This window comes from Camellia sinensis, chromosome 8 (assembly GCF_055761805.1).
Source record: "Camellia sinensis isolate YWXY chromosome 8, ASM5576180v1, whole genome shotgun sequence".
NCBI classification, from domain to species: Eukaryota; Viridiplantae; Streptophyta; class Magnoliopsida; order Ericales; family Theaceae; genus Camellia; species Camellia sinensis.
The window spans coordinates 93,207,117-93,279,205 of record NC_138968.1 but is presented as its reverse complement, the minus strand read 5'-3'; the positions used below and the strand labels follow the sequence as shown (position 1 = coordinate 93,279,205).

The window sequence follows — 72,089 nt, the reverse complement described above, 5'->3', positions numbered from 1 at the left end:
CACCCAGAAAAAAATGATTAGAAAATTATTAAGAATGCAAATCTAAAGTGTGTAAAATTCTTCTCCTTGTAAAGCAATACTATGAATGAAACTTGGTTTGAAATTATAAATTATTTGGGCAAATTATACGAGTGGTCCTTATATTTTGCTTCACTATATTATTTGATCTTTATATTTTTAATTGATTCAATTTTGACTTTAATTTTAAATTTTGTGTCAATTTTATCCAATTCACTGTTGAAAATTTCACATTTAGTGGCGTTTAAAAAACGCCGCTATAGGTATAGAAAACGCCGCTAATTATTTTCGTGACGTTTAGTACTAAACGTCGAAGATGCGGCCGTCGCTATAACGTTATGGCGCTTTAAAAACGTCATTAAATTAGCATAGACGGCGTTTTTAAAAACGCCACTAAATGTGATAAATAGAGGAAAAATGACATCATCCATTATTTAGCGACGTTTTAAAAACGCCGTGATAGATTTTTCCCTATTTTAAAAATATGACCGTTGCACTGTAGTGGCGTTTGTAAAAACGCCGTTATAGCTTTTTTTTCTTTTTTTTTTGAAATTATTTTCTTTTAGTCAGAAGACTGAAGCAAAATAAATAGTCACTTGCCATGTTGTTGCCTTTGGTCTCTTGTCAGAATGCTAAAAACTTCATAACCAACAGCATTTTGACAAATTAAAACTTCATAAACATTAAGCTATTTTTTGTAGTTGAATTTGTCAGAATGCTAAAAACAGAATGCTACACCACAAAATTAAACCTTACACACAAAATTAAGCACCACAAACAACCCTCAATGGGTCAGTAAGTTCAACTGTAAAAGCAATACAATAAAACTCTTCGTGACCAACTAGATAACGAGTCTCAGAAATTTCTCAATTAGGGCTGAATGAGAGGGTAAAGATAAGTAGAAGTGCACCTTCCTACACCTAGTTGAGAGACCATTGTGACCTCAAAATGAGGTGATTTTGCCATATTTCTATGGACTTAACAAGGATGGGTCAAAGGTACCATTTTCTTGATCAAGCATTTGAATGACCTCAGCGACAACGGCTGCAAGTTCCTTCTGGATGAGATCATCGGGCATATCAAATGTCCTCCTTCGCATGGAAAGAGATCTGCCAGGAGGCTGAGGGTCTACCACATCGAGCATTGCTTCCAGTTCATCAACCATCGACCTTTTTGCAACCCACACCATAAGATCAGCACCCTAATAAAGTGCAAAATCAGCAAATTAGAGGATCAGTTTTGTTGCCTAGTGATCGGAATAAGAAATGTAAACTTGAAAACCCGTAAAAAAAATTAATGAGTAGATCAAGAATCATAAAGAACACTATACTCAAACTTCAGCCAGTATAGAGAAATCATCAATGCCGTTAGCCAGCATCTGATGATTAAGAAGATATACATATTATAGAAGGTAAAGAGAAGAAAAACGTTCATGAAGGTAAAGAGAAGGTAAAGATATACATATTACATGATTTCTGTGTCAATAGCTTTGAGCAAACCCCACAAGTTTGCAGATCAAAGGAAGGCGAATATGAGAAGGTACTGCTAAATTCACTCAAAGCCTTGGCCAGAGCCCAAAAAATCACTGTCGAAGGAACATCTTTCTCTTTGAAAAGAGGCCACAAGCTCAGAGAAGGTGCGTGTGGACCAGCCATCAGAAGAGCCACCTTGGGATCCGATCGTTAATTCGTCACTGCATGTGGAGAGCAAAAAAGATAGCCTACCCTCGGAGGGCAAGTTACTGTTGGGCGATTTCAGACCCAGGATACGACTATCTGAGAGTTGCCTTAAAAGCTGGTGTCTAGGTGACTGGCGAGCCCTTCTTGCTTGGGTTGAGTTTGCTGGAAGTGAGCAAGTTTGGGAAGATGAAGGATCTACAGTTGGCATCGAGAAAGAAGAGCTTGAAGGTACAGAAAGTGAAACCCTTGGGGCAGATGAATCTACAATTTCCAGAGATTGTATGGAGGTCTGTACCTATAAGATTAAAAGACAATCTAATTGAAGGGGAGAACGAAAATCAGGTATCTTAAAGGAAATCAGTCTTTCAGTTCCAATCGGATCAAATCTCACCTTTGCATTCTCATTGCTAGCCAAAGTTATATCTGCTGCAACAAGCAAGTAAATCATATCAGTCAGCATAAAAAATGGAAGCACTAAAATTACAGCTTGCGAATAGAGCTACTTTTTGCAATTGATAATGAAATTACAATGTAAAGGAAAAGCATACAAGACCACGCCTCACTATATCTAAAGTTATCAACATTATTACATTACCATAAGTTTTTTGACCAGTTAAGTTTAATGAACAAAACAATCCACATTAACACATGGAATCCAGAGGAAGGATATCCATCGCTCACAAGGCCACGAGAATCAGCAAAGCCCAGAAAACAGGAATCACTGCATTGCCATAGGTGTCTACTCATAGAAACTTTAAGCATGATATGTAATGTCAGTAACAGAATGTGTAGGAAGCAGTGATCAGCAAAATGAATCATTGACAGAGAAGCACCGGATCCCAAATAACACCAAGAAATTACTGAACTCTTATGTCCTATCCTTTTTCACTAATGTATCCATACCTTTCGGGTTTATAGCCATATAACTATAGTATTCACAATGGGTACGACCTCCGTCAGTGGCAGATATGCTAATAATCACGTTGTAGTAACTTTTTATCAGGGTGTTCTTATATTTACTAGTTAGTGATTAGTGATGCATATGTGAATTTAAATAATTTGTGCAATCTTTTTATAAAAATAATACTGAATGCTTTTTCATGGTTACTATTTGCATATACATGATTAGCTGGAGCTTTAAAGGCACTAAATCTTTTATCACACACTAGTACATATACAGATGCATATTTAGAAATGGAAAGATGATGGGTTTGGGACTAGGAAACCCTTCCGAACCATGCCCACCTAGGACATTCCTCCCCCAACCTTGCTCCAACGTGGGATCAAATCGTGTTTCAAGTTTCTATTAGAACACTTCATGAATGAGTTAGATCTTGGGACAGGAACGAGAATCCCCCATTCATAAGTGCAATTGGGTGTTTTGACTTTCCATGACTGGAAAGCTAAAAAATACTCGTTTATAGAAATATAATTATCAGAACTACCTGATACTCGCAAAAGAAACATATGCTGATATGTATATTAACAAAAATCCATATTAATGAAACAACACCAAACCAATTAATTACAGTCATTATTAATACAAACTGTCCTTGAAACCAAACCTTCAAAGCATAATTGCAGTCAATCTATACTAGTTTCAAAAATTAATAAATAAAGAAATAAAGAAAAGTCTATTACATAATTCTCGAAATTACCTTGAGGATACGCAGAACGCGTGAAACGTTTTGCTTAATCAACCGCTGCTTCAAATCTTTGCAATACATCAGTCCCACAGTTTCAACATATATTTCAACATCCTCACAATCATCAATTTCAAGACCAGGTAAACCAGGCGGCTGCTCTAACAATCTGTCTGCGAAAAAACTGCTATATTCTACAAGAACATTCTTGTGCACACTCAACCTCACTGCAAAGCCCTGCTTGCCAAGCAAAACTACCTTCAAATCACTAGTTCCCAGTTCACCAAACTCAATTGACACCTTCCTCGGAAAATTTTCAACCTTGGGCCGTGGCATTCTCTCATTAACTACAGGTGCATTAAGAACAGGTGTATCAGAGCCGGGATTTCTTTGTTCATCAGAAACAAGTCCTGGTCGGGACGGAATCAATGTTGGCTTTTTCTTGGTTAATGGGGTTTGTTTCTTCTGAAAAGATGTCTTGGGTATTGGTGGGGATGGTTTGGGATTGTTCAGAGGATTTTGGTTCTTGGGGGGCTTTTGAAACACAACAGGAGAAGGGCAGCACCAGAATCCTTCTGGGGTGACAGCAATTGGAACATTTTTTATCTTGGTTTGACCCTGCTCTAACCTTGGAAGTCTGATTTCAGCCATATCAACAAGAATTTAAAACACAATTTAGTCAAGATGCATTTGAGACAAAAACAAGGATGTGGACGCCCAAAGATTACAGTAAGTACCTAAAATTTCCTAATTGCAACGAATCTATATTTCCTACAAATGGCAGAAGAAGGTAGAATTTGAAGAAGATGAAGGTCTGATAGTAGAAACTTAAAAATCTTCTTTCTTTCTTTCCAACCAAATTTAATTAATTTCACAGATGCACTCTGTACTTAGATAGAATACCTTCCTTAACTAGCTAGTTTGATATGGTCCGGGGGGAAAAAGAAAGAAAAAAAGAAAAAGAAAAAAAGAATAAGAAATAGCAAAAGGAAAAGGAAAAGAAAAAAGAAGAAAAAGTTCCTCATGCGATAGAATTCATTTAAGACTATTATGTTGAGGTCGGGAAACCAAGTAACAAAGACAAGGAGATGTGACACAAGATTGCAATGCTGACATGGTGATAAAACTTGTAATGCCAAAAAACTGTATACCTTCCAATGTATCTTAGGGACTTTGGTGATGAACCATCCTTAGGGAACTTGCTATTTTCAACATACCTGAAATTAAATGAATATAAGAAATTTTATTAGCCTTTTAAAGGTAATAGAAAGATGACAATTGCCAAATTTAGCTACATTTACTTTGTGGTTGGTTCATCCCAATACTGGGCATTTCCTTCATTTGTTGAATAGATCTTTCCTTTCTTTTGAACCTGTTCGTAGATGCAATAATGAAGCATGATTAGAGAACTACATAGTACTAAAACAGAGTTCATGTGTTCAAATATGATAGCACACAATTTTTACCTTGATATCTGGGTGAGTTAATATAAACTCCCCAATAGATGGATCGAGCGTGAAGCCATTGACGCCATTTCCAGTGCTAAGGACTAGCTACAACACCATTGCAAAATCAACAAGATGGAGCTTTTCTATCAAAAATAAATAGAAACCCAAGTTTTTCCACAAACAAAAATTCATGACAAAGTATCTAAAACACAGAGAAGGTAATGATAATTACCATGCAAGAGCTTCCACACATGCAATAACCTGCAGCCAACAAATTCTTTCCGGATTGCAATACATCGTCAAGAGTTGGATTCTCCTTATCCTTCACCATATAAATCCCAAAGATCTATATCCAATAAAAGAGATTTTAACAATTTCTAAATAAGTATCAATTCAACCAAAATGTGCTTAGTCAAAAAAAAAAAAAAAAAAAAAAAAAAAAACAATAAACAAAAATGGTACAAATAGAAGTTAAATATCTGCAATAGGGGCCATACAGTTCCAACTGAAACACCACAGTCGATGCTTGAGGAACCATCCAGTGGATCAAAAACAACACAATATCTGCAATAATTGGAACAATTTGAAACAAGACATTAGAAAATTCTTTTTTTCTTTTTCTTTTTTTTTTCTCAATATTACAAACTTTGTAGATACTTGGGATACAGAGTGCATCAGCAGAAACCTTCCTCGCTTTGATGGCTCCACAAAATAGCTTCTTCGTTCTCTTCAGATGCAAGAATGCACTATAAAGGAAGGGGTTGGAGGGGGATAAAACCAATGTTATGAGATCAAAACAATCATCCAACTGAAAAAACATTTAATGGGTAAGTTTTCTTGGGGAAAAGTAGTATGTATGTCAAATTGAATTTGTAATTTTCAAGTAAGAAAAGGAGTACTAGTGTATTATTACCAATGAAAAACATTCAATTTTTTATGATTATGATGATAAGTTTCATTGTATGGAAGAGATTTCGTAAGCCCTAACTCAGGCCTTCTATTATCATCTGGCATAATGCATTCTTTTTTCTATTCTTGAAAGGGGAAAAAAAATTTGAAACTGAAACGATATGGAATTTTTTTTTACGAAAACTATTTCTAATCGTTGTCTTTGGAAAAGCTTTTAAAAAACACTCCAGTAATAGGAAACACTTTCATATTGTTTTTAAAAAATTGCAAAATTTGTTCACACAAAAGAAACAAAAAGAAAAAGATATGAATGTTTCTCAACTTTTATTGTTTTTATTCCCAAAAACACGAAGAAAAAAAAAATGAAAATATTTTGAAAACAAGTCAATGCAATCAACTGGTTGAACTTTTTTTTCTCAATTGATCTGAATTTCACAGGACTGATTTCACCGAGAGAGAGAGCAGAGCAGAGCTCACCTCTCGGAATCGCTGAGATTAACTTCGATTTCGATTTCGAGAGAGAACTTCGAAATCACTCTGATGAATAACCGATGTGAATCGTTGAGACTGATCTGAATCTCTGAATCACCGAGCTGAATCTCTGCAATAATTAGGGTTTAGACAGCAGAGAGAGAGAGAGAGAGAGAGAGTGGAGCTCACCGATCTGAATAGCTGAGATGAACTTCGATTTCGATTTTGAGATATGAATCACCGATACCGATCTGAATAGCTGAGATCTGAATCGCGATCTGAATCGAAATCGAAGTGATATGAACTCAGATTTGAATCGAAATCGAAGCGATATGAACTTAGATCTGAATCGCAATATGAAATCGAAGTGACATGAACTTCGATTTCGAGATCTGAATCGCTGAGACAGATCTGAATCGCTGATATGAACTTCGAAATCGCTCTGATGAATCACTTCGATTTCGAGAGAGAACTTCGATTTATGACGATTCCATTGATAAGCAACTGAATCTCTGCGATAATTTGATAAGCTGTGCTCAAAATCGAACTTCGAAATCGCAATCCTGAGATGAATCACCGAACTGAAGAAGAATAGAAGAAGAATCACTGAGTAAAAGACTGAAGAAGAATCGAGAGAGAGAACTCATCTTTTTTTTTCAATCAAACAGATTCAATCCTCTGAGAGAGAGAGAGAGCAAGAGAGACAGGAGAGACGTGGGTTTTCAAAATAAAGGTTTAGAGAGACAGAAGAGGGTGTGAAGAGTGACAGGATTTGGAGGCGTTTTTCAAAGGTCTTCTATGCACAAAACGGTACCGTTTTGATTATTAACAAATGCGACGTTTAAAAAACGCCACTAATTATTAGAAAAAGTGACGTTTAATAAAACGTCGTTAATTAAACGCCACTAAATCTCTAATTTCCTGTAGTGATTGATAATGCTGCTAGTGTTTTTGATAGAAAATAATCACTAAATTGGTTGAAATTAACTCATTAAGCTGAGTAAGTTTATAATTTTGTCCTTAAAAATATGACATGCCATTTATGTATGTATTTTCTATAACAAAAAAAAATGTTAATAATTGTAATTAATTAGATCAAATTGAGATAAAATCATAAATTTAATATCAAAATTAAGTCAATTAAAATTATAAGGACTAAAATGACACAAAAAAACTCTAAATTATTTTTTTTAAGCTTATAAAATTTATTATTTTTATTAAGTTTCGCTTCGCCAACATTAAATTTTTTCTTACATCTATCTATTCTATTATTAAAAGCCAACACCAATTTTGGTGTCATGAAGCCATCCCTAAAAAACTTTTCTCAAATTTTCCTAAAATGACCTTAACTTTTTACACTTACATCAATTTTAATTAGGGGTAAAATGATAAATTCAAACACCAATTCCATCTCCCACTTCCCACTCTCCACGTCTAAAGCAGTTACAACATCTTCCTTCAATTGCATTTTGCATCTTCCTTGGTATGTTCTCTGCTGAAAGTTCACCCGTCTCCCAATCAGCCCAACAATCAGCCTTATCCTCACCATCTTCTGTGAATATCGCATCTTCTGTGAATATTGTCATCTCTGCAGTGTTCCTCTGCCTCGCTTCCTCTCCCCAACACCAGCACACCTCCACCACCGCCGCCGCAACAACAACAACAACCACCCACATTATCTTCCCTTTTTAATTTGGTAAGCATTTCTATATCCAAACCTGATAGTAGAATGGTTTTATTTGGATCACAATCAAAGATTCAAATCCTTCCCCTGCACCCTCTCTGTTTTTCTTTGTTCAGTTCACTGTCATTCACTCAAAACACTTCACCTTCATTGAGTAGGCATTTTAATATGACAATATTTTAAAGAATCATTGTTTCAAACCAAACTTACTAGAAATGTATGGGTGTGAATGTATATATTTGTCTGTTAGTTTGATTTTTGATGAAGAATCATTATTTCATATTTTTCCAGGTTGATATTTTTTCAGTTCATGTTGGGTCTGAATATATATAGATATAGATCTGTTTGTTGATATTTTTTTTCCCAATTTTCAGTTCATGCTGGTGTGTTAAAATTTTCTGAAATTTATTTATGATTGGAATTTGATAAGTGATTGTGCATTGTTGATTTTTCCCCATTTGTTCAGTTCACCGTCATCCACTCAAAACACTTCACCTTCATTGAGTAGGCATTTTAATATGACAATATTTTAAGGAATCATTGTTTCAAACCAAACTTACTAGAAATGTATGGGTGTGAATGTATATATTTGTCTGTTAGTTTGATTTTTGATGAAGAATCATTATTTCATATTTTTCCAGGTTGATATTTTTTCAGTTCATGTTGGGTCTGAATATATATAGATATAGATCTGTTTCCTGATTTTTTTTTCCCCAATTTTCAGTTCATGTTGGTGTGTTAAAATTTTCTGATATTTATTTATGATTGGAATTTGATAAGTGATTGTGCATTGTTGATTTTTCCCCATTTCTTCACCTTTTTTTTTTCAGTTCTTTCTCTCAATTTTTTGGACTGAAACTTTTTCTTTCTCAATTTCTTTTTATTTTATTTATTGTATTTTTTATTATAAAATATCAATTGCGCTGAATCAATTCTCCACTATTTTTTCCATTTCTTTCTCTCAATTTTTTTTGACCGAATTTTTTTTTCTCTTTCTCAATTTCTTTTTAATTTATTATATTTTTTATTATGATATATCAATTTTGATTGACCAATTCTCCTTCTCTCAAACTCTTATTTGTGTTTGATATGTATTACTACCTAAAACTTTTTCTCCAATTTTCTCTCAATAAGAAGTTATATTACAAGATAAGGAAATTTTAAAATATTTTTAAATTAACAACAGAAAACATATAGGATAGCTATAAGATTATGCACGAGTAACAAATAATTTTCAATTTATTTGTAATATCAGATAAGGTTCAATTTATTTGTTTATTTTTTATACTTATTGATTAACAAATTATTTGTAGATAATAAGAAGGTTTCAACAAATATTAAAATTGAAAAAATAATAATTTAAGATACCTTGAAAAATTATGTATGAGTGTAGTTTTAAATTTGATTCAGCAAATAAAAAATAAATTTATAGATAACAAGGAGGACACCAAAAGTTATTAAAATTAAAATTTCAATTTATTTGTTATATCAGATAAGGTTCAATTTATTTGTTTATTTTTTATACTTATTGATTAACAAATTATTTGTTGATAATAAGAAGGTTTCAATTGAAAAAATAATAATTTAAGATACCTTGAAAAATTATGTATGAGTATAGTTTTAAATTTGATTCAGCAAATAAAAAATAAATTTATAGATAACAAGGAGGACACCAAAAGTAATTAAAATTAAAAATAGATATTTAATTTTTTTTTTTGGGTGATCTTTCTTTCCAGTTCTCTCTCAATTTCTTTTTATTTCTTTCATTTTTCTTTTTTCATGATATATAATAAAGTTATTAAAATTAAAAATAGATATTTAATTTTTTTCATGATGTTTCTCATAATTTTATGAATTCATAACGTGTATATATATATATATATATTTTGGTGGTGAAAATTAGGAAATATTGTATATTTTTAAAAGATTTGTGTATATTATGTTGTTCATATTTTTTGTTTGAAATATAAGTAAATGTTATATTACACATAGTTAGAAACATTTAGCTTGCATTACATTACACATATAATTCATATGTATATTATTATTAAAAAAAGTAATAAAAAAATAATATAATTTTTTGCTGAATTTGCACATGCATCGCATGTGCCTCAGCCGCTAGTACTATTATAAAGTGAACACGAACTTTGGTGTCTTGAAGCTTTACTAACTTTGGTATCCTGAAGCTTTACTCTCCTCATGCCATGTGGCAGTATTTTTTATTTTTAAAAAAAAAGTTAAACAAAGAGATGGGCAAGGCTTGAACCCATGACTATGGGTTTAAGCATGAGGACTCATACCACTTAAGCTAAGTACACATTATAACATTAATTTCATTATTATTTTTTTTTATTCCTACTTATTTAAATTGCACACGCATCGTGTGTGTGCCACCCACTAGTACTATTATAAAGTGAACACATAATATGGTGTCCTGAAGCTTGCTTTACTCTCATCATGCCATGTGGCAGTCTTTTATATTTTTTTTAAAAAAAGTTAAACAAAAAGATGGGCAAGGCTTGAACCCATGACCATGGCTTGAACCCATGACCATGAGTTTAAGTATGAAGACTCATACCACTTAAGCTAAGTACACATTATAATATTAATTTCATTATTATTTTCTTTTATTCCTCTTTATTTAATTTACACACACATCGTGTGTGCCCAACCGCTAGTATATATATATATATATTGAAGGGTATGACAGTAATAACGCTAACAACAGCAGGGTGTTTGCATTTTTGCCTATGTTCTAGTGGGTTCTATCAATTCCAAGCTTCCAAGAACAGACCAATTCAGGTGAGAACAATCTACTTTTTTGGCATTTACTTGGCAGTTGGCATATTTTATGATTTTCAACACACAAAGTTATATCGGCACTTGTTATATTTTTGTCATTATGTGATTTTGGTTTTTTATAATTTTAATTATTTCATTTTTTATCCTGAATTTATGATATTATCTTAATTTGGTATAATTGATTATAAATATTAGTATATTTTTTATATATATACAAATAAGCGGGTATGTGCTATGATTTTATAAGTAAAATTATAAATTTGTTCAATTTAATAAGTTAATTTCAAGAGTAATGCTAAAAACCTCAAAAGCTTTACTAAAATTTCTATCAAATATCTGTGGGACCTATATCACGTGGGTCGATATTTGGTAGAAAATTTAGTATTCCGTCCGTCCCAAAATATTAGTCTCTTATTTTATTTTTCATTGTCCCAAAATATTAGTCCCTCTTCAAAAATTAAGTATAAAAATAATATAAATTTCCTATTTTTCCATTCTTTTAAATTAATAAACAATATTAAAAGTACAATTATGATATTGATATTCCCAAAAAATGTACTATTAAAAAGGTAATTTTGAAAAATTAACTTTTTTAAAGTGCAATAATTGTACTACTAAAAAAAGTTAAATTCCCTCAAAAGGGACCATTATTTTGGGACAAGGGAGTAAAACTTTTGAAATTTCTAGCATTCCACTACAACAAAAAGGACAAATGGCGACTAAAAAAAAATTTCGTCGCTGAGAGTAGCACTTTCGGCAACTAAAATGGAATTAGTAGTCAAAAGTGAAGACTTTTGGCGACTAAAACAATTTAGTAGCCAAATGTATAGTTATCGGTGACTAAAAATCAATTTAGTCGCCGATTATATGGGTTTTAGCGACTAAAGGTTTTTTGTAGCAAAAAATGACGATTTTTGGCGATTAAAATAATTTAGTAGCTAAAAGTGACGGTTTTGGCGACTAAAAACAGTTTGGTCACCGATTATACGTGTTTTGGCGACTAAAAACAGTTTGGTCGCTGAAAGTGAAGCTTTTTGGCTACTAAAAGAAATTTAGTAGCTAAAAACAGGCAATTGGCAGTTTAGTAGCCAAAATGAGACGTTTTTGGCGACTAAAAACAGGTTTAGTCGCCAAAACTGATTATTTTTAGGCAGAACTTATTTTTCTTCAAACCAACTTAGTGACAATTTTTCTTCAAAAATCTTAATTAATGTTATCAATTAGACTAAAATAATACCAAATTTAAAATTAAAAGTTAAAATCAATATAATTAAAATTATAAAAATCAAAATAATACCAAAAAATACCAAAATACAAAAACTACCAAGGTAATTTAAGCTTTTCAACATTGTTTTACATTGTTCTGTCATGCCATTGTAATCCATAGTATTGGTGTGAATTAATAATGCACAAATGTGTAACGTATTCATGCTTTTACACCAAAAAAATGAAACTGATGGAATGTATTTTAGGTAAGAGTAATGTTAGGAATCATGAAATATATTATGAAAAAATTTTATCCTTTAATTAATATATGATATTTTATTATATGTATAATTTAAAAATAATAATCTGTCGATATTGGTAGAAAATTTAGTAAAATTTTTGAAATTTCTAACATTTTTCTAATTCTATTCAAACCAACTCAGTGACAATTTTTCTTCAAAAATCTTAATTAATGTTATTAATTAGACTAAAATAATACCAAATTTAAAATTAAAAGTTAAAATCAATATAATTAAAATTATAAAAATCATAATAATACCAAAATAAAAAATACAAAAACTACCAAGGTAATTTAACCTTTTCAACATTGTTTTACATTGTTCTGTCTCTTTTATCTCTCTTATGCCATTGTAATCCATAGTATTGGCGTGAATTAATAATGCACAAATGTGTAACGCATTCATGCCTTTACACCAAAAAATGAAACTGATGGAATGTATTTTTGGCAGTGATGTGAGTTCTTTTCTTTTTTTTCTTATTATTGTGATTATTATTTTAAAGTTATAATAATGATCATAGTATTATATTATACAGCACTGATTCAGTGCTCTAATTTTGAAGCAATAATGCTAGCACTGATTTTTTTTTTTTTTTTTTAGCAGACATATAAAAGATTCTTTTGATAAAGTAAAATAAAATGACAAAATAATTATTTTATATCATATAAGTGCAAAATAGACAATTACACAGTAAAAAGTTATTTTACAACGTATTAACCAAACACTACTCTGCTGCTTAAATCCATAATCTCACAGCTGCACCAAACAAGCTAACAGCTTAGGTGCTACTTAAATCCATAATCTCACAGCTGCACCAAACAAGCTAACAACTTAGGTTCACAACTATAAGACATAATCTATTAAGTTATAATCTATAATCACTTTTACACAACTCTATCACACGGGGCCAAAATACCACATACTAATTAAAGGATAAAAAAATTTTATAAAACATTTTATGATTTTTTTTTTCATAATTCCTAATATTATTCGATCCAAAATGAATTAAAAATTTAAAACTAACCCTTTTTTTTTTTTTTAGCTTCCCAAATGACCTCTTAAAAATCAAATTCTTATCTTTTGTCATTCAAATACAATGGCAAAAAATATAATCGATTCTAACTAAGGGTTGTTTGGAATGTTCTAAATAAGTGTACTTTTTGACTTTCTATAAAATATAAACTGAGTTTGAAATAACGGATAGAGAGGTGATATGAGTTTGATATCATTTATGGTTCCCTTCTATAAAATATGCAAGAAACTTCTTTTTTTCTTTTCTTTTTTATAATTTATTTATTTTTATTTTTTATTTTTAGGTAATATCCAAGAAACTTCAACTCACTTTCTTCGTAATTTCTGCGCAATCACACAACTTCTTCCAAAGATTACAAGTATATATAGAACCAGTCACATCAACGAAAACAATCACAATCACAATTGTGTGTCACATAATGCGAAAAAAGTTTCTGAGAAAAAGAACAACAATAACAATCCCAATGTCTCACAACACCACTACTCACCGAACCAGCAACAATCGCGAATACTCAAGCTTTTTCACTTCAATCACTCACTTTCTCTTAGCATCAAACAGCATCGGAGCAATGTGCAGAGCCTACAGTCGATCCGACTACGCCTTGCTATTCTTCATCGTCTTCGCTTACTCTGCTTCTCTCTTGTTGGCTCACTGCACTTTGGCGTACCTGAAATTGCCTCCTCACGAGAAATCTATCAAGAAGAAATTATTGAAATTCGCCATTTGGTTCTTGTATTCTTCGATTATGTTCGGAGTCGCGTTCCAGTTCGGACCGTATTTTCCTCATCCAGGGTATGGATTGTCTCTCTTCTTTGTTGCGACGATTTGCAGTGCTCTTCTTTTCTATGTTTGTATGATTGTTGTTGGAAGGAGTGGTTGCGATGAGTGTGAACGAGAGGAGAAGAGAAAATTCTCGGACTGTGTCGAGAAAGTGAATGAAAGCAAAATCGAGCGCTGTGATTCTGTTCTGGAGAGAAGGTATAATTCTCCTGGAAAATAAAAACAAAGGATATCATATGCTGGAATTTTGTCTTGCAGTTTGAGATTGCTGAATAGCCCTAATTTCTTGTGCCCAGTAATGCTAATAACCCTAATTGCTTTTGGAGCGTGGATTTTGGGGGTGAATGTGAATTATGAGTAAATAATACTCAGCCTTTGTTTTAATTTTTTGTATTTAATTTTTTAAAAGTTAAATTTTTTACTTTTCGTATTTTTTTTTTTAATGAATACTTTTTAAATTTTAAGTAATTTTTATTTTTATTTTTTTAGATACAGTTTATTTAAATGTATTTAAATAATAAAATATTTGTGAAAAAATATTTTAAAAAATTAATAAATATACAAAAATAAAAAAATATACTGAATTTTTATATATTTTTTATATTTATTGATTTTTTTAAAAAAAAAATTTATAAATATTATACTTTTTAAATATATTTTATGTTAGGTATGGTTAAAAAAAATTTAAAAAAAATTGTTTAAAATATTAAAAAAATTCAGTAAAAATAAAAAAATAAAATATTTTAAAAAATGAATTCTAAAAATAAAAATCAAACAGAGTGACTTCCAATAAATAAATAGTAAACAAAAAACTTTTGCAAAATTTGTGAGATTTAAATTTGTATGAAAATTTTTTTGAATGGATAATGTAAATATGGTTTTGAGTTTGTATAATTTCAGCACTGGAATTGATTGAAGAGTAATAGTTGATAGTCTTACCCCTACAAGACTCCTACAGATTTAAATCATTTATACTGTAGACTTCACACATATATGAGTGGACTTTACATATACATGAAAGGCCATGATTACTTTAGGAGTGTGGAGGTCGAGTTAAGATCCTCTCCTTGGGCTCTCTCCATGCTTTCTTACTTTGTGACGGTAGAGATGCCAGCATTTTGAGTTAATTAAATAGTTCAGATTTGGCTATTTAAAAATACAAAAATAATACAAAAAAAATTTAAATTTGCTTTTCTTGCCCAAATCTAAACTTTTCGATTAACTCAAGATGCATCTCCACTATTACAAGTAAGGTAACAAGGAGAGAACTCAAGAATCCTGGGAATCATCCTCAAAAGAGGTCCAAACATTTTTCTTGAATCAAAAAGAAATTTTATAGTGTAGATAACCTATCTACGGCCAATTTTGGAACGTGTAGCATATCGTCAGTTATGATGAGGCTTGACATCTGCGATGTTCAGTTATGATTTAGTATACTGTAATAATAATTATGATTTGATTATAAATTATTATAATATTTGTTATGATTTATTATGAGATTAATTATGGCATCGAAAAAATATTTAGCTATACCTCAGTTATATCTTATGTAGGTTCGTTTGGCAAGTGTGTTGACTTTTTAATTTTTTGGTTATTTTAGCATGTGATTAAAAAGTTTCGTTTGGAATAAGTTTTTTTGCTATTTTGACTTTTGTGAGAGAGATAATATAATAATTATGGGTTGGATGTGATATTTTGTCTTACTAGACTAAAAAGCCTATTTTTTTCTTTTTGTGGCTAAAATAACCCCAAACCTAACCTAACCCAAGTTGCCAAACAAAGGCTGTGTGCTATTTGGTTCTGACTCAAGCTTGATTTGAGAAGTGGGTTGGTTTTTTGACTTTTTGGCTTTTTTGGCTATTTTAGCCTGAGGCTAAAAAACTTAATTTGGGAAGAGTTTTTATTTTTTTGGTTTTTTTGTAAAAGAAAGAATGCAATGATTATGAGTTGAATGTGATGTTTTATCTTATTAAGGCCTATTTTATTTTTTGTAACTATTTTAGCCTCAAACCCACTTTCCAAACAATGCCTCAATATTATTTTTTTAAAATATCATAATTTATATATAGTACACACTTTTAGAGTATGTATATAGCATCATTGTGAAAACTAATGCTTGCTTGTTTGTTTGTATAGAAAATATTTTTTTTTAAATCAAATGATATACAATTCTATAATCTAATTCTAAATTCATTTTTTATAGGCCTCGTTGGGGAACAAGTTATTTTAGTAACTTTTTGAATTTTTGGCTAAAATACGAGGTAAAAAAAAGTTTATGTTTGGGATGACTTTTTGACTTTTTATGAAAGATGTCCAAAATGTAGAGAAAAAAAAGAATTTTTAACTTTTTGGTATACGTTGTTGGCTTTTTGATTTTTTTAGTAACTTTTTGACTTTTAGGCTAAAACAGCCACTTGCCAAACGAGGCCTAAGGGTTCGTTTGGAAAGTGGGTATGCTTTATAGTTTTTTAACTTTTTGACTATTTTAGCCAGAGGCTAAAAAAGCCTCTTTTGAGATGGATTTTTGTGGCTTTTTTGACTTCTATAAGAGAAAGAATGTAATGATTATGGATTGGATATGATGTGTTTGTCTTATTAGACTAAAAAACTTATTTTATTTTTTTGTGGAGCACTAAGTGAGGTATAACAGAGATAATTGACTAATAATTACAGAATATATGAGAGAGAGAGTTGTAATTAATTGTCACATCATTAAATTTAAAATGTAAATATAACTTTTAGGTTAAAATAATAATATTGATTTTTAAATAAAAATTGTCCTATTTTTTCATAGAAATATCAAATTCATGGAGGAATGTTTTCAAAAAATTAAAAATTTAATGTGAAAAAAGAAAATATTAGTTACCATTTTAAAACTAATGTAATAGTTGTATCAACAATGATTCATACCATTAAAAAAAAGACCACTAATAGCACTAATGCATTGGGAATGTCAAAAAAAAGAAAAAAAGCATAGACAGTGGGCCCCGCCTACTCCCACTTTATTAGTGATGTTATTAGAGTATCACTTTTAGTGCTCTCAATTATTTTTCTAGTTGTATTAGCAAGGATGATTTGGAAGAAGTGATAGTAATTTCCATTGTAAAGTAGTTCTAAAAGTTCACGAGAAAAAAAAATATAGTAAATAAAATAAGCAGTTAAACAAAATCGCATTCTAAGCGAGCACTCCACCATTTGAGTTACATGCTCTGCTTTGGGCATTTTGTTAGTCTATTTTTATTTGTACGTTATTTTATAACATACTTGCATTTTTATTGAGATAGTTTTTGATTCACTATAATGAAGTGAAATGGAATAATCATTCCATTAAAATATTTATTCTTATATTTGATTTACTTAAATAAATATTAAAAAATACATTGTAAATGGAATCGCCATTCACTATTATAAAAAAAATGATTATTTCATTTTGTGCTTATGAACTAAATAGAGCATGAAGGCTGATGATGTTATTTAGGTCATCCATGAATGAATGAATGAATGAAATTAGAGGACCCATATAGATTAGGATATGTTAGCCATGCGAACTATGTGAGCTAAAAGTGGGCTCAAGCCTCGTTTGAGATGTAATTTTTTTAGCTTAAAAGTTAAAAAGTTACTAAAAAAAATAAAAAAATCAATTTTTTTGTTGCTTTTTGCACATCTTTTCGTAAAAAAATTAAAAATTCATCCCAAACATACTAGTCTTATTTACATCATATTTTAACAAAAAATCTAAAAAATTATTAAAAAAATCTATTTCCAAACGAAGCCTCACTAAACAATGGTGCAACATTTTTCAAAAAATAGTTTTTCGACAAATAAGGACACAAAATGAAAATGGTTTTAAACAAGTTTTGAGTCTGTATCTTGGAGTTATAGATGGAAGAGTAATTTGATTTTTGTTTCATTTTTCGCTCTTTAACAAATTTTAAATCTAAATATATCCTGAAAGTATCATAGATATATGTTTTATCTTACTAGTAAGTAAGTAGGTATATATTTTGGTCACTTTTTTCTAAAGTAAAAGTTACTAGGATACTAGTAAGTAAGTAGGTATATATTTTTGGTCACTTTTTTCTAAAGTAAAAGTTATTAGGATAGGAGTTTGATATCATTTATGATTCCCTTGATATAAGGATAATTTAAGAGTTTACACCTGATATATAAATAAAAAGTTTATACATAATTTTTATATAAAATAATATGGTTAAATGTGGTTCTTTACTTTAATACAAAATATTCATAAAAATTATTTTATTTACAAAACTCATATTATAACATTATTCTTGTAATGTTTTGTGTATTTTATTTATAAATGAATGTAGTTTTTCAAAGACAAAGGGAAATATGAATTACAACTTTACGCCAAAGATCTTGTGTCTAAACATCTTTATTATTTTTTCTTAAAATATCTGCAAATATTTAATTATGTGAAAATTTTTAAATATAAAAATCTAAAAACGTATATATTTTTTTATAACCAGGAGTTTGGATCAGTTTACGCCCAACTCAACTAATTTTTCTTTTTTTTTCTCTCTCTTAAAACATCTACCACTATCAAATTCATGGAAAAAACTAAAATTTTAGTTATTAGTGTTCATAAAATTTATCACCAGCGTGAAATTATATATGTTTTGAAAACAACATTAAATTGTGATTGTCCCGAGAAGAAATATTAGGAGATGCCTCCATTTGGGAAGTGGATTGATTTTTTGGCTTTCTGATTTTTTTGGCTATTTGAGCTTGGGCTCAAAAGCTTGGTTTGGGAAGGACTTTTTGGCTTTTTTGACTTTTTTTGTGAGAGAAGAATGTAATGATTATGGGTTAGATGTGATGTTTTGTCTGTTATGGCTCAAATAGCCTATTCTGTCTTTTGTCGCTCAAAGAGCCAAAAGAGCCCAAATGAGCTCTTCCCAAACGACACTAATCACTTCAATTTTTCTCATAGATTTAAAAGACAAATGCTAACAAGTATCCTTTGTGCATTGTTTAATATTGATAAGCATATATAAAATGTCTTTAAAATATGTAAAACTATTAAAAAGTGTATTGATTTTAATAAAATATATTGAATTTAGTAAAAAATATCTTATTATTTTAAATTTTTTATCTTTTACTTATACCCTAAAGACACTTGTTAGCCAGAACCAAAAATCCAAAGCACATTCTGAAAATCCAAAGGGTCCGTTTATTTTGGGTTATATAGGATGGGATTAGATTTGGATGGATATGAAACCCACTAATATTGTGCTTGTTTGAAAAATGAGGAAAGGGATTCACAATACCTTAGGATTATGATAGGCCTTTATAGATGGAATTAGTAGTCCTCTATGGGAGATGGTATTAGAAAATCAATCCCTTAGGATTAGAGGGGGATTTACTATTTTGCCCTTTATTATCCTACCTAATTTATTTACTCTACTTAATTAGTGTGGTCTTTTCTCTATCATTTTTTTTTAATTATTCCATCATTTTTTACATCATCATTCTTTATATCAAAATAATTTAATATAAAAATAATTTTTAATATAAAAATATAATAGTATATAAATATTTATACCAAAAAAAATTATATTTAAAAAATGAAATAGTACCAAAAAAATATATATTTATGAAATATAATTTTAATATTTGTAAAATATTTTTTTAATATTAAAATATGTAATGCATTTATTAGTTGATATAAGCCCAAATTTGATAGTAATGCAACAATGATATTTGTGAAATTATACATTATTATCTCTCAAAACAAATACGAACTATTATTAATCTACTGGTTATCAAACAAACATAATTTTTCTCCCCCACTAATATTTCATTATGTGAAAATTTTGAAATGTGAAAATCTAAAAAAAAATATATATATTTTTTATAACCAGATGTTTAGATCAGCTTACGCTCACCTACTAATATTTCATTATGTGAAAATTTTGAAATGTGAAAATCTAAAAAAATATATATATTTTTTTTATAACCAGATGTTTAGATCAGCTTACGCTCACCTTGACTAATTTTCCTTTCTTTTTTTTTTCTCCATCTTAAAATATCTACCACTATTAAGTTAATGGAAAAAACTAAAATTTTAATTATTATTGTTCATAAAATTTACCACTAACTTGAAATTATATATTTTTAAAAAAACAGCACTAAACTGTGATTGTCCCAAAAAGAAATAGAAAAAAGATTGGGAGCTCTATTTATGGAGGTCTAGAGAGTTTTAATGGTGTATGGGCCCCACAATGATGTGGTGTTTGTGTCGCTTTTTTTTTTTTTTGGATTGCCAAGTTATTAGAGCTCTGTTTAGAGCTCCAAAATTAGAGAGGTGTATCATTTCTGAAAGAAATGTTAGAAGATAAAATCACTTTGGCCTTGTTTGATTTGTGTTTCTCAAAAAATTTTGAAAAAAATTCTCTACAAATAAGTTTTCAAAAGTAATCAAACCAAACAAATTTTTTCAAATTTTTTTTTTAAAATTTGTTTGGTTTACAAATTTTCCAAACAAATCTCTCTCTCATACACATCAAATCAATCACTTGTTCCAAAACTTTCTCTCAAAATAATTTTTCAAAACATCTTTTGAAAAAAAATCAAACCAAAAAAATTTTAGTACTTTTTATCTCAAAACATGTTTCTAAAATACAAACCAAACAAGGCTTAATTTTTCTCATAAATTTAAAAGACAAATGTTAACAAATGCTCTTTATGCATTATTTAATATTGATAACAAATATTAACATGTCTCCTCACAAATAATTCTCTTATTAACCATCCTATTCATCCAAACCCTTAAAACAAAACGTACAAGTATTCTTTATCCCCAAATAATCCTGTCCTTATGTCTCAATTCTCTCACTGCTATTAGATTATATAAGAGTTTCAAAATGTAAAAATCTCAAGATATATCTAATCATTATAAGTGAATTGAGATAAAAGACAAAATTATTTGAAGACGGAAAATCCTTGCTCCAAAAAAAGGACCCAAAAGACATTGTAAAAGGCATTTTTTGTGGGGAAAGAAAAACTTTAACCAAGTTTGACCCCTTCTAAAACAATACACGTGAAGTATAACTGCCCTACAAAACAAAGCACAACAAAAGAGACAGAGAAAACTTCACAGTTTCTCTCTCACACCCTGTAGACACCCCATTTTTGACCGACCTTAAGACTCAGACGTCACCGATTGAGCGCTTGATGATGTTGCATATTGTGCTCGTTCAGAAGTTTCAGAGTCGCGGCCATGAGCCCTGCCTCCAGATTTCCGAACCCTCTTCTGTGCCTTACCTCGGTTTGCGAACCAAGCTCGGTGTTCTCTGTTTCTTTTCCTGAGAGGAGGGAGAGGTCCTGTAGATCATCTCTCAGTGGCCGTAGGCTACGTTTTGTGGCCGTAGGCCATTTTGCCCATTTCGGAGCCCAATTTCCGGTTTTCGGAGCCGTCAAGCCGTATGCCTCGATTCGGGACCGCTCAACCATCTCCATTTGCTCTGATTTTTGGCATACATCTTATTTGCTCCCTTTTGAGGGACACTGGGGTCTGAGAAACCCACTTCGTGGCCGAATGCCACTTTCGGTGCTTAACAGCCCATTTTCGGGACCCCGAACTGCGCGTTTTGGTCCCCCGGGCATTCGTTTTGCATCAGTTTTTGCTCATTTTTGGCAGGTGCCTCTGTTTCATCACCGGGGAGGTCACTGGAGGGTGGGAGGCCAGCAATTATCTTGGCAACTAGTTATATTCCATTTTCGCCCTCCGTTACCCGTTTTTCTCGCTTCCGAGCCAATGTTGAACACCTTGGGGCCACTTTCTTGAACTTTCAACCACATATTTGTGATGTACACACATGGGAGGACCCTAAAAGTTCATGGCCGGCCACTAATGTTGCCTGACCCTTTTGAACCCCTCCTTCCGAGCTAATGTTGAACACATTGGGGCCACTTTCTTGAATTTTCAACCACATATTTGTGTTGTACACACATGGGAGGATCCTAATATCATATGGCCGGCCACTAATTCCATTTGAACCTTTTGAACCCCTCCTCAAAATGGCTTGTTCTCTCTCATGTTTCAGAGTTTCCAAATTCGAACCACAGAGTTGTGACGAGGAGACCTGGGAGGCCACCTTTTCATGGTGGCCGGCCACTAATTATTCTTGGCCTTTTTGACCCTTGGCCGGCCGGCTAGGGGAGGTGACCGGCCGGCCACCTGCAGCAAAAGTAATGGGCCGGCCATGTTCCTCTCTCCTTCCACTTTACAGCTGTACAGCTGTTTCCCCCAAAAAATATCTATATCCGGGGGATATTTTGTGGGGGAACAAGAAGCCTCATTTTGGTCTCCACTTTGGCTAGAGTCTTCTCTCCTTCTCTTGGAGATTTCTGGCCTCCCAACTCAAGAAAAAGGGTTACAAGAGTTGCTTGGAGGATATACATACATATCACCCCATTTCCTTCAAGTTTTGGGGCTCCATTTCTTCATCATCTTCAAGCTCTACCATCACCACTCCATTCCAGAAAAAAAGGAGGGGATTCCAGCAGCTTAGAGTCACCAAATCTGGTCCAAGAAGCAACAAAAGTGTTGGTCTTCAAAGGTAAGTCCAATTGCCCTCTTTTCTAGCTCATTTTTGCACCATCTCTAAGCCATACATGTTTGCTGATTTGAGCTCCGACCAAAACTGAAAGTGGCCTTCTTTTAAGCTCATTTTCTTGTTTCATTAAGGGCTCGACCCTGTTTGAGCCCTCCATATTGCACTTGCTTCAATATCCCCTTGTATGTCAACTTTCTTGCATGCTTTGGCAACCCATTATGCTTCCATTTTTGGTCTTTTTACAGGCCTAGAAAAGGTCTTATTTTGACCTTCTTAACATGTTTTATTAAGGGTCTTTTCTTGTTTGGTGAATGCCTTGTATACTTCATGTTATAGCCTCTTTTGAGCCTCATTTTGCATTGCATTTCTAGCATATTTGTATACTGTTTTTTGGGTTTTTATAGTTCTGTAAATATGCTTATTTTTGGTCCCTCTTCAATGTTGTAGAAGGGAATTTTTCAGTTTGGGCATTGCATATACCACTTGCCTCTTTGGCCACCTTTTGGCCCTTTTTCTTGCATAAGAACTTAGCCTTATCTATGTTTATTTTTGGGATTTTTACAGTTCTGTAAATATGCTTATTTTTTGTCCCTCTTCAATGTTGTATAAGGTAATTTTTCAGTTTGGGTTTTACATATACCACTTGCTTCATAACCTCATGTTTAGGGCCATTTTTGCATGCCATTGTTGCCCTATCTTTGCTTGCTGTTTGGCCATGATTTGTACTGTAAAAATGCTTATTTTGAGGCTGCCTTGCTTCTGTCTTTTCGTCTCATGTACCAATTATGCATGCTTTGTATAGCTGTAGTTCATTCTATGTGCCTAATTTTGCATTTCGGGAGAGATTCCATGCATCGGGTGTGTTTTCGCCTCATTTCGGGGCTGTTTTCCCCCACATTTCATTGCTGAAAATCCATTAGCATGTTTGCGTGCCATTTCCATTTCATTGCATTGCCTATGCCATTGCCTCGGTTTGCGTGCCCGTGTGCACGCATTTCGAGGTACTTCATTTTCATCTATCGGCCTCTTATGTGAGTGTGGCTGAGGCTCTCTCATGTTAGTATAAGTCCATGTTGCATTCTATATGCCATTTTAGCCATATTGCATTGCATATGCCATTGCCTCGGTTTGCGTGCCCGTGTGCACGCGTTTCGAGGCACTTCATTTTCATCCATCGACCTCTTATGTGAGTGTGGCTGAGGCTCTCTCATGTTAGTATAAGTCCATGTTGCATTCTATATGCCATTTTAGCCATATTGCATTGCGTATGTCATTGTCTCGGTTTGCGTGCCCGTGTGCACGCATTTCGAGACACTTCATTTTCATCCATCGGCCTCTTATGTGAGTGTAGCTGAGGCTGTCTCATGTTAGTGTAAGCCCATATCATATTTCCATGTCATTTGCATTGCATATGTCATTTTCTCGGTTTGCGTGCCCGTGTGCACGCATTTCGAGGCATCTCATTTTTACAGCATAGTGCATACTAGGTTGTATCTTAGATCGCATTCAGTCATTTGCCTCGGTTTGCGTGCCCGTGTGCACGCATTTTGAGACATCTCATTCCATGACATTGTGTATGTTAGGATTGTATCTTAGTTGCATTTCATGCATGTCATACATATTGTATCGTGTTCGGGATAGGAGTTAGCCCGAGCACAGGAAACGAGGTGCGTTTCGTACTCCGAGTGACGAAACGTGTCTCAATTCCAAGTCACCGACACTCCGGATTACCCATGATGGAGTTAGGTTTTGTCGTGTTTATACGTGCATTCATTCCATATTGAGTTGCACATTTCGATTCCTCGGCCATCATGCATCGATATGCGTGATTGGTGGCACGAGGATCGAGGCATGCATATATCTGTGAAAATACATTGCCATGCCCCTTTCCTGCTCTCTGTTGCAGCAAATGAAGAATCAGCAAACTTCCGGAGTTTGGCGCGCTTTCCAAGAAAAATCACAAAACAGAGGCTAATTGGGGCATCCCAGTGGATTTCCGCGCAAGGCAGCCCAGACATGCACCATTCATCAGAAGCAAGGCAGTCCCTGGCTTGCATGCCAGTTTTACAGTTTTCTTAGTTAATTTTTAAATTAATTAGGAATTTGTATATTATTTGGACTGTATTATTTGGACTGTATTATTCTTTCATTTGGGACTGTATATTTATTCGGACCCTCTGTGCGAGGGCATAACTGTAATAAGTGTGCGTGTGTGTGTTGTATGTCTTCCAACCCCACGTCTTTCTCCCTTTTATTTACCTGCTTATGATGGTTAGATTAGGGCATATTTCAATTAGCATACAGTATGACAGCATGTTTGCATCATTCATCTGTTTTGCATGCACGGGGCTCGGCGCATCATACTAACTGCATCTGTATTTCAATTCCGAGTTGAATACATGTTAGCTGTAGCATTCCATATGCCATGTTTAGAATAGCCGAGCCTGCTATAGTTGCATTTTGCATGTGTTACATTAGGCATTTCGGTATACTTAGGATCATACATGATTTCTAATGTAGTCCTTTTTTTTTGGCTTGGAGTACCCGGTGAGCTTTATGCTTTAGCATCCTCGCATGCGTGTGAGTATCTGCCATGAATAGCATGCTTGCCATGAGGCTAAATGCTTATGTGATATATCTGCCTGAATGCCTGTGGGTGAAGGTTGGGTTGTTTAAATTGGAACAAATCATTGATTGTGAGTTTTAAGCCCACTAGATAGTGGCAAAACCATCTTTTCTTAAGCCCACCCGAGAGTGGCAAAATCTGCATTTTAAGCCTACTTGCGAGTAGCAAACCATCTTTCAACTAAACAAGCATGAAATGTTCTGTTCCAATTCGGGCGACCCAGTCTATACTTATATGCTGAGTGCATCACATAGTAACCTAGGCTAATAACCGGTTTAAGGACACACAAAGTTTTCAAAAATAGATATCATGGTTAGTAGAGGCCGATCTTTGATCGGGCGAGCGGGGGTGCTCACGAAGTGACCTTCCCCAATCGTACCCAAGTTCCCGAGCCGAGGCAACTTTGGTGATGACGGACACGTGGCCTTTGGCACCGAGTCAGGGTTTCCTAAATTTCCCAAAATAAAATATTTAGGTGGCGACTCTGTATCTGGAAAAGCAGTCCATGTTTGGCACTTCTTTCAAAATCTGTTTTTTCTCAAAACGATTTGCCAGATTTGGACTCTTTGGTTCAGATTTAGAACCGTGATAATTTGAGAGTCCGAGCTGTAGTGACCCCAAATGAACGGAACGGGAGCTCATTCCTCCCGGGAGCGTTCGGGGATGTCTACACACCCCGTGGTGAGCAAAACAGAAAGAACAACAATGGAGAAAGCAAAGGTTGATTCATCTGATGACGAGCAAGTCATCAACTACAGTGGTGTTAAAGGCCATGCCCTTCATCATTGTTAAGAGAGAGATTGATATTATGTAACGGGATTTTAGCCTTTTGGTACAGTTAATCATTAATATATCATAGATATCTTGATTTGGAAGCATGTTTTTATAAACAATCTTTAGTTGTTCTTTCACCATGTGTCTTAAGCTTAAAAAGATTGCAGGAAATGAGACGTTTGAGAAGCTAGGGTTGATGAGTAATGTTAGGGATTATATAAAAAAAAATCATGAAATGTATCATGGAGATTTTTCATCCTTTGATTAGTGTGTGGTGTTTTGTTGTATGTATAATCCAAAAGTGAAGAACCCTTCATGATCATCTTCATGATATTTTTTTATGATCTTTAGCATTACTTAGGTGGATAGGAACATCAGCAAACCTGATGGTTTATCTCATCACTGTCATCAACATGAAGAACATTGTCGCTGCGACGCTCGTCAATGTCTTCGTTGGTACATCGAACATCGCTCCGTTGGTCGGAGCCTTCCTCTCCGACTCTTTTTTTGGACGTTACAAAACCTTGGCTTTCGTTTCCATCTCCTCTCTCTTGGTATTGATCATCTATTCACAACTCTTTCTCAATTCTTAATTTGTTGGACTTTTTACTATGAAAAGCTATGAAAATACTACCAATATCTGCTATTGGGTTTATTTTTCGACTACTTTTGGGACACTGTAATCTTCTGTTTTACATTTACAAGTAATTACTAAATCTAAGGTGACAAGTGACCTCGAAGAATAGAGAATAGAACTTGAACTTATCGTTTCTTTCAAAAATTACCTACTATTTCTTGTGATTTCATCTTTGTTTTCTTAAAATCAAATTTTTTGGCCCATCATTTTTTCAGAAGGAACTAAGAAAAGAATCGAAAAGAATGTGCTTACTTTTTGTTACCAAAAATTATCCCGAATTTGGAATCTATGTTAAAGGCTTAAAGTTGTTGTACTGTCATAATAAATCTTGTTTGTATATTTCAAATTTTTTATTTTTTTTATGAAAAAAGTCTGGGATCTCAGAATTTAACCAAAATGGATATATGTGGTGAAGATTAATTGATAAAGTGTGGGGTCTATAAGTAAAATGAATTTGAACTATTAATTATTATTTTTAGGTAAATTCTAATACATAATTATGAATTTGTAGTATTGCTGTTTTTTTAAAGGTTTGTGTTTAGATAGGAGAAAGTCTGTACACCCAGAAAAAAATGATTAGAAAATTATTAAGAATGCAAATCTAAAGTGTATGCGTAAAATTCTTCTCGTTGTGAGGCAATACTATGAATGAAACTTGGTTTTAATTATAAATTATTTGGGCAAATTATATGAGTGGTCCTTATATTTTGCTTCACTGTATTATTTGATCTCTATATTTTCAATTGATTCAATTTTAACTTTAATTTTAAATTTGGTGTCAGTTTTATCCAATTGATAATGCTGCTAGTGTTTTTGATAGAAAATAATCACTAAATTGGTTGAAATTAACTCATTAAGCTGAGTAAGTTTATAATTTTATCCTTAAAAATATAACACACCATTTATGTATGTATTTTATACCCAAAAAACAAATGTGAATAGTTGTAATTAATTAAACCAAATTGAGATAAAATCATAAATTTAATATCAAAATCAAATCAATTAAAATTATAAAGACTAAAATGACACAAAAAAAAACTCTAAATTATTTTTTTTAAGCTTATAAAATTTATTGTTTTTATTAAGTTTCGCTTCTCCAACATTAATTTTTTCTTACATATATATATATATATATATATTGAAGGGTATGACAGTAATAACGCTAAGAGCAGGAGGGTGTTTGCATTTTTGCCTATGTTCCAGTGGGTTCTATCAATTCCAAGCTTCCAAGAACAGACCAATTCAGGTGAGAACAACCTACTTTTTTGGCATTTACTTGGCTTGGCATACTGTTTTATGATTTTCAACACACAAAGGTATGTCGGTACTTGTTATATTTTTGTCATTACGTGATTTTGGTTTTTTATAATTTTAATTATTTTGATTTTTATCCTGAATTTATGATATTATCTTAATTTGATCTAATTGATTATAAATATTAGTGTGTTTTTTATATATATATACAAATGAGCGGGCATGTGCTATGGTTGTATAAGTAAAATTATAAATTTGTTCAATTAAATAAGTTAATTTTAAGAGTAATGTTAGAAATTTCAAAAGTTTTACTAAATTTTCTACTAAATGTCTCACGTGGGTGTGGGACTTATATCACGTGGGTCGATATTGGTAGAAAATTTAGTAAAATTTTTGAAATTTCTAACATTTTTCTAATTCTATTCAAACCAACTCAGTGACAATTTTTCTTCAAAAATCTTAATTAATGTTATTAATTAGACTAAAATAATACCAAATTTAAAATTAAAAGTTAAAATCAATATAATTAAAATTATAAAAATCATAATAATACCAAAATAAAAAATACAAAAACTACCAAGGTAATTTAACCTTTTCAACATTGTTTTACATTGTTCTGTCTCTTTTATCTCTCTTATGCCATTGTAATCCATAGTATTGGCGTGAATTAATAATGCACAAATGTGTAACGCATTCATGCCTTTACACCAAAAAATGAAACTGATGGAATGTATTTTTGGCAGTGATGTGAGTTCTTTTCTTTTTTTTCTTATTATTGTGATTATTATTTTAAAGTTATAATAATGATCATAGTATTATATTATACAGCACTGATTCAGTGCTCTAATTTTGAAGCAATAATGCTAGCACTGATTTTTTTTTTTTTTTTTTTTAGCAGACATATAAAAGATTCTTTTGATAAAGTAAAATAAAATGACAAAATAATTATTTTATATCATATAAGTGCAAAATAGACAATTACACAGTAAAAAGTTATTTTACAACGTATTAACCAAACACTACTCTGCTGCTTAAATCCATAATCTCACAGCTGCACCAAACAAGCTAACAGCTTAGGTGCTACTTAAATCCATAATCTCACAGCTGCACCAAACAAGCTAACAACTTAGGTTCACAACTATAAGACATAATCTATTAAGTTATAATCTATAATCACTTTTACACAACTCTATCACACGGGGCCAAAATACCACATACTAATTAAAGGATAAAAAAATTTTATAAAACATTTTATGATTTTTTTTTTCATAATTCCTAATATTATTCGATCCAAAATGAATTAAAAATTTAAAACTAACCCTTTTTTTTTTTTTAGCTTCCCAAATGACCTCTTAAAAATCAAATTCTTATCTTTTGTCATTCAAATACAATGGCAAAAAATATAATCGATTCTAACTAAGGGTTGTTTGGAATGTTCTAAATAAGTGTACTTTTTGACTTTCTATAAAATATAAACTGAGTTTGAAATAACGGATAGAGAGGTGATATGAGTTTGATATCATTTATGGTTCCCTTCTATAAAATATGCAAGAAACTTCTTTTTTTCTTTTCTTTTTTATAATTTATTTATTTTTATTTTTTATTTTTAGGTAATATCCAAGAAACTTCAACTCACTTTCTTCGTAATTTCTGCGCAATCACACAACTTCTTCCAAAGATTACAAGTATATATAGAACCAGTCACATCAACGAAAACAATCACAATCACAATTGTGTGTCACATAATGCGAAAAAAGTTTCTGAGAAAAAGAACAACAATAACAATCCCAATGTCTCACAACACCACTACTCACCGAACCAGCAACAATCGCGAATACTCAAGCTTTTTCACTTCAATCACTCACTTTCTCTTAGCATCAAACAGCATCGGAGCAATGTGCAGAGCCTACAGTCGATCCGACTACGCCTTGCTATTCTTCATCGTCTTCGCTTACTCTGCTTCTCTCTTGTTGGCTCACTGCACTTTGGCGTACCTGAAATTGCCTCCTCACGAGAAATCTATCAAGAAGAAATTATTGAAATTCGCCATTTGGTTCTTGTATTCTTCGATTATGTTCGGAGTCGCGTTCCAGTTCGGACCGTATTTTCCTCATCCAGGGTATGGATTGTCTCTCTTCTTTGTTGCGACGATTTGCAGTGCTCTTCTTTTCTATGTTTGTATGATTGTTGTTGGAAGGAGTGGTTGCGATGAGTGTGAACGAGAGGAGAAGAGAAAATTCTCGGACTGTGTCGAGAAAGTGAATGAAAGCAAAATCGAGCGCTGTGATTCTGTTCTGGAGAAGGTGTAATTTTCCTGGAAAATAAAAACAAAGGATATGCTTGAATTTGTGAGATTTTAAATTTGTATGACAGAAATTTTGAATGGAGAATGTAAATATGGTTTTCAGTTTGTATAATTTCAGCGTTGGAATTGATTGAAGAGTAATAGTTGAGACTCTCGCCCCTATAAGACTCTTACAAATTTAATTTATTTATATTGTGGATTTTACACATACATGAGTGGGCCTTGCAAATATATGGAAGGTCAGGATTACTTTAGGAGTGTGGAGATCGAGTTGAGATCCTCTCTTTGGGCTCTCTCCATGCCTTCTTACTTGTAACAGTGGAGATGTAAGCATTTTGAGTATATCTAAAACTGTTCAGATTTAGCTATTTAAAAATACAAAAATAATTAAAAAAAATTAAATGACTGTTTGATCAACTCAAAGTGCATCTCCACTATTACAAGTAAGGTGACAAGGAGAGAATCCAAGAATCTTGGGAATCATCCTCAAAAGAGATCCCAAGCATTTTTCTTGATTCAAAAAGAAATTTTATAGTGTAGATAGCCTATTGCCGGCCTATTTTGGAACGTGTAGCATATCGCCAATTATGACAAGGCTTGACATCTGCGATGTTCAGTTATGATTTAGTATACTCTCTCTGTTTCAAAATAATGGTCCCTTTTAGGAAATTCAACTTTTTTTGATAGTACAATTATTGCACTTTAAAAAAATAGATTTTCCAAAATTACCCTTTGATAGTACATTTTTTGGGAAATATTAATGTCATAATTGTACTTTTTATGTTGTTAATGAATTTAAAAGAATGCCAAAATGAGAAATTTATATTATTTTTGTACTTGATTTTTGAAAAGGTACTAATATTTTGGAACAATGAAAAATAGAATGAAAAACTAATATTTTGAGACGGATGGAGTAATAATAATTATGATTTAATTATAAATCATTATAATATTTGTTATGATTTATTATGAGATTAATTATGGCATCAAAAAAATATTTAGCTATACCTCAATTATATCTTATACCAATATTATTTTTTTTTTAAAATATCATAATTTACACGTAGTACATACTTTTAGAGTATTTATATAGCATCATTGTGAAAACTAATGCTTGTTTGTTTTTATAGAAAATATATTTTTTTTTAAATCAAATGATATACAATTCTATAATCTAATTCTAAATTCATTTTTTAGACTAAGGGTTCGTTTGGAAAGTGGGTAAGTTTTTTTAGTTTTTTTGACTTTTTGATTATTTTAATCTGAGGCTAAAAAAACCTCTTTTGGGATGGACTTTTTGACTTTTATGAGAGAGAATGTAATAATTATGGATTGAATGTGATTTGTTTGTCTTATTAAGATAAAAAACTTATTTTATTTTTTTGTGGCTATTTTAGCAAAAAAAAAGTCCCAAATCTAACTTTCCAAACCAGCACTAAGTGAGGTATAACAGAGATAATTGACTAATAATTACAGAATATATGAGAGAGAGAGCTATAATTAATTGTCACATCATCAAATTTAAAATGTAAATATAACATTTTGGTTAAAATAATAATATTCATTTTTAAATAAAAATTGTCCTATTTTTTCATAGAAATATCACATTCATGGAGGAATGTTTCCAAAAAATTAAAAATTAAAAATTTAATTCAAAAAAAAAAATTAGTTACCATTTTAAAACTAATGTAATAGTTGTATTAGCAAGAATGATTTTGAACAAGTGATAGTAGCTTCGATTGTAAAGTAGTTCTATTGGGAAAAGTTCCCAAGAGAAAAAATATAGTCAATAAAATAAGCAGCTAAACAAAATCTACAAAGTGGAGATGCCGGGGGGAGGGGGGATCAATCCCCGTATCTCTCGCATGCAAAGCGAGCGCTCTACCATCAGAGATACATCCCTGTTTTGGGCATTTTGTCAGTTTATTTTTATTTGTACGTTATTTTATTACATACTTGCATTTTTATTGAGATAGTTTTTGATTCACTATAATGAACATTTCATTAAAATATCTATCCTTATATTTGGTTTACTTAAATAAATATTAAAAAATACGTTGTAAATGAAATCATTATTCACTATTATAAAGAAATGACCATTCCATTTTGTGCTTATGAACTAAACAGGGCATGAAGGCTGAAGATGTTATTTAGGTCATCCATGAATGAGTGAATGAAATTATAGGACCCATATAGATAGGATATGTTAGCCATGCGAACTGTGTGACCTAAAAGTGGGCTCAAGCCTTGTTTGGGATTTAATTTTTTTAACTTAAAAGTTAAAAAGTCACTAAAAAAATAAAAAAGTCAATTTTTCTCTCTACTTTTTGCATATCTTTTCATAAAAAATTAAAAAGTCGTCCTAAACATACTGGTCTTATATACATCATATTTTAACCAAAAATCTACAAAGTTACTAAAAAAGTCAGTTTCTAAATGAAGCCTCACTAAACAATGGTACAACATTTTTCAAAAATTAGTTTTTCGACAAATGAGAACACAAAATGAAAATGGTTTTAAACAAGTTTTGAGTCTGTATCTTGGAGTTATAGAAGGAAGAGTAATTTGATTTTTGTTTCATTTTTCGCTCTTTAACAAATTTGAAATCTAAATATATTCTGAAAGTACCGGAGATATATATTTTATCTTACTAGTAAGTAAGTAGGCATATATTTTTGGTCACTTTTTTCTCAAATAAAACTAATTAGGATATGAGTTTGATATCATTTATGGTTCCCTTGATTTAAGGGTAATTTAAGAGTTTAAACCATAGTTATTATTGCACTAAAAATTATTATCGAGAATTTCAATACGTAAATAGCTAGTACAAATATATAAGTATGCCTGATATATAAATAAAAAATTTATACATAATTTTTATATAAAATAATATGGTTAAATGTGGTTCTTTACTTTAAAACAAAATATTCATAAAAATTATTTTATTTACAAAACTCATATTATAACATTATTCTTGTAATGTTTTGTGTATTTATTTAAAAACGAATGTAGTTTTTCAAAGACAAAAGGAAATATGAATTACAACTTTACGCCAAAGATCTTGTGTCTAAACATCTTTATTATTTTTTTCTTAAAATATCTGCAAATATTTAATTATGTGAAAATTTTTAAATGTAAAAATCTAAAAACATATATATATATTTTTTTTGTAACTAGGGGTTTGAATTAATTTACGCTCAACTCAACTAATTTTTCTTTCTTTTTTCTCTCTCTTAAAACATCTACCACTATTAAATTCATGGAAAAAACTAAAATTTTAATTATTAGTGTTCATAAAATTTATCACCAACCTGAAATTATATTTATCGTTCGCAAAAACTTGAAGTTATATATGTTTTAAAAACAACACTAAATTGCGATTGTCCCAAGAAGAAATATTATGAGATAGAATTACTTTAATTTTTCTCATAAATTTAAAAGACAAATGCGCTAACAAAAGTCCTTTGTACACTGTTTAATATTGATAAGTATATATAAAATGTCTTGAAAATATGTAAAACTATTAAAAAATATATTGATTTTAATAAAATATATTGAATTTAGTAAAAAATATCTTATTATTTTAAATTTTTTATCTTTTACTTATACCCTAAAGACACTTCTTAGCCAGAACCAAAAATCTAAAGCACATTCTGAAAATCCAAAGGGTCCGTTTGTTTTAGGTTATACGGGATGGGATTGGATTAGGATGGATATGAAATCCACTAATATTGTGTTTTTTTGAAAAATGAGGAAGAGGATTCACAATACCTTAGGATTATGATACGCCTTCATAGATGGGATTAGTAGTCTCCCATGGGAGATGGTATTAGAAAAACAATCCCTTGGGATTAGAAGGGGATTTACTATTTTGCCCTTTATTATCCTACCTAATTTATTGACTCTACTTAATTAGTGTGGCCTTTTCTCTATCATTTTTTTTTAATTATTCCATCATTTTTTACTTCAACATTATTTATATCAAAATAATTTAATATAAAAATAATTTTTAATATAAAAATATAATAGTATAATAATATTTATACCAAAAAAAATTATATTAAAAACTGAAATAGTACTAAAAATATATATATTTATGAAATATAATTTTAATATTTGTAAAATATTTTTTTGATATTAAAATATGTAATGCATTTATTAGTTGATATAAACCCAAATTTGATAGTTATGCAACAATGGTATTTGTTAAATTTTACATGATTAATTCCACTCTTATCTCTCAAAACAAATACGAACTGATGATACTTTCGCTACTGGATGCTCCAAATGGAACGGGTCGGAATGATCCACGCTTCCCAAGCCGTTGTCCGAGGGTTGAACCCACAGAGAATACCTGCAAAAGAGTTCAACGGAGAACGGGGAGTCCCCTAGCGAACCCTCCGACGAGCAAGTTAAAGAGGTGAGGAAGATGAAGATGTAGGAAGAGGATAGAGATAGACAACTCAACCTTCTCTTTGTCTTAGAAACCTGCTTATATCCTTTATTCATCATTTCCTCACCTGCCCCGACCTGTCACGTTGGCCGAAAGTCTACGTTCTAGCTCACCTTGTTCATGGGGACGCCGTTCTGCCCCGACGTAAAAGGGTTATTGCATTAAATGCCGAAATGAAACTCATTAATGGCTGATGTGTGGTGTAATAACTTTGCAGGATCTTTATCTGCTTATATGGTTGGTTATTCTCTTGACAGGTGTTTTGATGTCATTGGTCCTGGGTGTAACGTTGGGCCCCAGCAATGTTGGGCTTTAGTATTTGAATTATGTATTGGGCCATAAGTGGTGGGTCAACAGTCCTTGTAGGCCCACCTACGTTAGTAGTCCCTTATTCTTGAGTGCACCTTCAGTCCAATGAAGGGAATAAGATAAAAAACGAGGTTGTAAGAGGTCGACCGAGGGGGAGGGGGTCCGACTAAAAGGAAGGCTGACCGCAAAGGGTGACCGAGTGGGAAGGTCGCCTGAGAGGAAGGCCGACCGCTAAGAGTGACCTAATGGGAAGGTCAACTGAGAGGAGGGTCGACCGCTAAGGGTGACCACGTGAGAAGGTCGACTGAGAGAAGGGCCGACCGCGAAAGGTGACCTAGTGGGAAGGTTGACTAAGAGGAGGGCCGACCGCGAAGGGTAACCGAGTGGGAAGGTCTACTCGAGGAGGGCCGACCGCTATGGGTGACCTCGTGGGAAGGTCGACTGAGAGGAGGGCCAACCGCGAAGGGTGACCGAGGAGGGCCGACCGCGTGGGAAAGTCAACTGAGAGGAGGGCCGACCGCTAAGGGTGACCGAGTGGGAAGGGGAAATGGCGGTGCGCAGGGCTCGAGGTGCGGCGTAGCACGTGATGTCGTGAAGTGGAAAAGACAAGGGAAAAGAAAGGGGTAGGGATCGTGGTCATACACGTGGCGTAATCCTTTAGTTAGGGAGGTGACGCGTCAGTGCGAAGTGAAGGGACGGCGTGATATAGTGTAGTGAAAATAGAGGGGCGGGAGCTTTTCGAAATATTTCAAACTAGCGAAGTTGAATCTTGATCCTTGGAATACGGGTAAGCCGTGGGCCTTTGGGGTTATCCGTTTTACTTACTTTTTTGCAAAAAACCAACACATCCTTGAAGTGAGCTCATTTGTCCCGTACGATACGCCTCTGCAACACTTTGCGAACTTCCTTGTGCTAGCGTCCGAAGCAATACGTAAACACGTAAGAGAAATGGCCGAAAAGGAAGTGTTTGCCGCAAGGCTTGATTCGTTGGGTGATGACGACGCAGTGGACTTGTCAAAATGATATCGGTTGGAGCGAAGGGAGAAGAGAGGGGTTGGTCAGGTCGTGCGGGCCCCTCCTCCGACGACGACAATGATCGCGGCCGCTAGGCTTATAAGCCAAGTGAAGCCGGACCACTAGCACACCAAACCAGACAGATCCACATTCACAGCGGAGGAGTTGGAAGAGGTCCGAAGAAAGTACCAAATTCCGGTAGAGATAGAGTTGAGGGTGCACACTTCTAAAGAGAGGGCGTCAGATACGCGACCAACAGAGTTCGCCCTGTACGAAGAAGCGTTGCGGGCGGGGCTGAGGTTGCCTATCCCCAGGTTAGTGGCAAAGATACTTAATCGATTGGAGGCAGTGCCGGGGCAACTGATGCCCAATGCATGGAAAATTGTAATGGCCTGCGCGATCGCATGGCCACGGGCGACTGACGAATCGGCGATGATAGTCGAAGAGTTCTTTTCATGCTTCAAAGCATCCGGTCAGCAAGAGACTTAGGTGACTTTGCAAGCGGTGGTGAGCAGGGGATTAGTAGTTAGGCTACCATCATCTGTAAAAGGGTGGAGGCCGAGGTGGTTCTTCGTATCGGCGAATGGGGCGGAAGGGGTGCGGACGATATGGAAGGTTCCTACAAAGTCGATGGAGTCGAAGTTGGGGGTGGAGGTAGAAGAGAGGGTCAAGCAGGTGAATGAGTGGAGGGAGAAAGAGGGTGTCAGATGGGACGACCTAGTCCGCCCTTCATCCTTATATGCCTTGGGGCTAGGACCGCAACCGACTGAAGGAGACCCTACGGTGGAGAAGATGGAGGCGAGGCGAGGCGAAATGCGGAGGAGGCGGAGGAGCGGAAGACTTTCGCCAGAGCTGAAAAGTATAAGGAGGCACGGTTAGGGTTAGGGCGACAAAGACTTAGCTGGTTTCGCCCCACTACCACCACCACCAGACCCGTTGAAGAAGAGGGGCAAGCAGGAAGTGGAGGCAGTGCTGAAGAAGCCAAAGAAGAGGAAGGCGATTGTCGAGGGGGGAAAGAGCGCCCCTGTCGTGAAAAAGATGAAGGAAAGAAAAAGTGAAAAGCCAGTTATCTGACAAGAAAGCCAATTAAGGGTGAAGCCATTCTGCCCCGACGTGAAGCCATTCTGCCCCGACGTGAAGGGGTTATCGCATTAAATGCCGAAGTGAAACTCATTAATGGCTGATGTGTGGTGTAATAACTTTGCAGGATCTTTGTCTGTTTATGTGGCTGGTTCTTCTCTTGATAGGTGTTCTGATGCCATTGGTCCTGGGTGTAACGTTGGGCCCCAGTAATGTTGGGTTTTAGTGTTTGAATTATGTATTGGGCCCTAAGTGGTGGGTCAACAGTCCTTGTAGGCCCACCTACGTCACGAACTATTATTAGTCCACTAGTTATCAAATAAACATAATTTTTCTTAATTCCCCTAGTAATATTTAATTATGTGAAAATTTTGAAATGCGAAAATCTAAAAACATATATATATTTTTTATAACCAGATGTTTAGATCAATTTACGCTCACCTCAACTAATTTTCCTTTCTTTTTTTCTCTATCTTAAAACATCTACCACTATTAAGTTCATTGAAAAAACTAAAATTTTAATTATTACTGTTCATAAAATTTACCACTAACTTGAAATTATATATTTTTAAAAAAAAGCACTAAATTGTGATTGTCCCAAAAAGAAATAGAAAAAAGATTATGAGCTCTAATTATGGAGTTCTAAAGAGCTTTAATGGTGTGTGGGCCCCAAAATGATGTGATTTTTGTGTTTTTTTTGGGGGGGGGGGATTGCCAAGTCATTAGAGCTCTGTTTAGAGTGCCAAAATTAGAGAGGTGTATCATTTCTGAAAGAAATATTATGAGATAGAATCACTTTAATTTTTCTCATAAATTTAAAAGACAAATGCTAACAAGTCTCCTCACGAATAATTCTCTTATTAACAATCTTATTCATCCAATCCCTCAAAACAAAACGTTAGGGGTAGGCATGAGTCGGTTGCGACCACGGAACCTCCAATCCGCCATCCGTCCGCCAATCCGGCGGATGTGGATTTATCGGATTGGCGGTTTAGTGAATGGATGCGAATCGGTTTGGCGGATTAAAATTTTATATATTTTCAACATAATTCAACTTGTGCACTTCCTCAAAAAAAAAAAGAAGAAAATATTACAGTTAATGACTTAAAAAAATATTACAATCACTGCATGCCTCATCCAAAGCAAGAAAGTTTGAAACTTTAGAATATCACAATTACTGCATGTCTCATCCACATACTACAATCACAACATGCATCATCTACATAAAATATTACAATCTGTGGTTCTTAAAAAATAAAAACAATTCAAACCACCAAAACCATAAACAGAGCAGTAGTAGAGATTGTATGTCTCTGTATTGTTACATTTATATTTGTTTTTGAAAACAAAAACCAACCAGCATATATCATATTTTCTATTTATTATTTTTAGAGATAGATTTAAAAACCAAAAAATATAGATAAATAATACATTTATTTTTTTCAATTCAAAAAAGATATTCAAGTTGAAAAAAAATTTCAACAGAATATTTAAACTCTTTTTTAATTAAAAACACAAACAGAATATTTAAACAAACTGAAAACATAAAGTCTTATAAATTACTAGGGGTGTTCGCGGTTTGGCGGTTCGGTTGCGGCTAAAGGAATCTCAAATCCGTCATCCGTCCGCCAGATTGGCAGATTGGACAAAATCAATCCGCAACCGTCCGCTCGTCATCACGCATCCGTCCAAAATGCGGCGGATCGGTTCGGTTCGGTCGGTTTTACCCCTACAAAACGTACAAGGATTCTTTGTTTCTAAATAACCTTGTCCCCCTATCCCAATTTATTCACTGTTATTAGATTATATGAGAATTTCAAAATGTGAAAATCTTAAGATATATTCAATAACTATAAGTGAATTGAGATAAAAGACAGAATTATTTAAAAACAAAAGATCCTTGCTCCAAACAAAAGAACCCAAAAGACATTGTAAAAGGCATTTATTGTGGGAAAGAAAAACTTTAACCAAATTTGACCCCTTCTACATGTGAAGTATAACTGCCCTACAAAACAAAGCACAACAAAAGAGGCAGAGAAAACTTCACAGTTTCTCTCACACATCCCGTGGTGAGCAAGAAAGAAAGAACAACAATGGAGAAAGCAAAGGTTGATTCATCTGATGACGAGCCAGTCATCAACTACAGTGGTGTTAAGGCCATGCCCTTCATCATTGTTAAGAGAGAGAGATTGATATTCTGTAACGAGATTTTAGCCTTTTGATGCATTTAATCATTAATATATCATAGATATCTTGATTTGGAAGCATATTTTTATAAACAATCTTTAGTTGTTCTTTCACCATGTATCTTAAGCTTAAAAAGATTGCAGGAAATGAGATGTTTTAGAAGCTGGGGTCGATAGGGACATCAGCAAACCTAATGGTTTATCTCACCACTGTCATCAACATGAAGAATGCTGTATCTGCTATTGGGTTTATTTTTCGACTACTTTTAGGACACTGTAATCTTATGTTTTACATTTACAAGTAATTATTGAATCTAAGGTGACAAGTGACCTCGAAGAACAGAAAATAGAACTTGAACTTATCGTTTCTTTCAAAAATTACCTAGTATTTCTTGTGATTTCATCTTTGTTTTCTTAAAATCAAATTTTTTGGCCCATCATTTTTTTTTTTTTGGAAGGAACTAAGAAAAGAATAGAAAAGAATGTGCTTACTTTTTGTTACCAAAAATTATCCCCAATTTAGAGTCTACATTAAAGGCTTAAAGTTGTTGTACTGTCATAATAAATCTTGTTTGTATATTGCAAATTTTTGATTTTTTTTTATTTATGAAAAAAGCCTAAGATCTCAGAATTTACTCAAAATGGATATTTATGGTGGAGATTAATTGATAAAGTGTGGGGTCTACAAGTAAAATGAGTCTACAAGTAAAATGAATTTAAACCATTAATTATTATTTTTAGGTAAATTCTAATACATAATTATGAATTTGTAGTATCGCTGTTTTTTTAAAGGTTTGTGTTTAGATATGAGAAAGTATGTACACCCACAAAAAAATGATTAGAAAATTATTAAGAATGCAAATCTAAAGTGTGTAAAATTCTTCTCCTTGTGAAGCAATACTATGAATGAAACTTGGTTTGAAATTATAAATTATTTGGGCAAATTATACGAGTGGTCCTTATATTTTGCTTCACTATATTATTTGATCTTTATATTTTTAATTGATTCAATTTTGACTTTAATTTTAAATTTTGTGTCAATTTTATCCAATTGATAATGCTGCTAGTGTTTTTCATAGAAAATAATCACTAAATTGGTTGAAATTAACTCATTAAGCTGAGTAAGTTTATAATTTTGTCCTTAAAAATATGACACGCCATTTATGTATGTATTTTCTATAACAAAAAAAAATGTTAATAATTGTAATTAATTAGATCAAATTGAGATAAAATTATAAATTTAATATCAAAATTAAGTCAATTAAAATTATAAGGACTAAAATGATACAAAAAAAACTCAAAATTATTTTTTTTAAGCTCATAAAATTTATTGTTTTTATTAAGTTTCGCTTCTCCAATATTAATTTTTTCTTACATATATATATATATATATATATATATATATATATGTATTGAAGGGTATGACAGTAATAACGCTAACAGCAGGAGGGTGTTTGTATTTTTGCCTATGTTCCAGTGGGTTCTATTTTTTTGGCATTTACTTGGCAGTTGGCATATTTTATGATTTTCAACACACAAAGTTATATCGGCACTTGTTATATTTTTGTCATTATGTGATTTTGGTTTTTTATAATTTTAATTATTTCATTTTTTATCCTGAATTTATGATATTATCTTAATTTGGTATAATTGATTATAAATATTAGTGTATTTTATATATATATACAAATAAGCGGGCATGTGCTATGATTTTATAAGTAAAATTATAAATTTGTTCAATTTAATAAGTTAATTTCAAGAGTAATGCTAAAAACCTCAAAAGTTTTACTAAAATTTCTATCAAATATCTGTGGGACCTATATCACGTGGGTCGATATTTGGTAGAAAATTTAGTATTCCGTCCGTCCCAAAATATTAGGCCCTTATTTCATTTTTCATTGTCCTAAAATATTAGTCCCTCTTCAAAAAATCAAGTATTAAAATAATATAAATTTCCTATTTTGCCATTCTTTTAAATTAATAAACAATATAAAAAGTACAATTATGACATTGATATTCCCAAAAAATGTACTATTAAAAAGGTAATTTTGAAAAATCAACTTTTTTAAAGTACAATAATTGTACTACCAAAAAAAGTTAAATTCCCCCAAAAGGGACCATTATTTTGGGACAAGGGAGTAAAACTTTTGAAATTTCTAGCATTCCACTACAACAAAAAGCACAAATGGCGACTAAAAAAAAAATTTTCGTCACTGAAAGTAGCACTTTCGGCGACTAAAATGGAATTAGTAGCCAAAAGTGAAGACTTTTGGCAACTAAAACAATTTAGTAGCCAAATGTATAGTTATTGGCGACTAAAAATCAATTTAGTCGCCGATTATATGAGTTTTAGCGACTAAAGATTTTTTAGTAGCCAAAAGTGACGATTTTTGGCGACTAAAATAATTTAGTAGCCAAAAGTGACGGTTTTGGCGACTAAAAAACAGTTTGGTCGCCGATTATTCGTGTTTTGGCTACTAAAAACAGTTTGGTTGCTGAAAGTGAAGCTTTTTAGCTACTAAAAGAAATTTAGTAACTAAAAACAGGCAATTGGCGACTAAAATTCAGTTTAGTAGCCAAAAAGGGACGTTTTTAGCGACTAAAAACAGGTTTAGTCGCCAAAACTAGTTATTTTTAGGCGGAACTTATTTTTTTAGCGACTAAAAAATAATTAGTAGTCCAAAATTATAGAATTGGCGACTAAATAATGGATTTAGTCGCCAAAAGTGGCCTCAATTTTTTTTTAAATAAATAATTTATTTTTTACATAAATTATATTAAATAAAAATAATTGTTTATATATATATATAGTTTTGTATTAATACCGGTCAATATACTATATAAATAATATATGTTACATTTATATTCATGTGATGCTGTATTGGCATAGTGAGGAGAGTGTGTTGCTAAAGGTTTAGAATGTGGGAGGTTGGTGGTTCTAAACTTAGCAACAGTAGGGGGTAATTTTTTTTTTCCTGAAATATGCTTTTGGCGACTAAAATGTGTTGTCGCCAAAAGATTGACTATTGGCGACGAAAAGCTTAGTCCGCAAATGTATAAATAAAAAAAATAATAATTCACTATTGGCAACTAAAAGATTAGTCGCTAAATGTATAATTTTCAAAAATGCAATTGACTATTGGCGACAAAAGCTTTGGTCACTTAGTTGTTTGCCAACTAAAACATTTTTAGTCACCAATACCTCCGGCGACCATGTATTCGCAACAAAACCGGCGACTAAAATATTTAGTCGGAAAAAGTGAAAAGTTGACTTTTTGCGACTAAAAAATGACTTTTGACGACTAAAAATCGCCAAAGGTGCTTTTTCTTGTAGTGTTCTTCTAATCCCATTCAAACCAACTCAGTGACAATTTTTCTTCAAAATCTTAATTAATGTTATCAATTAGACTAAAATAATACCAAATTTAAAATTAAAAGTTAAAATCAATATAATTAAAATTATAAAAATCAAAATAATACCAAAAAATACCAAAATACAAAAACTACCAAGGTAATTTAAGCTTTTCAACATTGTTTTACATATTGTTCTGTCATGCCATTGTAATCCATAGTATTGGTGTGAATTAATAATGCACAAATGTGTAACGTATTCATGCTTTTACACCATAAAATGAAACTGATGGAAGGTATTTTAGGTAAGAGTAATGTTAGGGATCATAAAATGTATTATGAAAATTTTTTATCCTTTAATTAATGTATAATATTTTATTATATATATAATTTAAAAATAAATAATCTTTCATGATCATTCTCATCACATTTACTCCACGATCCTACAATTACTCTTTAGGTAATATCCAAGAAACTTCAACTCACTTTCTTCGTAATTTCTGCGCAATCACACAACTTTTTCCAGAGATTACAAGTATATATAGAACCAGTCACATCAACGAAAACAATCACAATCACAATTGTGTGTCACATAATGCGAAAAAAGTTTCTGAGAAAAAGAACAACAATAACAATCCCAATGTCTCACAACACCACTACTCACCGAACCAGCAACAATCGCGAATACTCAAGCTTTTTCACTTCAATCACTCACTTTTTCTTAGCATCAAACAGCATCGGAGCAATGTGCAGAGCCTACAGTCGATCCGACTATGCCTTGCTATTCTTCATCGTCTTCGCTTACTCTGCTTCTCTCCTGTTGGCTCACTGCACTTTGGCGTACCTGAAATTGCCTCCTCACGAGAAATCGATCAAGAAGAAATTATTGAAATTCGCCATTTGGTTCTTGTATTCTTCGATTATGTTCGGAGTCGCGTTCCAGTTCGGACCGTATTTTCCTCATCCAGGGTATGGATTGTCTCTCTTCTTTGTTGCGACGATTTGCAGTGCTCTTCTTTTCTATGTTTGTATGATTGTTGTTGGAAGGAGTGGTTGCGATGAGTGCGAACGAGAGGAGAAGAGAAAATTCTCGGACTGTGTCGAGAAAGTGAATGAAAGCAAAATCGAGCGCTGTGATTCTGTTTTGGAGAAGGTATAATTCTCCTGGAAAATAAAAACAAAGGATATCATATGCTGGAATTTTGTCTTGCAGTTTGAGATTGCTGAATAGCCCTAATTTCTTGTGCCCAGTAATGCTAATAACCCTAATTGCTTTTGGAGCGTGGATTTTGGGGGTGAATGTGAATTATAAATAAATAATACTCAGCCTTTGTTTTAATTTTTTGTATTTAATTTTTTAAAAGTTGAATTTTATACTTTTCGTATTTTTTTTTTATTTTTAATGAATACTTTTTAAATTTTAAGTAATTTTTTTTTTTAGATGCAGTTTATTTAAATGTATTTAAATAGTAAAATATTTGTGAAAAAATATTTTAAAAAATTAATAAATACACAAAAATTAAAAAAAATGTACTGAATTTTATATATTTTTATATTTAGTGATTTTTTTTAAAAAAAAATTCATAAATATTATACTTTTTAAATATATTTTATGTTAGGTATGGCTAAAAAAATTTTTAAAAAAATTGTTTAAAATATTAAAAAAATTCAGTAAAAATAAAAAAATAAAATATTTTAAAAAATAAATTCTAAAAATAAAAATCAAACAGAGTGACTTCCTATAAATAAATAGTAAACAAAAAACTTTTGCAAAATTTGTGAGATTTAAATTTGTATGAAAAAATTTTTGAATGGAGAATGTAAATATGGTTTTGAGTTTGTATAATTTCAGCGCTGGAACTGATTGAAGAGTAATAGTTGATAGTCTTACCATTACAAGACTCCTATAGATTTAAATCATTTATACTGTAGACTTCACACATGTATGAGTGGACTTTACATATACATGAAAGGCCATGATTACTTTAGGAGTGTGGAGGTCGAGTTAAGATCCTCTCCTTGGACTCTCTCCATGCTTTCTTACTTGTGACGGCAGAGATGCAACCATTTTAAGTTAATCACATGGTTCAGATTTGGCTATTTAAAAATACAAAAATAATATAAAAAAAAAATTAATTTGCTTTTCCTGTCCAAATCTAAACTTTTCGATTAACTCAAGATGCATCACCACTATTACAAGTAAGGTAACAAGGAGAGAACCCAAGAATCCTGGGAATCATCCTCAAAAGAGGTCCAACCATTTTTCTTGAATCAAAAAGAAATTTTATAGTGTAGATAACCTATCGACGGCCAATTTTGGAACGTGTAGCTTATTGTCAGTTATGATGAGGCTTGACATCTGCGATATTCAGTTATGATTTAGTATACTGTAATAATAATTATGATTTGATTATAAATTATTATAATATTTGTTATGATTTATTATGAGATTAATTATGGCATCGAAAAAATATTTAGCTCTACCTCAGTTATATCTTATGTAGGTTCGTTTGGCAAGTGTGTTGACTTTTTAATTTTTTGGTTATTTTAGCATGTGATTAAAAAGTTTCGTTTGAAATAAGTTTTTTTGCTATTTTGAATTTTGTGAGAGAGATAATATAATAATTATGGATTGAATGTGATATTTTGTCTTACTAGACTAAAAAACCTATTTTTTTTCTTTTTGTGGCTAAAATAGTCCCAAACCTAACCTAACCCAAGTTGCCAAACAAAGGCTGTGTGCTATTTGGTTCTGACTCAAGCTTGATTTGAGAAGTGGGTTGGTTTTTTGACTTTTTGGCTTTTTTGACTATTTTAGCCTGAGGTTAAAAAATTTAATTTGGGAAGAGTTTTTATTTTTTTGGTTTTTTTGTAAAAAAAAGAATGCAATGATTATGAGTTGAATGTGATGTTTTATCTTATTAAGGCTAAAAAGTCTATTTTATTTTTTGTGACTATTTTAGCCCCAAACCCACTTTCCAAACAATGCCTCAATATTATTTTTTTTTAAATATCGTAATTTATATATAGTACACACTTTTAGAGTATGTATATAGCATCATTGTGAAAACTAATGCTTGCTCGTTTGTTTGTATAGAAAATATTTTTTTTTTAAATCAAATGATATACAATTCTATAATCTAATTCTAAATTCATTTTTTATAGGTCTCGTTGGGGAACAAGCTATTTTAATAACTTTTTGAATTTTTGGCTAAAATATGAAGTAAAAAAAGTTAGTATGTTTGGGATGACTTTTTGATTTTTTACGAAAGATGTCCAAAATGTAGAGAAAAAAGAGAATTTTTAACTTTTTGGTATACGTTGTTGGCTTTTTGATTTTTTTAGTAACGTTTTGACTTTTAGGCTAAAACAGCCACTTGCCAAACGAGGCCTAAGGGTTCGTTTGGAAAGTGGGTATGCTTTTTAGTTTTTTAACTTTTTGACTATTTTAGCTAGAGGCTAAAAAAGCCTCTTTTGGGATGGATTTTTGTGGCTTTTTTGACTTTTATAAGAGAAAGAATGTAATGATTATGGATTTGATATAATGTGTTTGTCTTATTAGGCTAAAAAACTTATTTTATTTTTTTGTGGAGCACTAAGTGAGGTATAACAGAGATAATTGACTAATAATTACAGAATATATGAGAGACAGAGTTGTAATTAATTGTCACATCATTAAATTTAAAATATAAATATAACTTTTAGGTTAAAATAATAATATTGATTTTTAAATAAAAATTGTCCTATTTTTTCATAGAAATATCAAATTCATGGAGGAATGTTTTCAAAAAATTAAAAATTAAAAATTAAAAATTTAATGTGAAAAAAGAAAATATTAGTTACCATTTTAAAACTAATATAATAGTTGTATCAACAATGATTCATACTATTAAAAAAAAGACCACTAATAGCACTAATGCATTGGGAATGCCAAAAAAAAGAAAAAAAACATCGCCTACTCCCACTTCATTAGTAGTGTTATTAGAGTATCACTTTTAGTGCTCTCAATTATTTTTCTAGTTGTATTAGCAAGGATGATTTGGAAGAAGTGATAGTAATTTCCATTGTAAAGTAGTTCTATTGGGAAAAGTTCACGAGAAAAAAAAATATAGTAAATAAAATAAGCAGTTAAACAAAATCACATGCTAAGCGAGCACTCCGCCATTTGAGTTACATGGGCTGCTTTGGTCATTTTGTTAGTTTATTTTTATTTGTACGTTATTTTATAACATACTTGCATTTTTATTGAGATAGTTTTTGATTCACTATAATGAAGTGAAATGGAATAATCATTTCATTAAAATATATATTCTTATATTTGGTTTACTTAAATAAATATTAAAAAATACATTGTAAATGAAATCGTCATTCACTATTATAAAAAAATGATTATTTCATTTCGTGGTTATGAACTAAATAGAGCATGAAGGCTGATGATGTTATTTAGGTCATCCATGAATGAATGAATGAAATTAGAGGACTCATATAGATTAGGATATGTTAGCCATGCGAACTATGTGAGCTAAAAGTGGGCTCAAGTCTCGTTTGAGATGTAATTTTTTTAGCCTAAAAGTTAAAAAGTCACTAAAAAGAATAAAAAAGTCAATTTTTTTCGTTACTTTTTACATTTCTTTTCGTAAAAAATCAAAAATTCATCCCAAACATACTAGTCTTATTTACATCATATTTTAACCAAAAATTTAAAAAATTACTAAAAAAGCCTATTTCCAAACGAAGCGTCACTAAACAATGGTACAACATTTTTCAAAAAATAGTTTTTTGACAAATGAGAACACAAAACGAAAATGGCTTCAAACAAGTTTTGAGCTTGTATCTTGGAGTTATAGAAGGAAGAGTAATTTGATTTTTGTTTCATTTTTCGCTCTTTAACAAATTTAAAATCTAAATATATTCTGAAAGTATCAAAGATATATGTTTTATCTTACTAGTAAGTAAGTATATATTTTTGGTCACTTTTTTCTAAAGTAAAAGTTATTAGAATAGGAGTTTGATATCATTTATATTCTCTTGATTTAAGGGTAATTTAAGAGTTTAAGCCATAGTTTATTGCACTAAAAATTATTATCGAGAATTTCAATATGCCTAGTACAAATATATAAGTATGCCTGATATATAAATAAAAAGTTTATACGTAATTTTTATATAAAATAATATGGTTAAATGTGGTTCTTTACTTTAATACAAAATATTCATAAAAATTATTTTATTTACAAAACTCATATTATAACATTATTCTTGTAATATTTTGTGTATTTATTTATAAATGAATGTAGTTTTTCAAAGACAATGGGAAATATGAATTTCAACTTTACGCCAAAGATGTTGTGTCTAAACATCTTTATTATTTTTTCTTAAAATATCTGCAAATATTTAATTATGTGAAAATTTTTAAATATAAAAATCTAAAAACGTATATATTTTTTTATAACCAGGGGTTTGGATCAGTTTACGCCAACTCAACTAATTTTCCTTTCTTTTTTCTCTATCTTAAAACATCTACCACTATTAAATTCATGGAAAAAACTAAATTTTTAGTTATTAGTGTTCACAAAATTTATCACCAACGTGAAATTATATATGTTTTGAAAACAACATTAAATTGTGATTGTCCCGAGAAAAAATATTAGGAGATAGAATCACTTTAATTTTTCTCATAGATTTAAAAGACAAATGCTAACAAGTATCCTTTGTGCATTGTTTAATATTGATAAGCATATATAAAATGTCTTTAAAATATGTAAAACTATTAAAAAGTATATTGATTTTAATAAAATATATTGAATTTAGTAAAAAATATCTTATTATTTTAAATTTTTTATCTTTTACTTATACCCTAAAGACACTTGTTAGCCAGAACCAAAAATCCAAAGCACATTCTGAAAATCCAAAGGGTCAATTTGTTTTGAGTTATATGGGATGGGATTAGATTTGGATGGATATGAAACCCACTAATATTGTGCTTGTTTGAAAAATGAGGAAAATGATTCACAATATCTTAGGATTATGATAGGCCTTCATAGATGGGATTAGTAGTCCTCTATGGGAGATGGTATTAGAAAAACAATCCCTTACGATTAGAGAGAGATTTACTATTTTGCCCTTTATTATCCTACCTAATTTATTTACTCTACTTAATTAGTGTGGTCTTTTCTCTATCATTTTTTTTTTAATTATTCCATCATTTTATACTTCATCACTCTTTATATCAAAATAATTTAATATAAAAATAATTTTTAATATAAAAATATAATAGTATAAAAATATTTATACCAAAAAAAATTATATTTAAAAAATGGCATAGTACCAAAAAAATATATATTTATGAAATATAATTTTAATATTTGTAAAATATTTTTTTAATATTAAAATATGTAATGCATTTATTAGTTGATATAAGCCCAAATTTGATAGTAATGCAACAATGATATTTGTGAAATATTACATTATTAATTCCACTCTTATCTCTCATAACAAATACAAATCATTATTAGTCCACTGGTTATCAAGCAAACATAATTTTTCTCCCCCACTAATATTTCATTATGTGAAAATTTTGAAATGCAAAAATCTAAAAATATATATATATATATATATATATATATTTATAACTAGATGTTTAGATCAGCTTACGCTCACCTTGACTAATTTTTCTTTCTTTTTTTTTTCTCTATCTTAAAATATCTACCACTATTAAGTTCATGGAAAAAAACTAAAATTTTAATTATTATTGTTCATAAAATTTACCACTAACTTGAAATTATATATTTTTAAAAACACAGCACTAAACTGTGATTGTCTCAAAAAGAAATAGAGAAAAGATTGGAAGCTCTAATTATGGAGGTCTAGAGAGTTTTAATGGTGCATGGGCCCCACAATGATGTGATGTTTGTGTCCTTTTTTTTTTTTTTTTGGATTGCCAAGTCATTAGAGCTCTGTTTAGAGCTCCAAAATTAGAGAGGTGTATCATTTCTGAAAAAATGTTAGAAGATAGAATCACTTTAATTTTTCTCGTAAATTTAAAAGACAAATGCTAACAAGTGCTGTTTATGCATTATTTAATACTGATAACAAATATTAACATGTCTCCTCACGAATAATTCTCTTATTAACAATCCTACTCATCCAAACCCTTAAAACAAAACGTACAAGGATTCTTTATCCCCAAATAACCCTGTCCTTATGTCCCAATTCTCTCACTGTTATTAGATTATATGAGAATTTCAAATGTAAAAATCTCAAGATATATCTAATAATTATAAGTGAATTGAGATAAAAGACAAAATTATTTGAAGACAGAAAATCCTTACTCCAAAAAAAGGACCCAAAAGACATTGTAAAAGGCATTTTTTGTGGGGAAAGAAAAACTTTAATCAAGTTTGACCCCTTCTAAAACAGTACATGTGAAGTATAACTACCCTACAAAACAAAGCACACCAAAAGGGATAGAGAAAACTTCACAGTTTCTCTCACACACCCCATGGTGAGCAAGACAGAAAGAACAACAATGGAGAAAGCAATGGTTGATTCATCTGATGACGAGCCAGTCATCAACTACAGTGGTGTTAAGGCCATGCCCTTCATCATTGTTAAGAGAGAGAGATTGATATTATGTAACGAGATTTTAGCCTTTTGATAAGTTAATCATTAATATATCATAGATATCTTGATTTGGAAGCATATTTTCACTACAACAAAAGTAACCTATGGTGACGAAAACTAGTGAAGAAAATAAAATTCGTCACTAAATGAAAATAATTTGTGAGGAATTTATAAATTTTGTCACATATAATAAAAAAATAAAAATGATAGGTGACAAAATTTATTTTCGTCAATAAATACTTCATTTTAAGTGAGGAAAAATTAAGTTTCGTCACCAAAAATTTTCCCGCTATTTTTTTTGGGTGGCGCCAAAATTTTGAGACTTTTGGTGAGAAAAAATTTTGTCACTAATTATAAAATTATTTGTGAGGAATATATTTTCGTCACCAAAACGTTTTAATATTTTTGATATCTTTTGGTGAGGAAATAATATTGTCACCAATTTTGGTGGGAGATTTTTGATATATTGAGCGGCAATTAAGAAAAAATAGGGTATTAATTTTTTTTACCCCTTTTCTGTTTATCATCTCTCTCTCTCTCTCTCTCAAAATAGGGTATTAATTTGTCTTATCTCTTGCTCCTCCACCACGCCGATCACCATCGTCGCCTCTATTAGCCTTGCCAATCGTCGCCGCCACTAGTAGCCTTGCCGGTAACCGCCACATCTTCTTCGCTCGGTGATTTGGTACTTGATTTCTCTTTGCTCTTTTTCTGGTATCTCTTTCTCTTATTCTCTGTATTGGTATGGTGACGAAAATTAGTGAAGAAAACAAATTTCGTCACTAAATAAGAATAATCCATGAGGAATTATAAATTTTGTCACGTATAATAAGAATATAAAAATAATAGGTGACGAAATGTATTTCCGTCAATAAACACTTACTTTTAGGTGAGAAAAAAAATAAGTTTCGTCACCTAAGTTTTTCCCACTAATTTTTTTTGATGGTGCCAAAATTTAGAAACTTTTGGTGAGATTTTTTTTTCAACAATTAAAAAATTAATAATGAAGAATATATTCGCGTCACCAATAAATTTTTTTTTTTGAAAAATTTGATTTTAAATATTTTAAAACCATTTGGTGAGAAATATATTTTCGTCACCAATAATTTTTAATATTTTTAGGCCTTTTAGTGAGAAAATTGTGACGTCACTAATTTTGAAAGAAGAATTTTAACATATTAAGCAGTGATGAAAAAAAATAGTCTATTATTTTTCCCTCCTTTTTTTTTTGGATCAATTTTCCTAAATTATTTTTCCCTCCTTTTTTTTTTTTTTTGTTTTTTTTTTTATCAGTCTTCGTATCAATCTGTATCTCTATCTATCTCTCCCTCTCAAAACAAAACACAATCAGTTTTCCTATCAATCTCTATCTCTCCCCCTCTCCCTCTCCCTCTCCCTCTCAAAACACAAGTGTCTTTGGAGACGAAAACTAATGACGAAAATAAATTTTGTCACGAAAGACTTACCCTTTAGTGAAGAAAATAATATTTTGTCTCCAAATGTGCCATTTTTAGAGAGAAAAATAAAACTTCGTCACCAATCTACATACATAATAAAAAATTAGGTGACAAAATTATTTTTCGTCATTATTTTTATTTTTTTCGTCACCAAAATTTTTTCCCGCTATTAAAAAATTTGAGGGGAATTATGCCGCCAAGTTAGTGACAAAAAATTTCGTCTCCATTAAAAATATTATTAGTGAGGACAAATATTTTGTCACCAAATATTTCAATTTATAAAACTACGTAGTTTTGTGTTTTGGAGACAAATTCTATTCCTGACCAAATCCATTCTCTTGACCCTAATGATCCATTGCTCTCATTTCACACGCAGAGGCAGACGGTATAGCTTCATCAAAGCTCTTCGTTTCTCTCTCTCGCACCATTGTCCAACTCACAGCACCGTCCACGAAATCCAGGTTAGTTGTAGTCTCTGTTCCTCTTTCTCTACCCCTCTCTCTATTCGGGTCTCTCGTTTCTCATTCTCTACCCTTACTCTGTCTTCAGACGCGTTTGGGTCAAGATGAGATTAAATCCATTCCATTCATTGCTTCTAACATTTCTATAACCTCTCTACTTTGAAGGTTCCATGAACAACTTGAATGATTTTAATTTGGGAAAAAAATATGAAAAATATAATGATTATCATGTTCGATATTCTGATTATGATATTCATATTATAACCAATATAATCATTGAATTGAATGGATTGTTGTTGATTCTACACACTATAAAGTCTCATGATATTCTGATTGTGTTTGCTAGGTGTTTGATAAAATGCCACAATGGCTAGGTTTTTTCTTTATTGTTTTGTTTTTTTGTTCTTTTTTTTTTTTGGTTGGAGAAATTGGTTCAATCTTAGATCTCTCCCATGGAGTTTGTGGCTTGTCGTAGTAAATTACTTCAACCCAAAGGCAGGTATGTCAGTGTTGTGTTAATTAAATCCTTTTAATGAATATGACTTTCCATATAGGTTGTATATATTACTGAATTTATTTTAATTTTCTTAATAATAAATCTTTTTCAACTACTATATAGTTATAAATAATGATTAATTTATTGTTGCTGACAGCCTTCAGGACAATGTTTTCAACTCTGGGGAAAATGGTATGTATTAACTGTAGTTTTTTCAACATTTTATTTGTTCGTATCCATATTAGTAACTTGGGATTGGTGTTTGGCCTTTTATGTGGTCCTTATGTCATTTAGAATTCTGGATTGTTTTTGTATAATTGATTTAGAGTTCAGAAACCAAGAAAAATTTATTAGATCTTAATGATTGTCATGTTATCAGTCAATTCATGTTGATATGTGGTTAGGTTTTGTTACACAGTTCCTTTGGAATTTTATGCACCCTGGTGCGGTCATTGCAAAAACTTGGCTCCAATCTTGGATGAAGTTGCTGTTTCATTTGAAAGTGATGCTGATGTTGGCATTGCAAAGATTGTAAGATCTAAAACCCAAACTAGCTAAAGACTACTTGAAGAGATTTGTTGCTTTGTCAGTATAGACGGTTATTTTCTGCAAATATTGTGCACTTGAATTATGTTTCAATATTACTCTCAAAGTACCTTTCCTTTAATGTTATTTCTACCTTGCAAATTGAAATTGTTTTCTTCCGTCATTTCTAGGTTGCAGGTTCATGTACTGTTCATCTATGGCTTCTAAAACTGAAGAGTAAAATTCTTTTCCTTCAGGATTTTACAACAATATATAGTAAAAATTATTTTTAATTAATCTTAGCTTGATATTTTGGCTCATCTATGTTGGTTTATTTCTCATCCATATATAGAAGCTTTTTGATTATTGAAATTTTTTTGGGTGTGTAGTATTTGCTCTCTCTCTCTTTGGTCCTAAAAGTTGTGGACAGAATTGTACAACATTGTTACTACACATGAATTAGCTCAATCTCAGTTCTTTATGCTCAACCTTAATCCTCTTTCACTTTCCTTCATTTCTTTTGCTCTCCTCTCTCTCTCTCTCTCTCTCTCACGGCATTCCTTCTGCCTCTTCCCCAAGTGCTGCTCCTCCCTAGGGCTCACCATAGTTGTACTTTAGAAGAATCTGGTTTGTTTAAGGTATGAATGTTTCAATTTTTTTTTCTCTATATCTAAAGAATCTTCTGATTAAACTCTGAAACACCTACTTCTTAATTGTTTAACACTGAAACACCTACTTCCCATTGATTTAACATTGAAACATCTACTTTCTCATGGATTTATGCCATTTTTTCATGGAATTAGGATTTATTTGATTTAACACATATTTTCTCATGGATTTAGGGCATTTTAATTCGATTTAACACTCAAACATCTACTTTCTCATGGATTTAGGGTATTTTCTCATGGAATTAGGGTTTATTTGATTTAACACTAATATTTTCTCATGGATTTAGGGTATTTTAATTTGATTTAACATTCATTCTAATTAGTCCACATGTCAAATTGTCAATGATATGATATCCAATATAAACAGTTTTTCAATAGAATTTGCTAACTCTAATGCATAATCATACAATTTGACACTGATTGTGCACAAACAGATTAAGAATGTATCATGATCAACCTGCACACAACCCATGCATTAAGAGTCATCCTCAGCCTTATTGGCAACCTGCTTAAGGAACTTTTCTTACGCAATTTTTAAGAAAGATGGAGCAGGTAAGTATTAAACTAAGTCATTCAGTAAGCCTACTAGAAACATGAAAATAAAACTGGAATGAATTTTTGGATAGATAAAAAATGAAACAGAAAAATTACTAAACTAATAGAAAACAAAAACACTGAATCATTTTTTAGAAATATTGTTTTCATTGTTGTAACTTTCTAGAAAGATGAAACATAAAATTTATCGAACAGACCCCTTCCTTAAGTTAAAATATGAAACACTTCTACTTATTAGTCTGTCCTGACTCCAAGTAGTCTGTTATTATATTCACTGAACATTTTTTAAACTCCGCAATTTTCGGAGGGTCAGATCATTTTTCCCTCAAATCCAATAGTTGATCCTTAACTGTATCCCATTTTGAAAGGAAAAGCATGAGTTTGGAAGTAGTTAATTCTTTTAAGCCCATTCAAGGAATATATATTTTGAAAGAAGCAACTTCAGGAAGTGACACAGTTATGATCAATAGGCAAGGTGTAATTTCTGTTATGTGAAATTTTATCTCGTGTATGCCTGGTGCAAATGTTTTTTTTGAGAAAAGGAATTCCTCTGTACTAGTTACATTTACTTCAAGAATGTTGATTTGGATAGACTCATTTGGCAAATTGGCATTAGAATGATTTATATTTCATATCAATTTTTACATATTTGATACCCTTACAGGCATGGAGGTCATATTTTGAACAACAAAACTCCATTTCTTATGGAGTCAATTCTCATAATAAGGAGAACATCAAGGAGGTACAACTCTTTCACAATGCATTTAACAACGGGGCATTGGACCACCCGTTGAAATGAAATTATTTCATTGTGTTATAGAATATATCATCTGAGTATATTTCATTAAAGAGGGCATTTGCAATGGACTCGTTTTGTTCTTACTTAGCAGTGAGTCACTGTGCAGTCACATATATTGGTGCACTGAAAAATGCAATTACCTCTTGAACAGTTCTAAACATGGATTGTAGAAACTTATTTAAGATTTGTTTCTCTCTTCTTTTGTTTGAACTAGGGGTTTTCTTGGTAAGGATTACTTTTGGTCATTATTTATAGGTGACTCTAGTCTGAACTTCGTGTCCACAACGAAAGTCCCAGAATATCTTCATCTATGAGAAGGCAATAAAGCACATTGTTCTGTAGTTGATTCTCTCAATTCAACCTTAGTTTATCAAATTTAGTAGCATTTGATTGGAGTTCACATTTTACAGTTCCTGAACTTTTTACGAGCCCGAGTTAGAGAATTGAAGAAGATTGATCATGCTAATCATACCATAACAGTGCTGCTAGTTGGGATTCCCAATGTTGGCAAGTCAGCCCTGGCCAACTCCTTGCATCATATTGGGCGGATTAGTGCTTCGGGTACTTCAACCTTATTAAATCCTATTATCCATTACTAATTTTCTAATTAAAAAGTTTGATTTAGAAGAACTAATTTTCAAGATTCTTTTTTTCGTAAAAAAAAAAATGTATTTATGGTCATTAATTTGGTGGCATATTTTTATTTTTAAGAGAAAGGAAAGTTGAAACATGCAACAGTGAGTCCGCTGCCAGGGGAGACAAAAGATATCAGCAGCTTGAAGGTGTGTAATCTTTCTTTCTTCTATGCCTATATTGCTAGAATTATTTGGGTTGGGAATTATAGCTAATGCATTCCAAATTCTCTTGTTATTTCATCTTCTCTTAAAAAATGGTCATAAGAGAAGACCTTTGTTATGCTGAGGTTTTTCAGCATGTCTCTTTTCTTTCAGCTTCCTTTCTGTATGTGTTTATCATGTAATAGCTGAGTTGATTTTTATTTTCAGATTGGTAGCCATCCCAATATTTATGTCTTGGACACCCCTGGGGTTTTGCCTCCAGAGATTCCTGATGCTGAGGTGTGTTCGAAACTTGCTTTAACAGGTATGGTTAATGAGAAATTGTCTTTCTTTTGTGATCAAACATGGTGAAAAACAATGGGCTAGAGTTACTCTCTCAAGCCACACAAAATTCTCTCCCATTTGGGATTTGGTTAGATAATTGAGATCTTTAGATTTTTCAGCAACTCTGCTCTGATACATGCTTTAAATTTGAAATGCAGGGGCTATTAATGACTGTTTAATTGGGGAAGCAGAACTAGCTCAATATTTTTTGGCTATCCTCAACTTAAGTGATGAATACAAGCAATGGTCAAAATTTTCTACCACTGCGAGTGAAAAATTATCAAATGAGAAAGTCGAAACTTCAGTTGACTCTGAGTTGGACAAGAGACGGAAGCAGTATGCCACAGATCACACACAGGTACAAACATTTCAGTGATCAACTTATCATGTAATTTGAACAATTTGTATTACTGAATAGGGAAGATAAGTAAATCTTTACAATGTTTCTTTACAATCTGGCAGTGAGATACATTAAACTACCCACCAGCTGCTTGTAATACGTCTCATCAACTAAGTCTCTATTTCCGTGTTGCTTTATCATCAAGGATCACCTCAACTCTTTGAAGTTTTGAATTGTTATATGCATTTCTACTAAATTGGTTTATAAAATAAAATTATTTATATATGAGTTTAGATGTAATTGATAATATATTAATGTTTGCCTTGTTTATTTTCTTTGCAGATTGGTTTTGATGACGTTCGGAAGCATACTTGCAAATGAAGATCAACTGTTGAATTTTTTTCCCTAAACTGATGCTTAGTTGTAGTTGCAAATCAAGATTGAGTATTGATTTTTTTTTGTGGACTCCACGTTAGTTCATTTTGGGATTTGCTTTGATGGTTTTTTTGTGATACTTAATGGATTATTATTAAAGTTGTTTGATGGATATATTTTGATTTATAATATAAATGGTGTAGTGAATTTTTTTGTGGAGTGATGTATAATAGCTAGTGGATTTCTTAGTACAATTAAAAGGCTATTGGGATATGAGCAGGGATATTTGTAAAATAATAATTTAAATTGAATATAAAATATGGAACAAGTTTAGTGACGAATTTGTTTTGTCATTTGTACTTGTTATTATGACAAAGTGATTATTCGTCACTAATAAACTTTTTTGTGACAATTTACTGCAGTTTATATATGAAAATTTTTATTTATTTTGTTGTTTGGTGACTAAAAATTTCATCACGTATATATATATTTGTCACGAAATATATTTCGTCACCCATGTATGACTTTTGAAGACGGAAAATTATGACTTTTGAAGACGAAAAATTTCGTCACTTTTACATCTTATTGTGACGAAATTATTTCCTCATCAATGATTAACATGCGTGACAAATTTATTCGTCAACTAAAGTTATAAATATGGTATTAAATAACTATTTGGTGACGAAAATGAGAATTTTTGGCGACAAAATGTTGTTTTATTGGTGACAAAAAATTTCGTCACTGAAGTAATTTCATTGGTGACGAAATTATTTTTCGTCACGTTGGTTTTTAGTGACAAACATTCAATGACGAAACCGGTGACGAAAATATTTCCTCACAAATATCTATAGTGACGAAATTAGCTCTTTGAAGACAAAAAAATTTCGTCATTCAAGACCCAACTTGTTGTAGTGTTTTATAAACAATCTTTAGTTGTTCTTTCACCATGTGTCTAAGCTTAAAAAGATTGCAGGAAATGAGACGTTTGAGAAGCTGGGGTCGATAGGGACATCAGCAAACCTGATGGTTTATCTCACCACTGTCATCAACATGAAGAGCATTGTATCTGCTATTGGGTTTATTTTTCGACTACTTTTAGGACACTGTAATCTTCTGTTTTACATTTACAAGTAATTACTGAATCTAAGGTGACAAGTGACCTCGAAGAACAGAGAATAGAACTTGAACTTATCGTTTCTTTCAAAAATTACCTAGTATTTCTTGTGATATCATCTTTGTTTTTTTAAAATCAAATTTTTTGGCCCATCATTTTTTTTAGAAGGAACTAAGAAAAGCATCGAAAAGAATGTGCTTACGTTTTGTTACCAAAAATTATCCCGAATTTGGAATCTACGTTAAAGGCTTAAAGTTGTTGTAGTGTCATAATAAATCTTGTTTGTATATTGCAAATTTTTGATTTTTTGATTTTTTATGAAAAAATCTGGGATCTCAGAAATAGGGTCTTAGAATTTACCCAGAATGGATATATGTGGTGGAGATTAAATTGATGAAGTATGGGGTCTACAAGTAAAATGAATTTGAACCAATAATTGTTATTTTTAGATAAATTTTAATGCATAATTATGAATTTGTAGTATTGCTGTTTTTTTAAAGGTTTGTGTTTAGATAGGAGAAAGTCTGTACACCAGAAAAAAATGGTTAGAAAATTATTAAGAATGCAAATCTAAAGTGTATGTGTAAAATTCTTCTCGTTGTGAGGCAATACTATGAATGAAACTTGGTTTTAATTATAAATTATTTGGTTAAATTATACGAGTGGTTCTTATATTTTTCTTCACTATAATATTTTATCTCTATATTTTCAATTGACTTAATTTTGACTTTAATTTTAAATTTTGTGTTAATTTTATCGAATTGATAATGCTGCTAGTGTTTTTGATAGAAAATAATCACTAAATTGGTTGAAATTAACTTATTAAGTTGAATAAGTTTATAATTTTGTCCTTCAAAATATGACACGCCATTTATGTATGTATTTTCTACAAAATATATATATATATATATATATTAATAGTTGTAATTAATTAGACCAAATTGAGATAAAATCATAAACTTAATATCAAAATTGAGTCTATTAAAATTATAAGGACTAAAATGACACCAAAAAAAAACTCTAAATTATTTTTTTTAAGTTTATAAAATTTATTGTTTTTGTTAAGTTTCGCTTCTCCAACATTAATTTTTTCTTACATATATATATATATATATATATGGAAGGGTATGACAGTAATAACGCTAACAGCAGCAATCTCCAACCTACACCCACCACAATGGCCCTATTTGGTAAAGTTTAGGAAAAATGATTATAGATTATAACTTAACAGATTATGATTTATAGCTGTGAACATAAGCTGTTAACCAGTTTGGTGCAGCTGTGGGGTTATGGATTTAAACAGCAGAATAGTATTTGGTTAATAAACTGTAAAATAACTTTTTACTGTGTAATTTTTCTTTTTGCTCTTATATGATATAAAAATGATTATTGTCATTTTTTTCAGTTTTAATTTTAAAAAAATTATTTCATTAATAAAAGTTAATATAATTAGTATTACAAAAATTATCATTTCATTAATAGTATCAATTAGTATAAAATTATTTCATTTTTTCATTATAAATTAATTAGTGGCAATTAATTGCTTAATAAGCATCAATTAATACTAAAATTATTAATAGTTTCAATTAGTATAAAATTATTTCATTTTTTTTCATTGTAAATTAATTAGTGGCAATTAATGGCTTAATAAGCATCAATTAATACTAAAATTATTAATAGTTTCAATTATTATAAAATTATTTCATTTTTTTCATTATAAATTAATTAGCGGCAATTAATGGCTTAATAAGCATCAATTAATACTAAAATTATTAATAGTTTCAGTTTTAATTTAAAAAAATTATTTCATTAATAAAGTTAATATAATTAGTAGCACAAAAATTATCATTTCATTAATAGTATCAATTAGTATAAAATTAATAGCTTAATTAGCGTCAATTAATACTAAAATTATTAATAGTATCAATTATTTGAATTAATGTTGTGATGTCATTACATATTATTTTATTTAAATTAATTCTGTGATGTCATTACATATTATTTTAATTAATGTTGTAATATCAATTTATTTCAATTAATTCTGTAATGTTGTAATATCAATTTATTTCAATTAATGTTGTGATGTTATTACATATTATTTTATTTCAGTTAATTCTGTATTAATTCTGTGTAATGTTGTAATATCAATTTAAATTAATTTTGTTTTTATTAATTTTTTTTTCATTACAATTAATTTTTTTTTGAAATAAATTGTTTTTTATTTTATTTTGAAAAGTAAATACTCCCTCCGTCCCATAATATTAGTCCCTTATTCCATTTTTTATTGTCCCAAAATATTAGTCCCTCTTCAAAAATCAAGTACAAAAATAATATAAATTTCCCATTTTGCCCTTCTTTTAAATTCATAAATAATATAAAAAGTACAATTATGACATTGATATTCTCAAAAAAGTGTACTATCAAAGGGTAATTTTGAAAAACCAACTTTTTAAAAGTACAATAATTGTACTACCAAAAAAAGTTGGATTCCCCAAAAGGGACCATTATTTTGGGACGGAGGGAGTATTAATTCTAAAAAGTAATTTTTTTAATTATGAAAAGTAAATATTAATTGAAATAAATTGTGTTAAATATTAATTCTGAAAAGTAATTTTTTAATTTTTTTCATATTAAATATTAATTCTGTTTTTATTAATTCTGAAAAGTAACTTTTTCTTTTTTAATTAATATTAATATTGATTTTTTTTCTTTTTTTTTTTTCAATTTATTTTCTAGGGTTTCAACGCCTCCGGTGGCTAGGGTTACAACGCAGATCAACACAGATCGAGAGAAAGAGAGAAAGAGAAAGGGATGGCGGTTGTTAGGGTTTCAGATCGCAATCGCGATCGCAAAGAAAGAGAGAGAGAGAGAGAGAGAGCACGGAGCAGATCGTGATCGCGATGGCGGTGGTTAGGTTTTAGGTCGCGATCGCGATGGCAGTGGTGGCAGGAGGTTCGTGAGAGAGAGCTCTGGTTTGTTCACCGGCATAGAAGGGTTTTAGATTGATCGCAGACACAAACAACGCCGGATAGAGAGAGAGAGATATGCCGCGATCGCAAAGAGAGAGAGAGAGAGATCGCGCCAGAAAGAGAGACAGATCTCACCGGAAATCATCGTCGGAAATCACGACGGAAATCGCCTCTCAAGTTTGTCTCTCAAAGAAGTAAACAGTGATTGAGATCGGGGGTTTATATATTGGTGTTTTGGTAATACTTGAAGTTGATGAGGGGCATTTAAGTAAATTTATCCCTTCCTTCTCAGCTTGCTGTTTAAGCTGATTTAGAAAAGCACTCCCATGATTTTTAACTTACAAAAAGTTATAATCTGTATTCTTAAGCTATACCAAACACTTCAAAATAGCTTAATTTTAACTAAAAGCTGAAATTAGCAGCTTAAATGTCCCCGAAACCAAATCCCGAAATGCACCAACATCGGACCCTCAAATTACAAACTATCCTTCCTCCTAACTGGTTTCGCTCTTCTCGTGAGTGAAACACAAAGGGAGTCCTTTGATTGGGGTGGCGCAGGTGGTGGTGGCCGCTGCTAAGAAGCGGCGGTTGAAGCTGCCGGACCATCACCACCACCACCATCAGGAGGGAGTGTGTATTTTTGCCTATGTTCCAGTGGGTTCTATCAATTCCAAGCTTCCAAGAACAGACCAATTCAGGTGAGAACAATCTACTTTTTTGGCATTTACTTGGCAGTTGCCATACTATTTTATGATTTTCAACACACAAAGTTATATCGGTGCTTGTCATATTTTTGTCTTTATGTGATTTTGGTTTTTTATAATTTTAATTATTTCAATATTTATCATAAATTTATGATATTATTTTAATTTGATCTAATTAATTATAGATATTTGTGTGTTTTTTATATATATACAAATAAGCAGGCATGTGCTATGGTTTTATAAGTAAAATTATAAATTTATTCAATTCAATAAGTTGATTTCAAGAGTAATGCTAGAAATCTCAAAAATTTTACTAAATTTTCTATCAAAGGGTGTGAGATCTATATCACGTGAGTCGATATTTGGTAGAAAATTTAGTAAAACTTTTAGAATTTCTAGCATTTTTCTAATTCCATTCAAACCAAGTCAGTGACAATTTTTCTTCAAAAATCTTAATTAATGTTATCAATTAGACTAAAATAATACCAAATTTAAAATTAAAAGTTAAAATCAATATAATTAAAATTATAAATCAAAATAATACCAAAAAAAAAAAAATACAAAAACTACCGAGGTAATTTAAGCTTTTCAACATTGTTTTACATTGTTCTGTCTCTTTTATCTCTCTTATGCCATTGTAATCCATAGTATTGGTGTGAATTAATAATGCACAAATGTGTAACGTATTCATGCTTTTACACCAAAAAATGAAACTGACGGAATGTATTTTAGGTAATATCCAAGAAACTTCAACTCACGTTCTTCGTAATTTCTGCGCAATCACACAACTTCTTCCAGAGATTACAAGTATATATAGAACCAGTCACATCAACGAAAACAATCACAATTCTGTGTCACATAATGCGAATAAAGTTTCTGAGAAAAAGAACAACAATAAAAATCCCAATGTCTCACAACACCACTACTCACCGAACCAGCAACAATCGCGAATACTCAAGCTTTCTCACTTCAATCACTCACTTTTTCGCAGCATCAAACAACATCGGAGCAATGTGCACAGCCTACAGTCGACCCGACTATGCCTTGCTATTCTTCATCGTCTTCGCTTACTCTGCTTCTCTCTTGTTGGCTCACTGCACTTCGGCGTACCTGAAATTGCCTCCTCACGAGAAATCGATCAAGAAGAAATTATTGAAATTCGCCATTTGGTTCTTGTTTTCTTCGATTGAGTTCGGATTCGTGTTCCAAGTCGGACCCTATTTTCCTCATCCAGGGTATGGATTGTCTCTCTTCTTTGTTGCGACGATTTGCAGTGCTGTTCTTATCTATCTTTGTATGATTTTTGATGGGACGAGTGGTTGCGTTGAGTGTGAACGAGAGGAGAAGTGAAAATTCTCGGACTGTGTCTAGAAAGTGAATGAAAGCAAAATCGAGCGCGGTGATTCTGTTTTGGAGATGTTATAATTTTCCTGGAAAATAAAAACAAAAAATATGCTTGAATTTTCTCTTGCAGTTTGAGATTGCTGAATACCCTAATTTCTTGTGCCCAGTAATGCTATTGTAATAACCCTAATTGCTTTTGGGGTGTGGATTTTTGGGGTGAATTATAAATAAATAATACTCAGCCTTTAGTTTTAATATTTTGAATTTAATTTTTTAAGAATTTCGTATTTTTTTATTTTTAGTGAATATTTTTAAAATTTTAAATAATTTTTTTTTTATTTTTTTAGATACACTTTACTTAAATATATCTAAATATTAAATATTTATAAAAAAACATTTTAAAAAATTAATAAATACACAAAAATAAAAAATATATATATTAAATTTTTATATATTTTTTAATATTTTTGATATTTACTGAATTTTTTTTTAAAAAAAAATTCATAAATATTAGATTTTTTAGGTGAGAACAATTCAGGTGAGAACGATCTACTTTTTGGCATTTTACCTGGCAGTTGGCATACTATTTTATGATTTTCAACACAAAAAGTTATATCGGTCCGTGTTATATTTTTGTCATTATGTGATTTTGATTTTTTATAATTTTAATTATTTCGATTTTTATCATGAATTTGTGATATTATTTTAATTTGATCTAATTAATTATAAATATTAGCGTGTTTTTTTATATATATATATACAAATAAGCGGGCATGTGCTATGGTTTTATAAGTAAAATTATAAATTTGTTCAATTCAATAAGTTAATTTCAAGAGTAATGTTAGAAATTTCAAAAGTTTTACTAAATTTTCTATCAAATGTCGCACATGGGTATAGGATCTATATCACGTGAGTCGATATTTGATAGAAAATTTAGTAAAACTTTTAGAATTTTTAGCATTTTTCTAATTCCATTCAAACTAATTTTTCTTCAAAAATCTTAATTAATGTTATCAATTGGACTAAAATAATACCAAATTTAAAATTAAAAGTTAAAATCAATATAATTAAAATTATAAAAATCAAAATAATACCAACAAAAAAAAATTACAAAAACTACCAAGGTAATTTAACCTTTTCAACATTGTTTTACATTGTCCTGTCTCTTTTATCTCTCTCTTATGCCATTGTAATCCCATAGTATTGGTGTGAATTAATAATGCACAAATGTGTAACGTATTCATGCTTTTACACCAAAAAATGAAACTGATGGAATGTATTTTAGGCAGTGATGTGAGTTTTTTTTTTTTTTTTTTTTTCATAATGATCATAGTATTATATTATATCGTACTGGTTCAATGCTCTAATTTTGGAGCACTAATGCCAGCTCTAATGAGCTGGCAGTGCAAGAAAAAAAAACAAACAAAGCAAAACAAAACAAAACAAAAGCCAAACTATCACATCAAGATGGGACCCACAACAATGCCACCTCATTAGTGCATGTAAACTTAAAAACACAGAATATGCAGCGGATAAAATAATCAGATCATACCTTCTTGATGATAGAACCTTCTTGGATAAATCACGTGCTTCCAGGAAACTTCTTGATGAACCAACCCAGCAGTGGAGTGATATCACAGATTGAATATCACCCACACAAACCACAGTGTCAAAGACTTGATCGTTATGTTTTTGGGAGAGAGTCAGTATATGGGTAGAAACAGACTATACGTTGTTTCTCACTTGGATTACCCATAACCATATATCAGATATATTATATATTATAATATCTATCCATATCAGTTAAAACTGATAACATCTGTATCTTGAGTGGTTATCCTAAATAGGTTTGAATTCAAATTCAAAACCTATTTGGATAAGGATCAAATTTAAATGTTGAATGGTCATGCCACATGGGCGCCCATTACTAACATCTCCCACTCGCACATGAGTTGGCATGACACTGCCACATCTCTATCTCAATCTCCCCAAAAAGAACAATTAGCCAATGCACCGTGCGACCGCTGAGAACACCTGCAAGTGGGAGCTCTATACTAGAAACTCAATATGAGTCAGCATAGAGACATCAACCCAAAAAGAACAGAAATAGTGTCTCATGTACCCAGACCCATCTAGCTACATCAGTCCAAAAAAACATCTCTAATCCCTCAAAGAGCATGTTTGACTCTCCTAGGTCCCGCATTATATTCACACCCAATCAGCATCCTATAAAGAGCGATGTGAGTTGTCGACAGTGAATATAGAGCAGAGATGTAGAACTAGATGATCTTCCCTTTACCCTCATATCATTCAATTTGAAATTGACCGCTTTCCCAGTAATGTCCCTTAAAGCCGAATCATACATGACCGCAGGCAACATACCAAAGTAGCTGAATATCAACTCCTCATCTTATGACATAGTCAAAGGTCACAAAAGGCACAAAGTAAAGTCATTTAGGAAAAAATGACTTTTAGGACTCACACGGTGAAGAAGCAGGGATCCATTCTTTCACCTCGCTAACGGGTCGATAAGCACATGCAGTATGAATGCATGTTGTAGTGGAGTTACTCTTCCAAAGAGTGATGTTAAACTCACACACCATACAGATCTTAGTCTAGTCGCTCTTAAGCGCACGAGTCGCTTCCTAGCGTCTAACTCGAATTCTCTATTTGCTCGTCTCTCAGGCATCAAATGAGATCTCGCATCTGGCTATCCATAACAGACATATCATGGAAAAGTGGGTACTCTCATATCCATGGTCGGTCTCTAACAAGACCTCATCTTGGCTCCAACCAAGGCGACATAGCTAGTGGATAATTTTAGCTTCTAGTCTCATCCTTACTCGCTACCCAGCGCTAAGGGCGATTGCTCGTGTGAGTGAGCCAATCTTGCCTGCTAACATCAATTTAATTGTTTTGTGTATGCTAATTCACAAACCATTACTAAAAGTAGTAAACATAAATGTGTGATAGAAACAAGTATGAATACTAATGGCATAAATATCCCCAAAAAATGAGTTCAACTGAATACACATAAAAAAATATCACCACCTACGTAGTCCTAAAGCCCTAACATGAGTAAGATAAACATCTCTAGCAATGGGCTTAGTCAAAGGGTCCGCAACCATGCGACTCGTAGGGATGTGCTCCAGGATCACTTCTTTCTGCGCCAAAATATCTCTGATAAAGTTGAACCTCACATCAATGTGTTTGGTTCTGCCATGGTATTTAGGATCCTTAGCGTAAGCGAGTGCAGCCATGCTATCACAATGGATAGTCACAGGGTCTGAAGTGTGTGTGACAACATCCAAATGCTGAAGGAATCTCCTTAACCACACGGCTTCCTGAACGGCAGATGAACAAGCCACAAACTCAGCCTCCATGGTCGATAAGGCGATGCAGGATTGCTTCTTACTGCTCCAAGAAATAGCACCATCGCTAAGCATGAAAGCATATCCTGAAGTAGACTTACGCTCATCTAGGTCTCCTCCCCAGTCAGCATCACAATAGCCAACTAGATGTAGATCTGAACTCTGGTAGCAAAGTGTGTAATCTGCAGTCCCTCTAAGATATCGTAATATCCTCTTAACTGTTTTCCAATGAGCTGGTCCTGGGTTGGATTGGTAACGACTCACCAATCCGACTGCATAACAAATGTCAGGACGTGTACACATCATAGCATACATCAAGCTTCCAACAGCATTTGCATAGGGAACACGGGCCATCTTTTCATTTTCTTCTTGAGTCTTAGGACCCATATCAAGGCTTAGGCTCTCGCCTTTTGCAACAGGAGTGTCAATGGGTTTGCAGCTCTGCATCTGGAACCGCTCTAGAATAGTCTTAATGTAAGTCTCTTGAGACAAACCAAGAAGTCTCCTAGAGCGATCCCTAAGGATCTTAACACCGAGCACATAGCTCGCCTCACCCATGTCCTTCATTTCAAATGTAGAGAACAACCACATTTTAGTGGCGACAATCATCTCCTTGTCATTTCCAGCCAATAATATGTCATCTACATATAATGACAATATCAGAAAAATGTCCTTGGACCGCTTAACGTACACACAGTGATCTTCATCAATCATCGTAAACCCATTTGAAACAATGGCTCGATGAAATCTCAGATTCCACTGTCTAGATGATTGCTTTAAGCCATAAATAGATCGTTGAAGCTTGCAAACTTTGCGCTCCTGACCTACTGCCACAAAGCCTTCTAGTTGATCCATATAGATCTCTTCATCCAATTCTCCATTGAGAAATGCAGTTTTAACGTCCATCTGATATAGCTCTAAGTCCAACTGAGCTACTATGGCCAGGATTAGGCGAATAGAGGCAAACCTTACAACTGGTGAAAAAGTTTCCTCATAGTCCACACCCTCTCGTTGGGTGTAACCTTTCGCCACTAGGCGAGCCTTATACCTTTCTATGGAACCATCCGTCTTGCGCTTGATTTTGAGAACCCATTTGTTCCCAATAGTCTTGCGCCCTAGCGGCAAATCAACCAAGTCCCAGACATGATTTTTCTTCATAGACTCTATTTCTTCTTCCATTGCAGTACTCCACTCTTTACTAGCAGGGGATGAGAGAGCCTCTTTGAGATTCTTAGGCTCCATCTCATCACTCGGAGCAATCATGAATGCTTCCCCTTCAATCTCAAAACGACGACGGGGTATAGCTCCACGTTTGCTTCTACGTAGTTGAGAATCCTGAGAATCCTCATCCATTGGATCTAATCCATGGGTAGGTAGATCGCTCCCACTGTCCCTAGGAGCTTGAGGAATTATTTTCTCATTCTCTACTAAGCTACTAGGTGCGCCTTCAAGTAGATCCTCCATCTCGTAGAATTCTACTTCTCTAGTTACCTCACCTCTGCTAGGGAAATCCTCCTCTAGGAAATCCACATCTCGCGACTCAATTTCAGTCACACTTCCATCCGGATGCTCCCCAACAAACACATAGCCCTTAGAATGCTCACTATAGCGAATGAAGATACACTTCTTTCCTCTAGGGCCCAACTTCCCAAACTTATGAGAAGCGTTGTGTATGTAAGCTGCAGAACCCCAAGGCCGCAAATTGCCCAAATCAGGCTTTTTGCCAGTCCACATCTCATATGGGGTGGAAGGAACTGATTTGGAGGGCACACGGTTAAGGACGTAGGCAGCAGTCAACAAAGCATCTCCCCAATAAGAAATTGGAAGATTAGCTTGCGCCATCATTGATCTAACCATGTCAAGCAATGTGCGATTCCTTTTCTCCGCTACACCATTTTGTTGCGGAGTCCTAGGAATTGTCAATTGCCTGATAACTCCTTTTTCCTCACAGAGCACTTTAAATTGCTCAGATAGATACTCACGTCCTCGGTCAGTCCTTAGAGCTTTAATGCTCTTATCTAACTGATTCTCAACCTCATTAACATACCGTCTAAAGCAATCCAATGCTTCTGACTTGTGAGAAATCAGATAGACATGACCAAAACGTGTGCAATCATCTATAAATGTGATGAAATAAGGGGCTCCATGCCTTGCCCTCACATTCATTGGTCCACATATATCAGAATGAATAAGTTGCAATGGGATAGATGCCCTTATGGCTTTCCCAAATGGTTTTCTTGTTGCCTTTCCAGCAAGACAGTGCTCACAAGTAGGCAAAGTGACTCTAGCGAGTGGGCCTAAAAGACCTTCTCTAGCCAATCTAGTCATCCTGTCTTGCCCTATGTGGCCTAATCTAGCATGCCATCTCATAGAATCATTATCACAAAAAGATGCAATATTAGAAATAGAGCCATTGGCATTTTTATTAATACTAGAATCATCCACATCCAAAACTAAAAAACCATCTGAAAGATAACCAAAACCATAAAAAATTGTTCCCAAATAAATGCTAACACCATTATTCTCAAAACAAAAGCTAAAACCAAGGCTCATCATGCTAATAACTGAAACTAAGTTTCGCCGAATATCCGGAGCATAAAGAACATCATGAAGATACAAGGTGCGCCCTCGTCGCATTTCCAGCTTGAATGTGCCAATGCCAAGCACCTCCACACTGGACTCGTTCCCCATGTAAACTTTTCTGCTCCCAGCAGGTACTCGACGATACTCAACGAACCCTACTCTGTCCCTCGCGATGTGGTCTGTTGCTCCGGAGTCTACAACCCAAAAATGAGGAGAATGAGCAATTAATGCTTGACTAGACACAAAGCATTGAATGCGAGAAATTAAGTAAGGGAGTACCTTCTTCTGCTCAGGGCAATCCCGAGCGAAGTGTCCTTCTTTGTTACAGTTAAAGCATGTCATCTTAGCCTTTGCCTTCTTACCACCTCTCTTGCCCCTACGCTTGAAATTTCTAGCGCCATTGGGCTTAAGCGCAGCCGCTGCTTGCTTCTTAGGGGCACCTTTTGCTTTTCCACGTTTGAACTGAGAAGTCCTACGTGAGCTTGACTCAACCACCATAGCAGAACCATCAGACTTAGCCGCCTCAAGGCGCTCAGCCTCTAGCTCCAAATGACGCGATATGTCTTCGAATGTTTTCACACTCTCATTATGCATCATGTTCTGCTTCATCTGCTCCCAAGAATTTGGCAGAGAGCGTATCACAGCCTGTACTTGCTGCTCTTGAGTCAAATTATGCCCAGCAGCCGCAAGCTCACGTATCATGGCTGACATGACTCTCAAATGCTGCTTCATCGAGTGATGCGCCCTTTTCTGATATGAGTCAAACTTCATAGTCAGCCCACGTAGCTTTGCCAAAGAGGTAATACCAAACTTTTGCTTGAGAGCTTCCCACATCTCAAATGCAGTCGGGCAATGCTCAAACTCACTAATCAAGTCGTTGTGCATGCTGCTTAACATAGTAAAGCGCGCACACCGATCTTTGTTACGCCAAGTCTGAAAGGCTTCAAAATCACGACGATGTTGAGCTGTATTGCCCTGCTCTGGCTCAACCATCACTTGTTCAAGTGTGGTCAACACTTCTTGCTCATTGAGGAGGTATTGGATCTTACGGCGCCATATATCATAATTGTCGCCATCCAATTTCTCTCCCTTAGTTAAGTCTGCCACCACTGTCTTAGCAGCCATTTCTACATACAGAGTAAATAAAATGCGCAGGGGATATTAATGATAGCAACACAAAACAAAATATTTTACAGCAAAAAGAATCTAAATTAAATAATGATAATTTTACACATGTCTCAAGATCGAAAATTTGCTATGCTCGTAATCATCTCTTGCGCCTCTAGTGATAATTATCAAAATTTAATTTCATTCCATGCGCAAAAAATAATCAAACAATCTCCCACTATTTATGGCATATACAAAGCATGATAAATTCCATACAATAGCATCTCAATATAAATTTGCAAACAACTCATGCTATATTTATTTAATGATGGAATTCAAATAAATAAATAAATAAATAAATAATCATGCTTCTTTAATTGCAACATATTAAAAAAAAACAAAAAAAAGTTGTATTTAATATGCAGATTATGCCATAATTAAAGTGTACATCATTTTTGAAATTTTCTGGAATTTTCTGAAATTTTCTGGAATTTTAAATAACTAATTAAACACACATAAAATTAGAAATAAAAAATCCAGAAACTAGTAAACAGAAACAATATTCAGATTATGCCATAATTAAAATGTACATTGTTCTGAAATATTCTGAAATTTTTCTGAAATATTCTGGAATTTTAAATGACTAATAAATACACATAAAATTAGAAATAAAAAATCCAGAAACTGATAAAATGAGACAATATTACCAGTAAATAATAAAACCTTTCAGAAGTCTACAATAAATATTTCAGCCCCAGGAAATTATTTATGCAATACCAGAATCATTTTAAAGCATAAAAAATGAATTATTAACACAGGAAAAATAATTTATATTTTCTGAAAATTTTCAAAATTTTACAGAATGTAGAAAAATTAATTCTGAGTCTAACAGTATAAGCCACGCATAAAACAAATATGTAATGAATTAATTATGACCATTTAACGCAATTCAGAATTAAAAACAAAACAAACAGTGCCTAATCGCCAGCAGCCAAGCCAGCCGAGGAAAACGGCGCGACTCAGCACGCGGCCCAGATCGCGGTTCGGCTCGCGGCTCGGCTAGCGGCTCAGCGCGCGGCTCGGCTTGCGGCTCAGCGCGCGGCTCAGTCCACGGCTCAGAGCACGGCGCGCGTGCGTAGCGCGGAGGGCGCGCGCGTCGGTTGAGCAGCTGGCGCGTGGGGGCGCGTGGCTGCGCGTGGGGGCGCGTGGAAACGGCCCACGGCGTCAGGTGACGCGTGCAGGCCACGCGCCGCCTTCCACGGTGTTTTCTGGTCCGATTTTTGTACTGCCGGACTCCTTTTTCAAAATAAAACTATTTATGATATGAAAAAAGACATTAATGAACATAAAAAAAATATTTTTATGCTCCTAATCTGATAAAAAAAAATTTCTTCCTCTACAAATATTCATGTGTATAATATATATACATATACATACAAAAGTATACACATGATTAAAGGAAACACGAAAATATCCATAAACATGCTCTGATACCAATGTAAACTTAAAAACACAGAATATGCAGCGGATAAAATAATCAGATCATACCTTCTTGATGATAGAACCTTCTTGGATAAATCACGTGCTTCCAGGAAACTTCTTGATGAACCAACCCAGCAGTGGAGTGATATCACAGATTGAATATCACCCACACAAACCACAGTGTCAAAGACTTGATCGTTATGTTTTTGGGAGAGAGTCAGTATATGGGTAGAAACAGACTATACGTTGTTTCTCACTTGGATTACCCATAACCATATATCAGATATATTATATATTATAATATCTATCCATATCAGTTAAAACTGATAACATCTGTATCTTGAGTGGTTATCCTAAATAGGTTTGAATTCAAATTCAAAACCTATTTGGATAAGGATCAAATTTAAATGTTGAATGGTCATGCCACATGGGCGCCCATTACTAACAGTGCAGCTTTA

General features: G+C 32.3%; 1 protein-coding gene, 1 long non-coding RNA gene and 1 pseudogene across 7 annotated transcripts; 2 read left to right on the top strand and 1 right to left on the bottom strand.

The window, feature by feature from the left end:
• Nucleotides 1–748: 748 nt before the first annotated feature.
• Nucleotides 749–7,844, bottom strand: LOC145797888 (uncharacterized; annotated as a pseudogene). The gene is made up of 12 exons (XR_014339155.1): nt 7,594–7,844; nt 6,410–6,749; nt 5,474–5,534; nt 5,286–5,352; nt 5,021–5,134; nt 4,807–4,893; nt 4,642–4,712; nt 4,492–4,557; nt 3,356–3,977; nt 2,089–2,123; nt 1,487–1,992; nt 749–1,219 (listed from the first exon to the last, which is right to left on the bottom strand). The product of XR_014339155.1 is annotated as an uncharacterized LOC145797888 (transcript).
• Nucleotides 7,845–29,350: 21,506 nt separating this feature from the next.
• Nucleotides 29,351–43,879, top strand: LOC145797021 (uncharacterized). Its single transcript, XR_014337945.1, has 2 exons — nt 29,351–30,145; nt 43,622–43,879. It is a non-coding gene; the product is annotated as an uncharacterized LOC145797021 (long non-coding RNA).
• Nucleotides 43,880–51,942: 8,063 nt separating this feature from the next.
• On the top strand, nt 51,943–57,179 carry LOC114284272 (DAR GTPase 2, mitochondrial-like). Of its 5 annotated transcripts, none has more exons than XM_082883046.1 (10): nt 51,943–52,078; nt 52,504–52,577; nt 52,732–52,766; nt 52,993–53,105; nt 54,987–55,064; nt 55,532–55,682; nt 55,833–55,903; nt 56,126–56,222; nt 56,401–56,600; nt 56,925–57,174. In XM_082883046.1, the coding sequence occupies exons 2-10, from the start codon at nt 52,531–52,533 to the stop codon at nt 56,961–56,963; spliced, it is 831 nt and encodes a 276-aa protein (XP_082739172.1). In that variant the 5' UTR covers nt 51,943–52,078; nt 52,504–52,530; the 3' UTR covers nt 56,964–57,174. The 5 variants fall into 5 exon arrangements, with proteins under 5 accessions (XP_082739172.1, XP_082739170.1, XP_082739168.1 ...); XM_082883044.1 differs by having other exon boundaries at nt 51,952–52,078; nt 52,522–52,577; nt 56,181–56,199; nt 56,925–57,179; XM_082883042.1 differs by having other exon boundaries at nt 51,952–52,078; nt 52,522–52,577; nt 56,925–57,175.
• Nucleotides 57,180–72,089: the final 14,910 nt, after the last annotated feature.

Excerpts from the sequence above, each read along its gene's own strand:
- LOC114284272 (XM_082883042.1), top strand. The coding sequence starts at position 51,965 with ATGATCCATTGCTCTCATTTCACACGCAGAGGCAGACGGTATAGCTTC. Across the intron at positions 53,106-54,986 it reads ATGTTGGCATTGCAAAGATT|GCATGGAGGTCATATTTTGA; the intron begins GTAAGATCTAAA and ends ATACCCTTACAG. Across the intron at positions 56,223-56,400 it reads TTCGAAACTTGCTTTAACAG|GGGCTATTAATGACTGTTTA; the intron begins GTATGGTTAATG and ends TTTGAAATGCAG.